General features: G+C 38.9%; 2 protein-coding genes across 4 annotated transcripts in view; one reads left to right on the forward strand and one right to left on the reverse strand.

Moving 5' to 3' along the window:
* Positions 1 to 8,791: 8,791 nt before the first annotated feature.
* GABRA4 (gamma-aminobutyric acid type A receptor subunit alpha4) lies at positions 8,792 to 45,670 on the reverse strand. 2 transcript variants are annotated; one of them, XM_041476861.1, is made up of 9 exons: positions 45,557 to 45,670; positions 45,330 to 45,448; positions 36,005 to 36,072; positions 33,357 to 33,577; positions 33,172 to 33,254; positions 31,291 to 31,434; positions 29,731 to 29,883; positions 27,124 to 27,376; positions 8,792 to 10,128 (listed from the first exon to the last, which is right to left on the reverse strand). In XM_041476861.1, exons 1-9 carry the CDS (start codon positions 45,637 to 45,639, stop codon positions 9,588 to 9,590), a joined length of 1,665 nt encoding a protein of 554 aa, XP_041332795.1. In that variant the 5' UTR covers positions 45,640 to 45,670; the 3' UTR covers positions 8,792 to 9,587. The 2 variants fall into 2 exon arrangements, with proteins under 2 accessions (XP_041332795.1, XP_041332885.1); XM_041476951.1 differs by having other exon boundaries at positions 45,619 to 45,647.
* A 17,922-nt stretch (positions 45,671 to 63,592) lies between these two features.
* Positions 63,593 to 72,089, forward strand: part of GABRB1 (gamma-aminobutyric acid type A receptor subunit beta1) — a 108,934-nt gene continuing 100,437 nt past the window's right edge. For both annotated transcript variants that reach the window (XM_041483079.1, XM_041483164.1), the window contains exons 1-2: positions 63,593 to 63,683; positions 63,761 to 63,828. In XM_041483079.1, the coding sequence (XP_041339013.1) occupies positions 63,611 to 63,683; positions 63,761 to 63,828 (141 nt within the window). In that variant the 5' untranslated portion in view covers positions 63,593 to 63,610. The remainder of the gene's footprint in view (positions 63,684 to 63,760; positions 63,829 to 72,089) is intronic.

Genomic DNA, 72,089 nt, shown 5'->3' on the forward strand with positions numbered 1-72,089 from the left:
TGGACTGATGTATTGAACCTAAAAATTCGTAGGTCTTCCACAGTTCACCCATGGAACAGCAGAAAGAAATCTTGGAAGTGTACAGAGAAGCTGGTTAATTGCATACTTAATAAGATCAACTGATAATGTGGAAGCAAGAAGTAGCATTTTAAAACCTCTCCACAGAATTTTCCTACCTTCTGTTTACATATTGTCTCCACATTCTCCAAAGAGAAAAAATATAATCCATGTATTTATGAAATGGCTACTGAATATCCCACACCTAAGCACCTGGTTTACCTTAACAGAAAATCCACATACACTTCACCTTACCTTCCTAAGTGAAATGTCTACAAATAAAATTCACATTTTCATTACAGAGAAAATATTTTTGCATATAAAATTTTTAAAGTTTTAACTAAATATCATCCAAATTAGAGATTTTATCTGAAAACAAAAGCTATCTTTGTGAGATAATCATAGACAGAAGTTTGCACAGAAGTGTTTCCTACCTTCCTGAAGTTTGCAATGGAGCTTATGATTTCCATGTCTACAGGTAAGGAAGCCTCTTTAAAAGAAATAGTTTAAAAAAATGAGAAGAATTCAGCTTGATTTTCTTCTTAATAACTATGCAACAAAATGGAGAAACATGCATAATTATGCAACAAAATAGAGCATCAAAGAGAACCACCTTTTTCCAGTGTTTAAGTTAAGGAGTGATGGTAGGGGCATAATAATTATACCTACAAAAAAGTCAGTGATGCAGTTCTGTCTCCGGAAGGCCCACAAGCTGCTGGCAGGAGACTGTGGGTACTTACCAGGCAGCAGCACTAAGCATCTTCTGTTTCATTACCACACCTGTATTTGGCACTCCCACCACTCTCCATTTCAAAACATTTAGCAGATAGGCAAGGAGCAGACAAGGTGCAATACACCTTGGTGCTCCTCTGGGACCTTCTGTGCTGTTGCAGTGCCCATGAGCAGTGCTGATCTGAAGAAGCTTTCATTCTGCCCTATTTTGTACTCCAAAAGAGTATTTTCCATCCCACCCCCACTACTCCAAAGACCCAGTTGCACCACAGGACAGCTTGGATGCACAGCAACATGAAAGCATTCCAGCTGGCAGCAGGAGCTACCTCACATCTTTTCAGTTTTCTAGCCACAGCACCAGAACCCTTAGGGGAGATTAACTGTGCTGATCCTCGTGCAGGATTTGCAGTTGGAGTTGAATTCCACACTGCACTCAGCTTGCTCCTACGCTGCCTATTTGGAAAAGGGGTTTAGGGGGCATTTTCATAAGTGGCTTAATCCAATATAAGCTCTGCTCAGCCTCTGAGAGAGGCAGTCACTCTCCTTACCCTCTGGTTCTGACCACAGACTCCCATCTTCTCCCACATGAGCAGCACAACAGCTCTGATGCACCCACCCATGGTGGGCCACACGCACACACACACACATACACACACATACACACACACACCTTTGCCTTTTGTGGATCCATGCTCTGCAAGTGCCAGCTTGTGGATTTACATTTTCAGATGTGGCAACTCTGAATGCAGGTGCAGCCCACACGCTGTAGCACCGACTGGATTATCAGAAACGCTCAGCACCAAACAGCTCCCATGAATTCAGGTACAAGAATGAAGTCTTCAGATTTAGTAGGAAAGCATGGTACTTTAGAAAAACACTGGTTGTTACTGTAATGAAAGCTGTTTTCTTCACCCACATCCCCTCTGATAACTGAATTAAATCAGAGACAGAATTCTCTCTATTTAGTCTCTTAAACATAAAGCAAGTTAAATGCTAAACATTCCAAAGTGCTTCACTGCTGAAAATTAAATGTATAGAGCCCCAGAAAGATTTTTTTTTAATGTTACTGTTTACATTTTTGGTTGAGAAATGTTCTAAAACAAAGGGAAACAGTAAAACTTAATAAAACTCATTCTTTTTCCCTTCCCATTTTGTCTCCTAATTCTTCCTGGCTGACAAAGAAAATACCATTTTCACAAACAGCTTCCATGGAACACAAATGTTTATAATAGGACATTAGACACTTTTCTTTAATACTTTCTCATTATACTTATAATGAAGGAATAATTATTTCTAGGCTGTTTCCTGCCAGATGCAGTTCTAGTACCTCTAATAGGACATATCTTAAAATAACTTCTTGGTAGCAAAAAAATAAATTTTTCATGCATACTCATGTTTTCCCTTCTTTTCTCTCTCTTCAAATAACTTCATTAATTTTGGCTCTTTTGGTCTCTTTTTTGTTTGGTTTGAGTTGGTTTTTTTTTGTTTTGTTTTGTTTTGTTTTGTTTTGTTTTTTAGTTCATGACTGTCATTGATATAATTCACAAAATCACCTTTGTGTAGGAAAAATGACCACAGGGGTCTCAGGAGGTTTGAGAAAGCTTCAGAGAGCCTCTGTTTTTATGACAATGGAGGTAAGAGGAGAATCCTCAGACTGTGGTTTCACACCAGCATTAACCCAGCTCAAAGCATCAATCCAGGCTCCTCATGCCCTCCTTTGTACCAGCACTAAGATGGGAGCCAGATCAGACAGTTCCCACTACTACTAAACAGCCAAAAGGAAACAAGACAAAACTGTGGGTTTAGCTAGACAAGTTATTTCAGCCTGCTTCCCCACAAGCACAAAAATCCTTCCCCACACACAAAGCAAGGCAATAAAGAAGCAGGTGAGAGGGCTACATTCAGCAGTAATATAGTTTTATGGTGGAGTCTTAAAAAAGGTTGCAAAAAGCCCATGGATTCTGCTTGTAGTCTCTCTGGTGCAGACTGCTCCAGAAGATGGCAGAACATAAGCCAGCTCCAATTCAGAAGCCTCTTAGAATATACATGCCCTGAGTCCTACCTTGCCCAATGTGCTTCATCAGCCTTTCAAACATGGGTTGAGTATTCAAGACCAGGATTTTTCACAGGTGGATTATTTTTTTTTACCATAAAAGCACTGCTGGAATTGATTTGCAAAGGCATGTATCTATAAAACAAATATTTTAAAGTAATTGCTCAAGAGCTCTGGTTATCTGAAACACTTCAAATCTCCACCACTCCTCTGGCGATAGACAATGCTGCCACAAATTAACAAAAAAATGAAATACACGTACATACAGAATCATCTACTTATGAAAAGTTCATTTGACAACCTGGCACATCCTAACAGAAAAGGAGATTTTCAAGCTTGCAAATATAAAGCATACTGTGACATTACTCTTAGTAATAGGGTTAGCTATCTCATATTTCAAAATAACTTTGAAGAAATACTTGTAGACATTCTTTACTTCTGAGTCCTCCATCCTCGGAGCAGTTTTACTTACCATGGAGATGAGCCACCAGCACAAGATGAAGATGCAAGACAAAGCAGTGCTCAACTAATTTTTCCAATGTATTGAGCTCAGAAATACAGCTGAGTGCTTCATACTGTCATCTGCTTCTTCTACCAAACTCCAGTTAAGTATTTTCCAAGGATGAAAACATATTCACAAGCAATGATTTCCTTTAGTGTTTCTTTATGTCATCAGGTCATCCACAGACTGCTGTCAGTTAACAGCAACCTGGATACAGCATTCACAAAAACACTAAGCAAATCTTGACACAGCAGCAAGATGACCAGCAGGAAATAACCCAGATCTTCATGCTACTTGAAGATTAATACCACACTCTTCCTCCAGATCTTTTTCTTGAAAATAGTTACATGAAGATAGTGATAAAAAAATACCTACCTCACATGGTGTTTTCCATTCAGAAGGTACTCTTTCAATACAGAGCTATTAGCAAATGCATCTTGAGTCTGCCTCCTTAAAACTCAGGGAAATTATATTATTTCAAGAGATATGCAACAGCATTAGTATTTTTAAATGCTTAAACTACACTAATTTTTTTAAAAAACATTGAAAAATTGATGGGAGTTTGGAAGGTTTTCTAAAAAAGGGAATCTCCAAGGTTTTTGTTTTGCCACTGTTATTTTTATTTTGGAAAAAGCCATCATGCTCTCAATTCCTCTTGCACAAGAAAATGAAAATAGAATTATGACCAAAAAATATAGTGAACTGCAATGGATATTAACTGGTTTTCTTTGAAATCCTTTCCAGTGGTATACTACAAAAAGCATAAGAAAGTCTGAGTGATACTTTTAGATGCATTAAGTTATTGACTAGAAGACAATGCTATTCAATTCTGAAATAAATACCTACCACATTTCTAACTCATGCGAAAACAAATGATGTTTTGCAAATTCTATCAATTTCATAATAATTGCATTTTTCATTCCCTCCAGTTAACACAGAATATAACATCAGCAAAGAGAGATCTTTACAGGGTGCTCTGTACTTCACACTACTCTCACTTGCCTGGGATGTGGCAAAAATTTACTTTCAGAGTCTGATTTACTCAGAACACACTGAAACTCTCCCCACACTCACATTCTCCAAAATAGCTACATCCTGACTCTGAGGAGAGGCCTACAAATGAAGATTGTACAAATTAACGCATATCAGACTCCTTCAAAATGGCACATTTTTCCTTCCAGTAAACTTCCCATTTAAAGTGCACTGCAGCAAATGAAAAACACATATTGGAGTTAGTGGATACCAGTAGAGATTCTTAAAAAAATGTAAACTCACCTTGGAAGCCCACAGTGAAAAAATAAAAGGTCTTGAATAAAAAGAAATCTAAATAATTTTAAAAGATGCTACTGTCATTTAACTTAATTTAACTTTTTTTCCTGGATTTTCCCCGTGTTTTTATAGGGATGGTGTCTGGTGGTTAATACTGACCACATAATGCTATTTGCCCTTCAGATTTTCATTGAGTATGAAATTTGTTTATGCAATTTTGATCTCCCACATATAAACAAAGCAGCAATAAAGTTTATGCTTTATTGCTTTACTCCTGTCAGAGTAGGAAGGGAAGCACCTCCTTTCCTCCCCACTTAGCACTGACCTGCTGCAAACTTACTGCTGTATAGCCCTGAAGTTCTGTAAGACTTCTACAGCTTTGAACATACTTGGCTTGATTGATATCATCAACAGACATTATACTAAACCCAGGCTTCTCAACACTACAGCTGCTTTTTTTTTTCAATACTAGAATTAAATAAAAACAAGGGTGAGTTTTTGTCAGCTGTCTGTATTGCAATTCATAACCAATGCTAGCCACACAAACCCTTTCTATTTTAGTGAGGTCAAGCCCTATTGGCAAGTCCCAGGAAGACAAGGTACGACTCACCAAAATTTCTTTCCTCTTTAATCTTCTAAGTCAAGCAAAAGTTATAAGAAGTGTGCAAAGCCCATGATCTACTCTGCTATCCAAACAGAGCTCTCGGCAGCTCTTGGGATTTATATGTATAGTGTGCTACTATAGCACACTGAAAAAGGGTCTGCTAAGAAATCTGTAGTATCTATGGAAAAATTACCCACATGGCCAATGTGTGTCCCTTACAAAGCCTGTGTGTCATTCTCCCATTCTGGCCTTCCCTACACTTCTAACAGCACAAGGAACATGGGAAGTTAGGCTTTGGATAAATTGGATAAATAGATACTGCATACCCTGTCATTCTCACATGGCATACAGACAATGAGCTACATTTGAGTGTCAAGCTACATTAGAGGCCAAATGACACACAGGAGGTACACAGTACAGTGGAAGAAGATGGAATTCTGGGCATATCAAAAAGCCAAGTTCATTAAATACATTTACTTGGTTCCCCCATTTTTTGGTAAGGTCCATTCTGAATGATGAAGATGATGAGATGCCAAAGGCTACACTTGAACACCCTGTAATCAATAACTCTCAGCTCCTGTTAACAGAAGAGCTCTAATCACATTCCTTATTAAACTATTTCTCTTTCATTCAATTATTGTCCTGTTTACTTGCCTGATCAAAGGGTAATGTAGAGTGGATAACTAAACAGTTTAAAATCTTTCTTCCCCTTCAAAGACACATGGGAGAAGAAATGCACTACCAACATCCATTTGGAGACAAGTCCATTTTAATAGGAGGAAAAACAGATTCCAGTACTGCTGGTGAGCTCCAAGAGTTCAGGTCACCGTGAAGGGCTGGAGTCTGAGTTTGCCACTTTTCTCATCTTCATTATTTTCACAATTGCAGTGAAACCTGCGAATAGTGGGCTCACAATTGACTACAAACCACACTTCAGCTCATGTGAAGATAATCCTCCTGAGCCAAGTTTTTAACTGTTTTCCTCAAGTGCCTGCATTAGTGGTCAGGGCTGCATCTCTGCAATCTGTGGGAGTTTTGCTGCCTGCAACAATGTCTCTGAGGAAATATCAGTGGAGAACTATCTCTGTTTCCTTGTAAAGATTTTTGTCTTTCTCTCCAGTTTCCTTTCCTGTTGATAGATGTGAACTTATCTGAAGTGTTTGGTTAGTTTTAAACCACTATGATACCGTCAAAAAAAAGATTGCTCAACAATGCCAATAGAAAAAAAGAACAAAAACCTAAAAATATAGCTCCTGTAGAATTCATCTCACTGAACCTCATCTCTAATAAGCTGTTTGGTCACTGAAATGGCACCTGCAGTGTTCTCCCTTAGGATTTTAGTTAGCAGTTTTGAACATTTGGGCTGCTATGTTTAGTATATTCCTCCTTTTGTGCTTTCAGGTTATGGTATCACTGAGTATATTGCAAGCACTTTTTTGTTTTACTGTTTGTGTTCATCCAGGAAGATTAAAAATAATGAAGAACAATTGTTAACAATAATTTCCTATTTATATTGGCCACATGTAATTTGGAAGGTAATTATGGTAATTTCTTCATATGCTGCAATATAAAAGTGTAGCACAGTTCAATAAATTAGTCCTAGACTCATAATGATTTTTTTTTAATGTACTTCATTTTGAATTTAGGCATGGAAGTGTTGGAAGATACTTCAGAAATACACTGGATATTTAAAATAGGTAACTTTTTCTGTGGTACCATTAAAAATTTCTCCCAAAATGGAAGCACAGGAATAAATACCTTTAATTTATTATTTTTGCAGTCCTTTTTCCTCCTTTTAAGTCTTTAAACAGAAACTACGAGTGAATTGAAGCAGCACATTTAGATCAATCTTAGCCTGAACAAGTGTTGATCCCACTGAACAATGCACTAGAAAAAGCTGCTTATAAAATCAGTATACAGGGATGGGTGGAAAGAACAGACAACTGTTTCTGATGAATTGTTTAAAGCTCTGCCTGTGAGAGAATATCCTTGGTTTTCATCACAGAGGAAAGCAAAGAGTAATTTCATTAACTTCTGGTGCAAGTACTAGGTTCTCCACAGAGCAGGTCGCCATTCTTCATGCTAGGAGTACTTTATCATTTGCGCAATTATAATCAATAATTGCCAGAGGTTTAGCTTTGTTTATTCTGGGTTAACCAAATAAATAGTCCCTTGCATACCATCTCCTATTCTAACAATTTGTAACAATGTGACCTAATTAGAGAGGAAACAGCTACAGCAACTAGCAGCACATCCAAAGATACAAACTACTGCAGTTAGACATCTTGCACGGGTGCTCCATTTCCAGTTCTGTGATATGCCACATAATGTTTTTCTAACGAGTGCTGTAGTCTCAAACATCTTCCAGATGTAAAAGATGAAAAAGGAAAGAACCATACCTGGCCTTTTGAGAGCATCCCTTAAGTAAAAGAAAGTCTAAGGCAACTGATTATATCACTCCATTATAATAAAGTTACATAAGACATTCCCACTGCATTCTATCATCTACAGTTCATTATTACACATGAAAGAACCATCTGGAATCCATACTACACACTGCAGTATCTCTTGCCAGGTATCTCCCAGGTCCCACAAGTTAAAGGTCAGATTCTCAGCCATGAGCTGGCTAAAAGGTTTGGAGAGACAGAGGCATGGTCATAGTTTCACCATTATGGGGTCTTTTTACCCTGACTCTTGTCCCAGCAGAGTCTAGGGCAGTCTTATGTATCCCTTTTGTTGCCAGCAGCTTGTGGCCTCCATAAGTCCCTGGATCATTCTCTGGGCACAGAACCACTGACCTGATCTGCCCTGCAGCATAAGACTTTGACAATAGGCTACCAATCTCCTATTCAGTCAGCTGAAGCTAAGGATTAGTCCAGACCCTTTAAAGACACAGCCAGATCATAGCTGAGAATTTGGCCTTTGATTCCCACTTGTCACCTGCACAGAAATGCTAACCATTTGCCAAGCCAGACGCTTCTATACAAACATTTCTTTTATTTATTGGCAATTTGTTTTCTACCTGTTCTAGTGAAAATAACATTTATGATCAGGACTTCTATCAGACTTAACTATTCAATTATTTAATAATGTTGCCTGCTTGCATACTGCAATTTGGTACAAAAAGCACCTATCTATGCCACAGTTTCAAGTAAACAAATGGATTTGTAAATTAACATTTTTAGCCTGGGATCCACCTAGAAAGTTTACTTTCTTATTTATATCACAGCAGTCCTTCTCAAAAAGGGTGTCTCATTCACTCAGTGACATGCCACACTCATCTATGCACAGGAAATGGGGCTTTTTTTGCTTAATTTTCAAGCCACTTGTAAAACTGTTGAAAATTTAACTTGACACAAACATTACATAAGGAGGTGGGGGAATGGAATATGTGTTTAAAGGAAATCAGGAGTGTAACTGAAAAGTATGGGGAAAAAAAAAAAAAACAAAAACAAACCAAAACCCAAACCCCAAAGCGAAAAAAAAAACCAAAACCAAACCAAAACCCAAACCCCAAAGGATCCAAAGAAAAAGCAAAGAATTTAAATGAAAAGTTGAACATTGTGGTCTGGTCTTCATCTACTACAATTGATGTAATTTAGGAATAAATCCACTTAAGCTGGTCAGCAAGGTCAAAGAAGAATCTCCCACTTAAGATCACCTTACCAAACAAGAAAATCCAATTTTGAGAATTACATCAGGTTTCAGATTTTACAAGGTTCACTCATTCTTAGTTTGGTGTGAGAATTTCCCAGGTTACAATGCAAAATAATGCTTAGTAAAAATATACGGAGCTCTACAACTCCTTTGCATAACTTTCCTGGAGTTGCACTCTCCCAGGCTGGACTCTCTTCCCTTTTGCCACTATTGACTTTCTTCCCCCCCCCATTCTGTGAGTTTTAATCTCTCAGGGAAAGTCCTTTTCTACCAAGCACTGTCAAAATATACAGGACATAGACCTTACACTCAGAGAATGCAATGCTGTGTCCAGACAGCAGTGCTGGGTGCCTCAGGCATTTGTAACAGCCAACATGCATATTGCTAGCAGTCAGATGTGTTCCACTGCACGGCTGTGCACCTCTGCCTCTGATTTTTTTCAGGTGCATGTTCCTCCCAAATGCAAGTTCTGTGCAGCCAGAGTCTCAAGCAAGTGTTGGTTCATTGCTGGCTGAAGGGAGGAGGACCCATTACTGTTACCCATTACTCTGTTAAGAGTTAACTAATTATCCCCAATAACTCCAGCCTTTAGAATGGGAAAGTACCACACAGCTTTTATAAATAAGAATTACTGACCTTTTTAAATAGTTTCAAAAGAAGAAACTCTGCATCAAATGTGAGTATAATTTAGGAACTACTACATAGCAGCAAAACTACATTAGACTTTCCGATTTTTCCATGGTATCCTTGGATAGATACACCACCCAGTAGACCATGTTAAATGCTCCGAAGGTAACAGGAAATAAAATGCGTGCATATTTGTCTATCTTACTCGTGCCAGAGTGGGAGGCGGGGGGAGGAGGCGGTGTGACAGCAGATGGCTTTGCAGGTGCTCCTAATGTGTTAGGTGTGGTGGTCTGAATCTGCTCCAGTCTAGATCCAAGCAAGTGCTGAATGGAAGGGGATCCAGCTGTGGCATGCTGGGATACAAATCCAGTTAAAATTGGGGTAGAAGGAGGAGCTGGAGGGGTAGCTCTTGCAGAAGATAATGTCTCTGATGCGTTGATTCGTGTGAAAGGGTTAGGACTTGATGCAGAAAGGGAGTGGGGTGTAATGTCAGAAGACCCCTGAGCTACAGAGGGAGGCTGGACAGAGCTGTGCCTTGTGTCAATTCGGCTCCCACCATCAGCTTCAGACTGTACTGTGGCATTCGTTCTTTTCCTCACATTTGAATTGGCATCGGTATTCTGCAAAGTTACAAAAAAACACTTGTCATTCTTAAAATAAACACTCAAACAAAAGCAATGGAAACTATAATCAAGCGCTATCCGAGTAATACTCACAAATATAACCATAGCTTGATCCTGAAGAACAAAGATACCAAAAACTGGTGAAAATAGATTTAATAGCATATAAAGTGACAAACAAGAGCTCCTTTTACCTGTGGCTGGAATACCAGAGTGAAGACACCTAAATACATCACACTCCATGTGGTGCAGTACCTATACAAACTGAATACCATGAAGCTAAGGATTCTCAGGTTAGAGTCACAGCTTTTTCCAGGCTCAAGCTCAAAACAAGATTCTCCAATGTCTGCCTATTTCCTTGATGATATAAAAGCATTCTAGATGCAACTTACCAGCCATGAAGGTTTATTTATTCTATATATCTCCAGAAAAGTAACTACCATATACTAGGAGCTCTAGTCTTCTATAGAAGAGGCTGTTAAAATGCAAACCAAGTTACCACATTGCTGCTCTTTCAGAAATAAAGTCAGTGCCTTTTCACAGCAACCACAGGCAATAATTTCACCAGGCACAACTGAACCAGGGAATAAATTAGTCTCTCATCAACTACTCCTCTCCGTTCATTAAGTAAGAGAAGTGGTTAATTCTCCGTCACTTGGTGTCTTCAGGCAAGTCTGGATGTCTTTCTGAAAGATATTCTTCAACCAAATAGTACTTACTATGCATTAGAAAACAAAATTCAGATAACAAAGTACAGGAACAGGAAATCCTTCAGGGTTTAACATTCTCCTGACTTTTGGGAGTAGCACTTGGCCTCTGCCTTTCTTCTCTGCACTTAAGAGGAAGACTAACATCTCCTGACCTTCCTTCTGGAAAGGTTTCTAAAGAAGTCTGACCTTCAACGTTGCACCTAAATATGATCTGAAACATATAATACTTTAGATATAATATGTGAATATCTTCTAATTAAGAAACTGACTGTTTTCCAGAAGACAAAGACTTGAGGACAGATATGGTACACAGGTCGAAACACAGACAGGATGAAAAAACCATCTGTTATATATAAAAAATCCTATGTTTTATGCCTCTCTGATGATACCATTCCCAAGCACTGCCCTGCACCATACCGACTGTGCCTCTGGCTCCCCTTCCCTCCAGCCTTCCCAGAGAACCCTGCGAAAGCTCACAGCAGAAATCAAAGGGAGAGAAAGCAGGCAGCAATGTCTTCCCTCCTTCATCCAAGAGCAGTTCTCTCCAGCCAAGTGACAGAGCAGTAACAGAGATTAGGTTAGGTGTTATGCAAGGTACTAGCAGTACCTTGAGTAGTGACAAGAATGACACTGTGTCTGTCTGCCACACCAGTTGTGCTTCACTGTTCTGCCTAAGGAAACAGAGAAATTTAAGCTGAAAAAAGAAATCTAAAAAGTAATTTTAAAAAATCAAATCTCTTGATAGTATTCCCATAATGACCAGAAGGCTGGTCCCTAATCCTGTTAATTGCAGTACAAATCTGTCACTGGCAATACTGTTGGCCTGAATTCATCTGAAACTGTCACAGCTTTATGCCTGTTCATGTCTGATGTATTTGCCAGCTCACAGTTGATATATCAAAGAATCCTTCTTAAATTTCAGTTTTCCTTCCTGCATGGAAGCATGTCAATCCCTTTTATTTATTATTCTGCATCTGCAATCCAAAGAAGCAGAGGATTAGAAGAAACACCAGAAGAAACTGGTATTTCCTGAAATAAACACTAATTTTACTGTTTGATAGAGAAGCCCAAGTCACTTTTTGGGAAGTGCAGAAGTACACACAGATGCAAAAATTATATACTTTCATGGTAGGGTTGTCAATGACCCAGGAATAGTAAAGCCATTTTCAAGACTGCTAAATTGAAATGATAAAGTACAATCAGGACAGGGGTACATTAACTAGAGACTTGGTAATACCTTGTGGAGTGCTGCATGTCACGTGAAGGCTTGCAAAGCTAAGCAGATGGAAGTCATCAATGGTCACTGCCCAAAACAGCATCTCTGTGCCATAGGGAATCTGGCACTAGTTAATGAGAGGAGGTGAGTTTTATCTTCTACATGCAGATCCTTGGACAACCTGGCTTTGCTCAAGTGTGTGTCACCCACTGTAAAGCTCTCAAGCAGTGCTGGGAAGCAAAAATCCACAGGCTGGGTCAGGGGTTGCAAAGTAGATCTGCACTGGAACCAAGACACGTCTCAGTTCCTTCCTGTTCTCCACCCACATTAGACAAGTAGCTTAGAAGTGCTGCTGCTGGAGAATAGAATAATCACACCTTCAGTCACTCCACATGCAACCATAAAGAATAGTCCAAAGAGCAAAACAATAAATTAGGTGCAATTAATTTACAGAGGCACCATTTTATGTTCTTGCTCACTTGTACCGTCACCTGTTTTCAATGACCATCTCAGTATATTTCCCTTTTGTGCACCATCATCTACAGACACAGGTAAGACAGACAGGTAACAGTCAGGCTCCTCACATTCCAGTCATCTCCATTTCTTTTGTAGGAACTTGTTTCTATCAATATATTTGCATAATACCTCATCTCCCTCCCCAGTTCAACTGTCATCTAAATGACCAAATCAGACATGTTGCTATTGGATTCACTACTTATTTGCCATTACAGTCTCTATTCTAGAATAAAATTATGTATATTATTTCAAATGGTCAAAATCTGTATCTGTGTGAAAGCCTATTGGGCATTTGCTTTTTTGTTACTGACACAGAAAACTTCCAATACTTCAGAAACCTTAAGTTCAGAGAGAAACACAATTTTCTCATAACATACACATAAATGTACACATAAAGCCCGAATAAATAATATTGTAAGATTGAAAAATAACACAGCCTAACAAGCATCAAAAATGTGGGTACATTTTTTGCTAATTCTCTGGAAACTACCTTCTAATCACTCAGATCATGGAAATCAGAAATGGCATTTCTAACATGCCCCACAGACAATGTATGACAGACACCCAGTTGTTCTTGCACAATGTCATTGCAGTAGTTTGTAATTGTGTTCTTGAGTAGAACCTTGCTCTTGAAAGGTGCTGAAACAAGCATGCTTCCTGGAGCACCCACATCTATGCCTCGTCAAAGCTGAGCAGAATGCACTCTCCTTGTCAGGGTGGTTTCACCACTACATTGACCATCACATCCCCTCATTTATCCTTTCCTTGCACTTGTTTTACTCAAGATAATATCACGGCAATAGCTCATTCTCCTTATTTAAAGCACTGAGATGTCCCTCCTTGTTGAGTTGTCCAGTTAAAAAATTTCTAGCAAAAAGTCCTATTACTGGTTTTATACATAGGGCTCTTATATATTTCTCTATTCAGCCTTGCAAAGATAACTCAATTCTTCCTACATTAGTTTATTTCTCCTCTGTGCAGAAGCTATCTCACAACTCTACATCATCTGAAGATTAGTGACAAGGTCACTAATAAAAATATCAAACAAGTCTTATTCTGTCGGAAGCCTTAACAACTCAAATTCTGTTGTAAAACATAGTAAATAAAATACAATGTTCAGTTTGTGTTAAGAAAACATTCCACAGTCATTTCAGTTGTGGTATATATCCCCAGTAAAAGGGTAATGTGATAATGACAATCTGACTAACAAAATTATAAATGTATGCAAAGCACTTGCTACCTCCCAAAATGATTCCACCTTATCTTTTTTAAAACAACAGCAAGAAACACAAAACTACTGCCTTTTAGTTTGGGAGCACTGACTACATTTGAATGACACAGGGGAGGGGTGGCTTCTGTGAGAAGCTGTCAGAAACTTCCCCTGTGTCTGACAAACATGCACCTGCAGCCCATGGAGGTTCCCATGCCAGAGTGTGGAGCAGCCTGTTTTTGAAGGACTGCCCTGCATGGAAGGGACCCACACTGGAGCAGTGATGACAAACTGCAGAGCCTGGGAAGGACTCCCTTTGGAAAAGTTCATGGAGGACTGTCTGCCCCAGAAGGACCTCACACTGGAGCAAGACAAGAGTGTGAAGATTCTTCCCCCTGAGGAAGAAGGAGTGGCAGAGATAACTTGTAATGAACCGACTGTAACTACCATTTCCGAGGAGTGATAGAGCATCTATGGTGGGCACCTGGTGTTCTGCCAGGGTCAACCCATCACAGGCACAAAACCAAGAAATATCACATGAAAATCAAATAGAAGCCAAATGAAAATGCAAGCCAAGAAAGGAAGGGATTATCCAAGTAAGGATTCTTTTATGAGGGCAAGTCAGGAAACCACTCAACTGTCCTGAGCCAACAGGACTGGCATGCTAGTCCAGACGGGGCTCCACAGGAAACACCGAGTGCAATTTTTCACATTCTCACTCTAGATTAAGAAAGGTTCTGATTTTTTGGAGGCATTTCAGTAAGACTTTTGGGGGACATTTAAAATTGTGTAGCTCAGGAATGCAAAATAGGAGCCTGGAAACTACTATAACACCCAGTCTGTTACACTGTGCAGAACCAGGCTTAATAGATCTGATAAAGATTGCCTGTCTATAAAACAACAAATTCTGCTTAGGTAAATGACATCTCACCTTTTCTTTGAAACAGTCTATCCATCTGATAGGTCCAACCAATTGGTCCAACCAATTCCACACACATCAGAACTCTGATCACAACCATCACCAAATCAGAAGTTGTAAGTACTTTGCACTGAGAGTACTTTTCCTCCTTCAAGAGGAAACCTTCTTGCTATAGATCCTGTCAGGAGAATTCAGCCTCTGAACCTTTAGTGGCAGAAACAGTATGGATGAATTTCAAAATTTTGGGTGATTTGAGTGCACAAGTCCATTATACACATGTTTGTGTATCAACAAAGTTCTCAAGAGCTCTGAGAATACATATATTGTCCTAATTGTAAGACATCTTCATTGGCTAAAGCTCTGTGGTTGACTGGAATACACTAATGCACACTAATGTACACCTATTTTATTTTTAACAGCCAATACCAGCAACAGTGAAAACTAAATTCCACCCTTGATGGAACTTCAAACATTTATCACCAAAACTTTGATCATGCCAGAGGGCATGATCATGTAGATAGGTGAGTGTAGTAAAGCCAAGGAAGTGACCAAATATGGGAAAATGTGGAGTACAGTCTTTTTCAGAAGAGATTGATAATCTCTCCTCCTTTTTGTCCAAATGAATATAGTAAATACAACTTTAAAAAAGGAAACAAAACAAAAAACATGCTTAGTAAAACAGGTTTTGAAAACTCCCATCCTATGCACAAGCATACTTCACTGAGGAGGAAGGAGGCTGTAGGACAGGACAGGAGGCTCAAATTTAGTCAGACAAATTTTGTCACATAGCATGCAATATGCAAAAAGATTTTTGAAGTATTTACTGCTTTAAAAGGCATAGAGATTTTGCTTGAGTTTTAAGTATCACAAGCTATTTCTCATGCATTTTATCCTTAAAAGAACTAAATTAGGGAAAGAATCATTGAATATAAATTCTTCCTATGTGTAATGTCCTGATGCAAGATGCCCTTCTGCTAGTACTAAAAGAGAAAATCCATTTAGCATGAAGATAGGACATCTATGCCAACCTCCTTACAAACATGTGTAAAATGTGATTATTAATGCTGTATCCTTCCCTTTACCAGTGGATTCACATGCAATTAACCATGAATAATACAATGAAAGATGCTCTCAGCATAGTTCAGGATAAATCTATACAATTTATTGTTAAATACTGTGGCAGATTTGTAGAGTAAGTTTGATGGTCAGCTTCTTTTTGTTTGTATAGAACAAACAAAAAAAACCCCTTCAATAAATCTATTGCCAAAAACCAATTCACACATCATTTGCTTTTCCATTTAAGCTCAACTTTGATGGATACTGCTGTTTACTACAGCACTAAAATGATGCACAAATATGAGTCAATCTAAATTCTTCAATATTTAACATGGTTTGTACACCATAAACAGCTGCTCACATAATGTGGAAATTCTGAAACTATTTCTAAGTCTATGTAAGCCTCAACTTGAGCCAAAAAAAATAAAGTACCGGATTGTTTTTTATGTATTACCAGTTTTTGACAAGCAAGGCAATTTTGCACTTCAATGAAGTCAAGATTGCAAATTTAGCACGAAGTGAAGTAGCATGCAGCAGCTGAGCTGAGGTTCAAGGGAAGGGGATCATCAGCACAGCAATATGCAGTACTGAACTGACAAACTTAGTCATCTTGTTACAGAACAAAGAGAGCTGGTAACAACCACACTGCATATTTCCTATGATAAGGCCAACCTAGAATCCATAAAACAAACAAAAGTCACAAGCCATGTCCTGGGGAGAGTGCAGCAATGATAAAAGTGATTACCAGGACACCAGGGAAATTAGTCCTTAGGACTGTATTTAAAAACAAAAGCAGTGAGAACACTGCAAGCTGTGAGAAACTCTTGTGTTGGTACAACACTGTACAGTCAGCTGTTTCATGCAAGTCAAGAGCATCTTTCTGTAGCCTGTTAGTGCTCTACATAGCAACTTTAAATCAGTCTCTGTAATTTTAAATTTCTTCACAGTTTTTATGATGGGCTCATCCTTTTGAGATGTGAATCCAAAATAAGCAGCTCTTACTGCCTGAGCTAACAGAGTATCAGTAGTACTCAGCATGGAAAACCCCCTTCTTAGGCTCTCTGATCACTAGGAAGCACAGTCATCAACAACTCCTGAAAAACAGGTGCACATTAAAACTAGAGCCATGTATTGGCAATATAATTCCGATGCAGTCTTCTAATCTCCCTCAGGACTCCTTGGAAAACAGCTCAGCAGTTGTGGGGTTGGATATACAGACACTTCTGAAGACCTGTGTCAGGCTCACCCTGTGACAGATCTTCACAGCATCATTGTGCAAGATCCCAGGGCTGCTTTTGCCCTGTTTGTTTACACAAGTGGAGAGGTCACTGCTGCAGGTCAATACATTTTATAGTTCACAACAGATCTTTGCCACAGGATATCACTAAAATGGTATCTCTTTCTGGGACTGAGGTAGTACAATACTTAAAGGAGTAAATTCTGTTTCCCCAGGGATAAATGCACAGCAGAATTCACAAGTCACACCACCACCATCTGGTACCAGTTCTAGTGGGAGAGAGAGCTAACACTTCGACATCCAGCAAGCAGCTGTCAAAGCTGGAGAGAAATGCCCTGGGTAGGATCACAGCCTAAATTACATGCCTTTGCAGAAGGAGCCACCCAACTGTATCCAGCGCTTCCAGCTCCGAGCTCCTTCCTGAGGCAAGACAGCTAAGTCATACTGTGAAAAGACACTCAGGAAAAGACTCTGTCCTCCTCTACTGTAACCCAGCAACCAGGAAGGCAGCATGGGTTTGGTGATAGGAGACCACTTCTCAAATCTGCCCTGATTGTCACAAGGATATCAACACAGGCTTTTCACATCTCAAGTGTTTCCCCCACCAGGCCACTGGATATTCTAGGACAAGTGATCCTTCCTTCCTTGCTAGAGATGTTGCTTTCTCCACACTTCAATCTTGCCCTCCCATTGCAGTGCATGCGCAGACAAGCCAGCCCCAGAATGAATTCCTTTCCTTCTCCATGGCCCCAAATAAATTATTTAACATAACAACAGCAGCTTCAGTAGAACTTAACATGCCAAGGACTACCTAGCAGTCTGGCTACTAATCTAATTCTCCAGTATTGACAAAGCAGGACTCGAGTCTGCTCAGACTCTCACGTGGGATTTGTGGGAGGCTGTATCTTATGGGCATGCCGGCCACTGAGTTGAAATGGTGTAGGTATCCACCTAAGATGCATGGCAAACACTTAACAAGCAGCAACTCAGTTCTGTACATGCCTACCCAGGGAAATTTAGTAATTAAGCCTTTCAGGTGCCTAATTGCCATTTTGCATACTTCATCTCCCTAAGTAAAAAAGAAAACCCAAACACAAAAACAGCAAGCAAAAAAAAATTTCCTGAAAAGGGCACCACAATCAAAGCAGTTTTAAAATTGCAAAGAATTTTAATTGTTCATTAGAATAATCAGGCATGTAACAATGAGGAGTTAGTAGAATGGAATCAAAACTTAACGGCCAATAAACACCTTTATGCTTTTCTGTTAATTTTTCAAGAATACAATTAGTGTCTTTCATGACAGCACTACTAAAACTTCGATGAGACACAGGCAAATTAATATATAGAAGTGTCAGTAACGTATTATATGAGAACATGGGCTTCCCAAACTGGGACATCTCAATTAATCCAAGCAAAAAATTCATTCAAAAATTGGAAGGCTTAGAGCAACCAAAGTCTGACATCACTTACTGTTTAGCTGCAACAACAAAATTGTTTGTATGATAATTTAGTAGTATTTTACTATTAAAATCTACCATAGTGATTTTTATCCTTACCAATCCTTCCTGAGAAAACAGTCTGTTCTTCTGGGAGGACATTGTATAGCCTGCCAAATTCACACTATTTGACATTTATCAGGGAAGCAGCATGTTGTCATCAGTGTAAATAATGCTGCTTGTCCCTAATCCCACTGAGTCACCATATTGACCTGCTGTGAGCAAAAACAAAACTTGGAGGAGAAATCTACCCTGGTTTACTACTATGTTGCAGAGCCAGTCAATCAGAATTTTACTGGAATAATACTAGAGACTTTGGGCTGCCTTATAGAGCCCTGCAGTGTAGCCAAGTAAAAGCTCCACCTGCCACAAAATACAGTGAATTCTAGTCCTTAGCTCTAGCAGTGCAGAGAGCAGTGCAAATTATTTGGAAAGAAAAAACAAAGGGGAGATAAGAGCCAGTCCACTATCTACTCTGCTCATTTTGTAATCTGAATCATGTGATGGGAGGGGAAAAGAGGCAAGAAGAGCACTCCATTCTATGTTTTACCACTAGAGAGGCATAAAAGTGCACAAAACTTAAATTACAAAAACCCTTTTTAAATAAATGGATGCCAAATTTGTGCCAAATATACCCATCCACCTGTGTGCTGCCAAAAAGCCTTACATATGCAAAGTGTGTGTGTATATATATGTGTGTATATATATATATATATATATATATATATATATATTTAAATTTAAGTATGCATAGATATGATTCTTAGGCACTGGTGCACACAATTCTTAAAGATTTTATTTATATTACAACAAAATGAAAGAACTGAAAACATGACTATGGTGGGGAACAAACCTATTAGCCTAAGTCATGTCCTAATGAACTGTGGAGTTGATTTGTGTGACATCTCTGAAAGAAAGAAGAATGGCTGATTAGGAACCAAGGGCCTTAGTTATTTTCTGTATCTTTCAAATTTCATTGACCTTAAAGCTATAGTTAAATTTGCTTTAGTAGTTTGCTGAAAGTGCTTTGAACACTCATTGCCTTGTAGATTTTCCCAAGCCTCTCAATGCTTATTTCTTCTGATTCCAATTTTCCCAGTGTAAAAATGAAGTCAGCCAGAAATCTTACACACAGCTGGAAAATTCAAATGTGATTTGGTGCCATTGGATGCACCAGTATTGAAAACTTTGTGGAGGGGAAACAAAACTAATATTTAAATATAAATACATGAAAATGTTTAAGCAGAAAATATGAAGAGTCTTGCGTTCAGAGACATCGTTTCATACTAACCATCACAGTTAGTATGAAACACTACCCAACAATTTTCTGTGTAAGGGTTGATGCTGGACAATCTGAAAATTTTACCCCTGTCACCATAAAGAATTGCCCTTGACTTGGTGTTTCTGAAATCCTACCACATATTTTTTGACTATGCAACATTTCCCTCTATAGAAAAAGATTTTTCAAAGGGAGGAAATTGACATTATATCAATAGAAGACCTATCTGAATGCCTGCAACTGGTACTGGCAGGAAAATAACTTCTTATTAAACAGAACCACACATTGTATATTCTAATGAAAAAAACATAAGGAATATGGTTTTTTGGAGCATGGCAATCTTTTTGATATTCTAGTAGATCATCACAATGACAGAGAAAGATATTCACACACAATTTTGGAATTCAAAACTACAGGATATACTATTTTTTAAAATAACTGCACCATGCTTTGGTTTCCAAAAAGAGGTCTTATCCTAATACTATTTAAATGAAGTCTTCGACCACTTAGAGTAAACACTGTCAGGTATTTTAGCATCAGATGAGTAACAGCCAAGTATTATTATTACTTCATATTTCCTGGTCTACTTTGTGACGGTTTATTCTACTACTTACAGGAAATTGAAGAGTGATCAATTGTAACACTTCCTAATAAGTCTTGGAGAAGATAGCACTCCAGAAGGATTTTTTGTTATCCACCAGGTGCTGCAATTAAACTCCTGCTTCTTTTTGTGCATATAGAAAGAAAAAAAACATCACAACACACCCAACCTCCCCCAAAAAAACCATTTCCACTACAATAAGAAAAAACTTCATTGTCCACATTTAAATCCCTACAGTTTTGATCAAGCACCCCACCATTCTCTATATTTACTATAACTGAATTCTGGAATTCAGTGGAGTTTACAGTTAAGCTGGGTCAGAATCTAGACACAAATCTCATACTACGTTGCCTACCTGCATTAATTACTCTTCTCATTTTGCAGCAGAAAAATGTCTCTACTTACAGTATAAATTCATTCTACAACCCAAGCATGTTAAAGGTAGAGTAATATCAGGTTGTTGAAGAAAGACAAAAATTTTTAATACATATCACTTTAATTTGTGCTATTTAAAAAGAAATATGTGAAATATTAAACAAAACTTTTATATTTTATGTCTCTCATTTATGCCTAAGTCATATTGTTTGAGCTCATTTTTAAATTTATACATTATGAATAGTACCAGTTGATCAGTAGAACTGTCTGTCTAGTGAAAAAAGTAAAAAGAAATTTTAAAAAATGGAAAAAACAGGAAAAAATCCAAAACCCATACAACCAAAACCAATAGCAAAAAAGCCCCAAATGAACACACAACACGCCCCACTCCTCAAAAAAAAAAAAAAAGAAAAAAGAAAAAAAAAACCAAAAAAAACAAAACCACCCAAACACTGCACCAAAAACAAAGCAACAAAACAACAAAAGGCAAATAAAATCAAGGAAGCATAAAAAAACCCACAAAACATTGTACCTAAGCATCACAGCTAACAAAATATTTCATGAACCATTTTGGATCTACAGGTATCCAAAAATTGAAACTTCCCACTAAGTCACTGCAACCTTCTCCCAGGTGATTAATCTCTCCTATCTCTCAAGCAGCATTCAGTACAAAATGTGCCAGTTGTTTGTGACCTGCACCCACTCTTATCCTATTTAAACCTGATGCTAGCATATCTTGACTGTAAATCATCAACAATAAAAATGTTGACTAATGAAACTAGAGCAGCAGAAAACTGTTAACATGTCAAATAAATTGTTAAATGGCACAGCAGCTTCCATTTGTATGGTCCTGTCTTTGTATTTAGATGAACTCTCTGCATTTCTCGAGCCTGACTTCCTTCATTAGGATCTGAATTTAAATGCCACTGCCCTAAAAAACTCAAACCATAACACCCTAGGCAGTGGAGAAGTAGTGAAGTAGAAAAAAATGGTCATTATATTTAAAAACTGAAATGATGTTCTAACTGCAGGACTGTTTAAGTCACACAAAGGAGACAGGCTGTGCATTCACATAAGGAGTCCAGTAACCAGACCTGTGGCCCAAGTGTTGCCATCAAGACCAAGCTGCTCTTCAAATACTTCAATTCATATATGAGGCAGGAGGGTTTAGCTCCACTTCACTATTGCTGGGACAAAGGAAGCTATTGTTCTACTACTCCAAAGAAGGAGCAAAGCAAGTAAGTGGTACTACTCTAGGTCTGGTACGGTTTTTGTACCTCTCCATTATGCCTGCATATTCAAATAGAAGTTTTGGTCCAGAAGCTAAAATTTTCAGTTTCACTTAAAGTGAAACTAGACACAAGAGTCTGACATCTCACAATTAATCAACTTCAGGGATTAAGAACAACAACAACAACAAAAAGGCACACTAAAAAAGAAGTAACCTACCTATAGCCTCAAGATTGTATGCAGCCCATCAGAACAATTTATCAGGCCCAATCTTTGTTCTGTAAGTCAGGAGTTTGGGAAACAGAGCTGGCCATCAGCCAGATAATTGCTCTAGATGTCTGTTCACCAAGGGCTGCCAAAGGATTTCCACTTTTCTCCCACCCCACCGCGTAACTTGAGCTGTGCCCATAAACGACTAAAGATAAGTATTTCATACCAGAGAAAATACATCTGAATCACACAAAAGCAGTATGCAGGCTGTCCACATGACAACATTTCTCGTAAACTTGCAAGGTGGATTCCAGTCACATAGCACCCAAGCAAGGAGAGGAGTGTGTGCCTATATGGCAGTGAACAGCTTGACCCCTGAGTTCCCCCATTAGATGCCACAGGATTTGCTAAGGACAAGATGACACTTAACTATCTACAGAAAAGAGGAAGAAAAATTGAGAGTTACAACCTACTTGTGGCTGAGTTTGAGGAAATAATTCCATTCAAAAAGGTTTTTTTGAGTCTGACCTGATTTTTCCCGAGTTTCACACTCTTTTAACAAACAGCTGAGGTTGAAGCTCATGTTACCACTGTTTAGGAGTCTATTTTTTGAAGACTACTTTTCAGTAGCATTCTTCATCTCCAAAACTGGGTAGGTCTTTAAAAATAAACTTCATAGGAATACAGTGAAAAGGAAATAGTACAGAAGCATAAAAATAGACTCAGGAGTCCAATAACAAACTATAAATCATTCATTTCCATCACACATTGACTTTCAGCAACATTTCTGCTTATACCAATGAAAGCAGTTCAGAACATTTAGGGATAGGTTATTTCCTTCTAAACAGAAAGCATTTTAACTTGCTCTTTGAAATCACAGGTAACCAAGGTTTAAGTTACCTCTCTTGGGTTAGACATATTTCAGTGCTATCCTGCTGTGCCTGACAGAAAGTCTGCCCAAGTCCCTCGTGAACTCAAAGCAGACCTCAAAAAAGATTGGGTCCTACTCCTGGGATGTCTTCTGCACACCTGCACTCCTCCTTATTGAAATCATTAAGTTTGTATCAACAAGTTAAAGACAAGAAGAAAAAAAGAGTTTAAGAGGAAGGAATAAAAAAAAATATTGAAGACTACCATGGCTAAAGTCAAACCAAGTGATAAAGGAAAACAAACTGCATCTGCAGCTATTACAGCCTTGCTCCTCCTTCCCTCAGCCCAATAAATTAGCTTGATGCCAGGATTTTTTTTCTTGGAATAAACAGAGTTCAGACTACTTAGCTAGCCTCTGAATTGCATTTAATGCTTACTTTAATCAATGTATTAATCAGAAACACCCATCATGTAGCTCCAAAAAAAGTAAATATAATTACGTAAGACAATAATGTAGAAAAGCAGATAGCCCACATTTGCTACAGTAAAGATTTACTGGTCCTATTGAAGAAATATATCCAAATCATTTGATCCTAATGATAAATGATAGGAGTTTCCTTTGATCCAAGACAACTATAAAAGTTGTTTTGACCAAAAAGAGAAAAATAACCCACCATTAAAAATTCTAATTAGCATGACTAATATATGAACTTATTCAATACAGAAAACCCACTTTAATTCTATGGTCAGAAATTGGTCAAAGATATACCTATCTAAACAGGACTTATAATAATGTGTAATTCATCTTCACCAAAGTTTACTATTAATATGCCTAATTTCTAATATCATAGGATAGAAAAATCTTCATATTCTACAGCTTATCCAGCTTCATAGCCCAGCTTGCTCCCTCATATAATCCTTCAAGGATATGTTACTTGAGGGAAAAAAAAAAGATCAGATGAGTGAAACCATCCAGTTAATAATATAGAATCGACAGCTCATAAAACAAATCCTTTTTTTAGAAGTATTTGTACTTTTATTTGCCATGTTTGTTTTCCTTAACAACCTCCACTGCTTCATAATTTTTCAGGGGACCTATACAGATGGCATCTCAATTGCAAAAAAAGTGGGCAGAGACACCTGCATGCCATTTCCAGGTAGGCTAAAGTATAGGGCTAATAGGCTTAAAACAGGGATATCCCCTCCCAGTTAGTAGAATATCCAAAGCACATTGCCAGTGGTGAGATATTCAAGAGAAAGAATTGTAACGATTCAGTCATCTTCTTACCCAATAAGCATACCCTTCCTTTCTGGGCTAAGTGAAAATTTTTAATTTTGGGAGACTGGAAAATTTAGTATTATAGGCAAAGTCTGCTTGAAAAAAAAGTTCAGGTTTAATATACAACTTTTCCTTGAGCTCTGGCAATTGTACTGCTACCAACAGAATTTCTACCACAACAGTGCCAGCACAGCACAGATTTTTTTAAATACTAACTGGGTCTACTGTTTATCTATTGAGAAAAAATGTGTAGATTTACATTAAGAAATATTGCTTACAAATTACATGCTACAGTCCAGCTAATCCTGCATTCTTTGTGCACCACAAACTCACCACCAATCTCAGTACCAAGGAAACTGAGATTTCATTATCAGCACTGACTAGACAGTATTTGTGCAGAGCAAAAAGTCAGATTCATTATAAGGAATAATGAAATAATTCAATAATAACAATACAATGATAAAAATAAAATAATATAATACACAATAATAAGGAATTTTTAAAAATTCTAGATTAGTCCTTATAAGCAAAATATAGCAAGGATTATTTTACGTGTCAAGTTGGAAAGCAGGGTGTAACATCCATGTTAGGTTCTAGAGAATTAGAGCAGTGATCCTAACTTCTGTTCTGCACAGTGGGAGACCAGAAGTAATCCTCCAGTCATAGAAAGGATTGCACAATAGTTAAACCTTTATTAACAGTAGCTGTGGGCTCACCTTGTACATCTGCCTTGGAAGAGCAAAATCTCAAATCTTAGTATAGGCAGAATTAAGGAGAAAGCCTTGAAAAAAATAACAGTTCAAGGTACAAACAACACTATCACTCAGTTACATACTCATAACATTAATGTGCAACCCCTTGAGTAGATCGTTCCCTTGAGGGCTTTCAAGAATCTCCCAATCTGTGAGAACGTTCCCACATTTATCCCAGCAGTGGAATAGAACACATCTCATTTTAATTAAGATTAAATTAATTAAGCAGTGGAATAGAACACATTTTATCTATCTTTCAAGTTGAAAGAAAATGTGTGTTCTGTTGCTGCTGTTTAAAAAAAAAATAGTAATAGTAATAGTAATAGTAATAGTAATAAAAAGAAGAACAATAGGGGAAAAAAAGAGAGAAAGAGGAATTTCTCCAAAATGTGTAGTAATGGTTAAGCATTACACACTACTAACTTAAAGCAATTCTGTCCATGAATCAAGAGTTCTCTGAAGCCTTCATGAGAATAAGTTTTATTAAGCTACCTGAGCAAACTACTGCTTTTCCTATTGTTTTAAATAAAATCTGACAAATAAACCTAGGATTTATTTATTAAGTAATTTATTTTCCTAGGTATCCAAATAAAACCTATCACCAAAAGCAGTATTTACTTTCACTCCTCAGGAGCAGCCAAAATACTCTACTAAGCTTCATGCTGCACAGTCAAGAAGCTTAGCATAAGCTCATAGCACTAATGCCTCTGTGTACAAGGTGAACTATGTGCTACTATAAACATATTTCTTGGTTCCTGTCTCTTACCAGCAAGAGTGACAAATAATAAACTCTTCAAGAGCATATCTATCCTTTTAAGCAGAAATGGGAGCTAACATAACAACACAGCCAGGAGATTGAAAACAATATCTACAGTAGGAGAGCGAAGCAGAGGAAGAAAAATGGAAGTGGGTGGACAGCAGCTGCGCAGCGATAGAAAATGGAAGGGGTGGGAAGGCAAAAATGAGAAGATGAATAGGGAAGGAGACAAATGAGATGTGAAAAGAGACAGAAGACAAAATTAACAAGAGTTAGTCTAAAACAGCACTTAAATCCTGGCTCAGCCAAGGGAAATTACAAAGTCAGCCTGACAGGAAGAGTAAGTAAATCACAATGCTGCTGTCAGCGTCTCACTTCTTGAGTGGTGTTGCCAAGAGCCAGTCACGGCCGGGAAGCACTGGGACAGGTGCTGCAATGGCTTTGCTAGCTACGTGTCTCATGAACAGCTGCTTCAGAGAGTAAGCACCATTTATTGGGAATGGCAAAAGAGAGAAAAGGGTAATCACCAGTGAGCTCAACTGGAAATGAGATGGAGCCCTTATTAGCTGGTCCACACACTAAAACAGCTCCCCCACAAGTCATACTTAATCCAAAGCATGAGGAAAGCAGACAACCATTTTGTTAAAGAGAGCCACAAAAAATTATCAGCAATTGAGGTGAACTACTGTGCAAAGATACACAAATTACATTAAAATTATATCTATGGTTGACAAACAGTTTCCATCCAATGTTCTTCAAAAATTCCTGAAATTCTAACAGATAAAGAAAGAAAACTCTTTGTAGGCAACACATGCAATGGAAGATCTGTGATGTTTAGGGAAGTGTCCCAAGGTACAGCTGCAATGCTTCAATATATTTTAATTCATTAAAGACACTGGCCACACAGGATAACACGATGCCCTTATAATCTGCAATATCTTGGCCTGTATAATCAGTCCATACAGAACCAGTGTGGAAAAGGAAGCTAAGTTTCCTCAAGATTCCCATCCTAACTGACCTTCGCCAAAACACAAAGATAGAAGAGACTGCACATGTGGAGGGACATAATTGCCACCTTGCCCGAGTTTATTCAATAACGCAAATAAGGATTAACTCATGTTTTACAGGTTTTTATAATTGAATATAGTGCAGTATTAGCCTTCCATTAATCTGATGTGCAACGCATCATTAGCTCAAAGGACCTGGGAGGAAGCTAAAGGCCAATTTTACTGAGAAACACTACCAAAAATACAGAAAATGTTTGCATAAGCTGGAAACATACCGTGAATGTCTCTTCTGTACTTCTTTTCCTTTGTACTGGAGCAACTGGAAATTCAAGAAGGGACTTGACCGTCTTCCTTTTGGCTCTTTCCATTTGAATGTTAGTAAAATAGTTGACAGCAGCAAACTCAATCAGAGCAGAGAACACAAAGGCAAAGCAAACCGCTATGAACCAGTCCATGGCAGTAGCATAGGATACTTTTGGCAGTGAATGTCTTGCACTGATGCTCAGTGTCGTCATTGTCAACACTGTGGTTATTCCTTCAAAAAAAATAAAGCAAAAGAACTGTTGAATCAAAGTAAAACAAAGCAAGAACTGGCAAGCACCTTCAAACAAAGAATTTTAAATCACATATGAGTCTTTCTCTGCTGCTTGTGAATACTGCAGTAGATTTAAGTCATGGCAAGCATCACATATCCATGAGCACCTAAGTCCAAAAACAGCTTACTGCTTTTCAAAGGAGGCACAGAAAGTCATGGCTTCAGCAGATCATCTACAGCTCACATGAAGAAAACACAGAAGCCTTAATTTTATATGTTTTTCACGTCAAATTCAGTAGAATTATTTACAAGTTATTTTCTAAACATTTGAATAAGATTTAAGTTGTTAAATCGGGGAGTAATCTTCAGACTGCAACAAAAACATGACTTCTCCTGTAAATGGTCCTGAATGCCACCTATTATTCTGCATCTGTGCCTCTGATCACACTTGTAATCCAGGAAACGTTAAGTCATGACAAATTATTTTGGTGCTAGGGAAGAATATTATGCTAAAAACACTGTCAGTTAAGAAACCACCAGGTTTTTCTACAGCCTTCTGCTACTAGTCAGCCAATGAAATTTAATTAGATTTTCATCTTCTGAAAGAACAACTTTAATTAAAAAGTGTGAAGTATGAACGCTGAATACAAAAGATACCCACTTCATGGTAGTACTTCAAATGCAAACACATAATGTATAAAAACAAATTACTGGGGTCTTTCTTTATTTTTTTCATCCAAAATGTCCTATATCATAGAAATGTAAAACCGCAAGTACATATTGAACACTGCATAAATCCTAGCATGATAACCTCAGTGATGAGTGACTACAAATAGAGATGTCCTTACTCTTATGAAAAGAACACTGTATGCATCCTAATTCAAGATGCAATTCTTATTCTCTGAAGAATTCAAATGCATTAAGAATATATTTTGAAACAGATTTCTCACATCCCTATTTGCTAAATGATGATATTCCATCAAGGTAATATAATAAAAAAAAAAAAATCTACACCTACACACTGCCATACAGAGAGATGTTCACAATGGAATCAGTCCTTCCCTCCAAAGAAGAAAAACAAAAGAAGAGTAGTAGCCATGTCATGACAGCTCAAAGGATTTCTCAGAGTTTTCAGGAGGATAAAAAATACAGATGCAAGCTCACAAAACCTTCTTCAGTGGGAAGGTGTTGAAAACCACACTACTGAAAATGTTTAAGTCTGAGAAAAAAAAATTATGGAAAGTTGGTTGTCTGGGTTTTGTTTCTTTTCCTGGAGGAGGCCCATCCCTGTTTAGTCCTATCCTTTCAAAGGACCCTGAGTGGACCTTTGTCCACTTCAATCAAAAACTTTGCCTGAATTTCTTCTAAAAACATTTGTTTAATAGATGTAAAAATAGGGTAAAGTGAAATAAATGACCATTAAATTAACATTAACCAAAAACAAGGAGGAGATGGTAGTCTGTGACAATATAAGTCTACTGACATTCTATATCAGATTTTTCTCTATTAAATCATTCTTCTGCAAGACTTGGAGCTGCCAGTACAACTGCCCCTATTACTTTTGCCAGCATCTAGCAGTCTATAGAGAGGCTTGTAGTAGAACATTCTCTTCCTGCTTTAGGCAGCTTTTAAAATGTTTTAATCCTATTTCTTTGTTAGGAAACATATTTCCATTTAGATTCTTGCACTTTGTCTTCCACTGAAGATTTTCTGTTATTTTCACTGTGCCATTTCATTCAAGCTGTATTTTGAAAAGATCAATTTTAATATCTTGTGATAATTTTGCTTTTATAATTCATTTTCATAGTGGCAGTGGTAGAAAGGAAAGAAAAACACTAAATATGAAATTACAGTAACAGAATCTAAGCCTTGTCCATAGCAAGCTTCCACTGATGACACAGATACCTCATAATAAGACAATGGAACATCTTACACACTGAAAATCAATTTGTTTTACAAGTATTCTATAAACCTTGAGTTCAAGTACTTTCACTACTGTCCACTGGAGGATAAACCTGATCTGGATGTAGACCAAGGACTTGAGTGTATTACTCAGAGCCAGGTGTTTCCAGTTTGCTCCCTCAAGCAGGTAGAATCCCTAGAGCTGAGCAGCCTTTTTCTACAGGTTATCATGCCACCCTTCTGGTTATATATTCCAAGTTCCTCTTCAGAGTCCAAAGATTCACTCAACAACATTCTTCATACATCAATGGCAAGATTCCCTCTGAATTTAAATTATTCCCTTGTTTCTGCAATACCATGGAATACACCCCAGGGCACTGAAAAGGCCTATTCTAGGGAGAATTATTAAAAGAGCAAGTACAAGAAAAAGTTTTGAAAAAGGAAATAATTACCAAACACAGTTCTAGCAGGAACTGATTCCTTATTTATCCAAAATGAAACTTGAGAGAGGATCACGGTCATAATGCATGGGATGTAGGTCTGAATCATAAAATAACCCATTTTCCGTCTGAGATGGAAATAAACTGTCATAACAATATATTCACCTAAAAAAAAAAAAAAAAAAATTTCCCAAAAAAAAAAAAAAAAAAAAAAGAAAATATTTCTCTGTGTATAAAATTTGTGTTTCAGACTCTCAAGTAGGATTGTTTAAGGTGATGCCATTCATATAACTTAACATGTACAGAAAGATGTCTTCTTTAGAACAAGACTGAATGAAGGGGTTTTTTTTAAATCCCAGAAACAGTAGGTCCTTACAAGGAAGTTGGTATCAAAAATGCTATAATACAACTAATACTGAATTACATTTTACAGTATAAGCATGATTTTAAAAATCCTTTTGACAGCTATTGGAGAAGAGAATCCCACAACACAATTTATCTACCTACCACAGTATCCATAACATTGTGGTACCTACCTGCTGAATAAAACAATAAGAACAATGATACACATCAAATGTTGTGCGAGCATCTCAACTTTTTACTAGATTTATAATTCAGCCCCATTATGATAATGAAACAAATGCAAAACTCATTGAGAAGAATTAAAAGTACTCTAAATTTATCTAAAATGTTATAATTCATATTAAGCAAACAGACCAAAAAAGCAGTTTTACCATAAACTCAAAAAACTGTCCAAATAAAGCACTACAGAATGAGCCTTTTGGGACAGCAAGGAATTTTTCTTTATTAACTCATAATAATCTATATGCTCAGAAGTAAATTCCTAATGAATTGCAAAATGACATTTTATCTTTTAGTAAAACATCCGTAGAGCAATACATCAAATATATTTGCTTTATTGGTTTCATTTTGACTATCTTACAACACCCAAACCTGCTGATGCTTAGAAAATGATTCCAAATTTTAAAAATATTTTGGGAATATGCTTGTTTATCACCGCACTGCTCATCAGTGATACTTCACTCATTTTGGATGCCTGTAGTTGCCATTTGCCTTATTTCTTACAGCAGGAATCAGCAGAAGTATCTATTGTGACTAATGTATTTGTGCCTACCCTTATCTGACTAGAGGGTTTTTATGGTTTTAATAACCCATTCTGTATGCTGTACTTCTATCCTGAGCTGTTTGCACCACCAAACAAAGGAAGTCTTTTGCACATAATGTGGATACAGTGCTGAGAAATTACTTCCTCACCCAGGCATCCTCTTGACTCTTCAAACTGCATTTTAAGCAGTGATTAAATGCTCATTTTGTCCCTTGGAGTAATGATCTCATTCTAGCTTTCTGAAAGACTGTCGCAATCTACTGTAATGAATCTGCAGATGTAAATCTCAAGGACAGAAACCTAATTCAGATTTACACTCTCAGCCCTTAATTCATACCCTGTGACATTCAGTAGAATAAAACTTACAGGAAGAAAAAGAAAAACGGCTTTGGGCAATGTTACAGGTTAATTTTACCTCAAGTTGATTTTATTGATGAGATTCCTACCTGTAATAGATTTTATAGTTTCAGAAGATACCGTATGCCCAAGCAGGTCATACTGAACTAAACTGGAAGACTCCTCAGGAACTTCCACTGACTTCTCAGGTCCTTTTGTCCAGGTATAAATCATTTCACTTTTTGGATAAGCATCTACAACACAGCATCAGTTTGCATAAATAGGAAACTTTTTCTCATGCCTTACTAAGAACCAAAGCCAAACCTACTGAAACCAAACAGTAAAACACACATGAACGACTTCAGAAGATCCCATTCATGTTAAGTTACCCCCCCAAAAGCCACCCTTGGAGCAGAATAAATAAGAGCTGAGGTAATATGCCAAGTGTCACACACAAATTCACTTCACATATGAATGTGAAGACTAAACGCAATTCACCGCTGGATCAGCCCTTACTGGGCATGCAAAGTTTCTCTTTATTTTAGCAATTTGTAACTAAACTTTTACCATTAAAATATACCAATCTAAAAAAAAGAAAAGAGTATATACAAGGAGGATATATTTTGAAGATTGGGTGCACATTACTTTACAGAAAAGGATGATTATACTAAAAATGGCAACATTTTAAACTTCTGTTTAAAATATTTGCCAGAAACCACAGGTCAGTAAAAAAATTCACAATGGCCCCAAAATAAGCACACACAAAGAAACATTTTACATTTAATGCAAAAGACATGTCTTAGGGCTAGCATTCAATCCCTACACAGTCCAAACTCCTGTTAAAATTGAATCAAATCAGTCTTACATTTGAAATGGCTACATGTTATTTCAAGTTCCACTGTGGGAAAGATCAGACTAGTGTTCAGCAATTCCTGCTGAGTGGTGATTCTGTCTGAAGAGCTGTTACTGTCAATGAGCCCCCACTATCAAAGAACCCCTATCATACAACTGATAGCAAAGACAAATCTTGCAGCACCTGGTCTCCACTGATGAAAAATCCTATCAGAGCTGTGTCTTTCATACCCCCATTCAGGCTGACTATCCAGCTGTATAAGCTAAATTTATGCAATGGAAAATCTCTGGAGGTTCTCCAGCGATTTCTGACTTCAGAGCTCTAGGGTTAAGGAAAACAGATTAATGTCCAGCCATTGGAGGGTTTAAAGCAGAGAAGTCAGTGACCACGAAGGCTTAAAAGAATAACAAGATAATTAATGAAATGCACCAACCATTTCCAGAGGTCTCAGAGGTCTCTGCTTTGGATTCACATCAGGGAATCACAGCTACCCTCTCTTGTTTGTCATGCAGAAATCCCAAAGTGTTCCTCTATCCAAAATTTGGATATTTTTCAGAAACCTACATCTGACTTCAAAGCAGAAAAGTCATCTGCACTAAGATTTTTCTCACCAGTTAAAAAGTTATTTATTTAGTCTAAACTTGCCATGCAGGCTCCTCTTACAGGTCTGAAGACAGACAATTACAACTAGATATCAAACCTCTGCACATAACCTACACCTCTTTCTTAAGATGCCAATGTGCTTCCACTACCTGTAGAGAAAGTTAGCTAACCTGCTTCCCTAGGTGACTTTTACCTGGCTGTTCAAAGGTAAGTTTGTCTTCCCCAGAGTACCTCTCACTTGATTGAGTATCCAATTCCTCCCCAGGAACCAACAAAATGTACATAATTCAAGCAACTGTGTGTCCAGACAGTGGGGTTTAACATAACTGCTGAATCACCACCTGTTTTTAGTTCTCTGGGTTTAATTTTTGAGGTCCTAAATTGAATTCCTGAGGAACTTAACAGGAGTTTTGTCTGCATAGAGATTGCATATCAAGACATAACTCTATAAATTCATAAAGTCTAGTAACTGCTCAAAATTTAATTCTACTATTTAAATTCTGTAGTTACAAGAAATTTGATAATTGCAACTTACAACTCCCAAATTTGAGAGGACAAGCATGACCATCCATGGGAAAATCCACTAATCTCATGGGACACTCTGCACTTATTGTAAGCCTATAATGGAACAAATTAAATAGTCTCTGGTTGCCATTTTGTCTAGGCAGTACAACTTTTGCATACAGTAATTGTAAGAAATCAAACAAACACATTAGATACCTCATTGTGTACAGGATGGTGCCATTTCTCATTATTCTGAAGAGTTTATTTGGGGCTGTCATATTATGTGCAACAGACTTTTTCCCATTCCTGAAGAAAGTATCAGGAGTCCATACCTTCGAAACCATCAAGTTGTTAAGTCTTAAAATTTCAATAGGACCATCATATTTTAATCTTTTATCAACCCATGTCTGACGAAAGAAGACATCCATTGTATATTCCTGTATTAAATTGCAGAAAAACAAAGATCACATTTGCATATGTGTTTCCTAGAAAAGAAGAAATCCCTCAGAAGCAATCATTAGAAAAGAAAATCCTAAGTCCACTACATAAACATCTTTCCACCAATTAAAATGTCATGTGTACTTCTTAATAGCTTAATTTCTTACATTAGTCATATCAATAAACTGCTACACATTTAATCATTAAGGAATAATTAACCTAATTAATTAACCTAATTAACCTAATAGGTTGCAGAAAGCAGGCAACTGAATTTGAAGTCAAGCATATAACTGAAAACAAATGATCTCTGACAAGAATTGTCAACAGATTTTTAAAGAAAATATATCCATAGATCAGCTGCTGATGGCTAAATTGAAAATACCAGGACAAATTACTAGTTCCACTTTAAAGTTAGGAAAGAAAACCTAACTTCATCTCATGGAAAGTAAGCTTTTAACCGAGGAAAGCTAAGTAAGTCTTTTGCCATGCCCACAAAGCAGGGATAATAAATTATATAGAGATTTGCATATACATCTACATTTTTTTAAAGTATGTAACTATCGCATTAACTTCCTCAGAAAAGCCACTCAGATGCTCCAAAGAAAACATGCAAACAACTGCAGAACTGCAGACATAGGCACATAATGAGAAATCATATGTGAATGAATGGATGAAAGAATGCATTTCTCATCTTGGGAAGCTAAAGCATTTCACAAAAGAACTACCATGTGGCAATTTAAAAGGTCACATGGAAGCATTTAAGTCCTTTCTAACTTGCAGTTTTGATTTTGCTGTTAAGCCAAACAATGTTTTCTGACTTGATTTCAAATTCTTCTGCATAATGTTTCTATTGAAAATACTTGCAAGGACATTTCTATTTGCATTGGGAAGGAGGCATGCCCACTAGTGTAATGCATCTTAGGATTTTATGTCTTCTTTTCCATGACTGTATCCTCCACTGTGATTTATAGTTAATCCATGAAAAGTGTCTCCTCTAGTGTCATTTCCTGCTGGCAACTTCATAGCTTATAAGTAGCAGTTTCTGTTATTAGTTTCTACCTGACAGATTTTGTAATATAAGATTTCAATCATTTTCATGAAAAAATGAAAATGGGTACAAAAGCAACTAAAAAGACATTCTTATCATCCCCTGTACTGAGACCATAGCACACATCACTGTTGCAGCAAGTTTTATGAGTGCAGCCACATTCAAATTACACTGGGTCACTAATGGACATATTAACTAAAGAGTTATCCCTAAATAGCCTCCTAAATCATCCCTAATGAAGAAAGGGGAAATACTGGCTGTAAACTCTGCTTTTGCAAGGTCCTTACCCTCCTCTGTCCATGTTCTCACTTCTGCCTAGATATATGCTCCAATATAACTAATAACTTCCTATGAAAATGAAGCCTGAGAGATGCCACGCAGCCCTCACTACAGATTTGAGGCACTCACTACTAGATTTCCTTGGGATCACATTCTTGTACCCCTTGCCACTCTGATAAGCATCATCCTGCACGTGATAACCAACGAAGGCGTAAGATGCATTTCAACATGAGACTGCTGTCACACTGTAGCTCTTGAAAAAATACCTTGCTATCACATACCTTTCCACGTAACAGAATTAAATCAGGTGCAACACAAAGTGAACAACAGCACTAGAGGGGAAGAAAATTATTACCCTGAAACTGCTTTTTCCATGAAGAAGTTCAGTTCAGCACATATGGCTGTGTTATTTCCATGGGACTTCTCGAGTTTGTTATAAAAAGATCAACTGCTCTATGATTTAAGGGTATATTGCTGTATTTTAGAAGTTGATGAGAGTTCTGCTGGATTTGACCTTGAAATCAAAAGCCGTTCAGCCACAAATAACAGAACATGCAAATGTAATATTTCTCCTCTGTAACTATTTCATGCATGTCACTTGGACGTTCAATTTCTGCATATACTTGTGAAAACTCTTATCAGACAAACATTTGCTAAAAGTGATGCTTAAACGAGCACAAAGATCAGCAAAGGGTATTCATCTGAAATGAAAACGTCAACAAGTATTTTTGAAGTGATGTCATTATTATTCACCTGAGAATAACACAAGTTTCAGAAACGAAAAGCAATTTCAAAGATATTACACATTTTCCCCACAGCAGACTTACTTAGACACTCCCTGCAAGGCTGGATTCTGCCTCAGTGCTGTGAAAATCTGTTTTAAATCCCATGAAGTAAATTTCTTAAGCCAGCCAAAACCCACTGAAAGTGTGACCAGAATCAGGCCTTATGTATCTAATTATAACCTGTAAATTAAGCTGTTACTAATCTTGCCTAATTTGCATGATTGACAGAACAGTACAGATGAAGCATCCACTCCTACTGCAGCTAATGGTTTCTCAGAACCAGGAAATGGCATTTTAATCCCAGAAATACATACCATTTCTACATCAGAAACAGGTCCAAAACTGGTGACATATATATCTGTTTTGACTTCAGTAACAGGACCTAATGTATGAAAAGGAAGTGAGCAAGAAAATTTGAATTTTGCAGGTCAACAATTCCCATAAATGATCCTGGTGTGTGAACAGTTACCGCTTTCAGGGTTCTGTGGATGAGCAAGAGCAAAATGCAAACAGAGGTCAATTCAGATAAGTCTCAAATAAGAAGCACTGCTCAATTACCTTTACCACATAAGTAAATCAAAAGCAGCATTTCCATGCAAATCCCCATTCAGAAAACCAATGTTGACTCAAGGGCTAAGAAAACTGATGCCAAAAAATTAAAAGGCTCACTAAAAACACCATTCTACTTTACAACAAGCACTGAATCCCGGAAATCGACATTCCTCAAAGCATTTATTACTAATATTTGGACCTACTCGTAACAGCTGGGCTACAGACATTAGCATGCCACGTACTGAGTAAGTCAGTATCGCAGGATCAAGAACTGCATCCATTTCCTGAGATGTACTTAAGTGCTTTAATACTAATACCCAAAATAAAAGTTGGAGGTCAAAGTACCTTTGAGGGTTTGATCCAAGATCCACATTCTGCTACAATGTTTGTATTGAAGAACATGATACTTAGGACACTGTCAAAAACAGTGCACTGAACAGAGGTTTTGCACTCTCACAGCGGCCTACGGCAATCCAACCGCCAGAGAAAGCAGTTTCATTTTAATGTATTATTTCCTTTACTACCTTGAAATCTTAAATGGGCATTCGCTCTTCAGTACACTCTACATTTCCCCTTAAACCAAAGAAAACATGCACTAATTTCACTGGGATTTAGGTCTCTTCCTAATGTAATAATCTAGAAAGCTGATAATCATTATCAGCCATTATGATGATTTTGTGATCAAAGCATTAGCTAACAGTTTAAATCAGGTAATTAACTAACTTCATAAGTTTTAAAAATAAATCTCTGAATGTCTTACCAAACAGTATCTGTTTGAAAAAATGTGCATCATCTACAAATTTAAAACTGGCTTCTAAACCCCTACAACTCAAATTACTAAAAAGGATAAGTGATAAAGTCCAATAAATCAAGTTTTATCATAATATTTGCAATCTAAAAATGAAAGAAGGAAAGACTCAACAGAGCTAGCAGCAGAAGAATGTCCCACTTGAAAAGAAAAAAAAAAATTTAAAAAATCAGTCTTCACAGATGTCACTTTGAATCAAATGGTAAAAGATAAAAAAAGAAGTAAGCAATGGGAAAACAGGGAAATTGAAGTTCTTGCACCTAGAACAAGTCTCAAGCTGTGAACAAAAAGTAAAAGAGAACCATGTAAAATTGTTTTACTATAGAATTTGCCAATTATTTAGAGAAGAAAAGCAAAGAATTTTTCATCTAAATGTCAAAAAGATTACTTTGCTGGAAGCCAAGTTTCACAGAAGGGCATTTTTTCAAAATAACTCTTAAGAAATTCCACTGTACAACAGCTGGCAGCTCAGAGGTCCCTGAAAAGTTGTACAGTTTGGTACGTCTGTCTCAAAAAGGTTTTTAAGAAGCCACCCATGAGAAAGAAGGAAGCAGGAACTCTCAGATAACACACTTTCATTCCATGCCATTTGTTTTGCAGTGGGTTGCTCCCTAAACATGGAAGCTGCTCCCTTTTCTACAAATAACAAAAGCATTCATCAGTCAGGGAAATCCATGAGGGTTTAGATCACTCATTTTACTAACAACATAGTCCAATGACATTTCCTGAATATATTGATTTCTGGAGAGCAGACGAGCTCCAAGAGATTAGAAGTGAAGACATTTATCTACAGTGCTGGAAAATAGGAGAGAAAAGCCCAGTCATACTTGCATGTAGAAATAGAAGAGATTCAATTACCACTGATCTCCCATAACCACACTTTTTAAATTTATCCAGGGTTGATTTAAATACATATATATTTATTTCATTTGATCTTGAAATATTTCTGCAATCAGTTCTATAGAAGTGAAAAATTCATTTTCCTAAATAGCTTTAATAAGAAAATACAGGAATTAGTCTTTGTTACTCAATAATAACAGAATACTGAATACTGCACTCAGTTCCTGAAGGAATCCCTTTCAGGAACTGAGTTCAATATTCAGTACTTCCTTTTTACTGAGTAACAGAGACAAGTGCCTGAAGTCCTTTCAGGAACTGCTTTACTTGTTAGTGCTAAGAAACTAAATAGGAATAGTCCTTAAATAAACCCCAGACCTTTACATGTTTTTCCTCTGATGGTATAGTCTTTTCTTTAGCTTACAGAACACTGTAAATTTACAATCATACCAAATTGAGCAAAAGGACAGATTTTCCTATAGGCATGAGCTGCTTCTCCTAAGACATTGATTTCTTTTGTTTTATTAAATGATTACAGTTTCATGCTCAATAGGCATTGCAACTTTGTTTTTTGGAGTTTCTCAGAAAGAAGGGGAAAGCTAAGATCAAGAAGCTAATCTCCAAACCAGCAAGCCTACAACTTAATGCTATTTAGAAACACTATAGCAGCAGCACAAGACTAAAACTATGTTTGAGTTCACTCTCCAGTAACTGCTATTCTGCTCTCAAATATTTATTAGTATGACCCATGAGAAAGAAGGAAGCAGGAACTCTCAGACAATTACAAGGCCACAAAATAGCATTTACTTTTGGTTGCTTGTCCAACATGATGGCAGAAGAGTGACAAAACAGATGTGAAAATCACATTTTATTCCACTAGAAAATGGCAGATGAGTGTGGATCTAGAGGTACTTTAAACAACATAACAGTTATCCAGCTAGCACAGACATACAAATCCTTGATTTGCAGCCAAAACCTTGGTCAAACGGTTCAGTGTCTGGTAGGAGCAAAGACAGTGAAGCTGATTATCTCCTTAATGCTTTCTCTCCAATTGCAGCCCTTTCATGCTCCACGTCTTCCACCTACACTGGCTTTAACAGTTGTGAAATGACAAATCTTGGATTTTCTAGCACATCCCAGTACTTAATGCCAACCCAGGAGTATCTATGGCGACACCAGTACCTATCTCTTATTCCTCTTGTTCTAGAAGAAAACATAGTTGGTAACAATAGCGAGGGTATAAATAGTGAGTCATGCTGCTGCTTCTTTTTTAAACCATTATTAATCGTGGGAATTCCTGTCAACGAGGAGGTGATCTGTAGTCACCTAACCTACTTTTACTGGTGATTTAAGCAGCCCTCCAAAACGAATGTGTTGCACCACTTAATCAACTCAGGCTCTGCAAGCAGAAGATCCTATTAGAATCCTTAACGCTCTATTACTGGCAATAAAATGCAGTGAGTTGTAAGAAGGCCAATTAACTTTAAATATGACCATTTGGGCTTACCCCTCAATAGATCTTCACAAAGTATCTATCCACCATAAATCTTCAGAAACGCTGAAGAACTATTTATATCATACTGGTGTGTATTTTTATGTCAATGAAATAGGAGGAGAGTCCTACACACTGCAGTGGGAACAGTTACGTCTGAATCACTGCTTGCAAGATAATATACTTTAAAGAAGCTCAGGCAGGATTAAAAGCAACCCCTGCAAAAAGCCAGAATAGTTCAGTGTTATAGATGTTACATGTGGGCTGAAGAAGTGATGCCAGGCCCCAGCCCTGGGAAGAGGAATGCAAGATAGCTCTCCCATGCATTTTATGTCAACATATGGGTTGAACTGCAGCACAGCTCCCAGTGAAAGACTTCGGGCTCCATTATCCCTGCGTCTCCATAGGCAACTGTCACTGCAGAGATCCCTGCTGTATGTAAACACTCAAATCCTCCACAAGCTTTCTGTAGATTGCAATTTTTGCCATCAAGGGTCCCACAACTAATCGGAAACACTAACAAACAAGTCTGTACAAAGGTTTCAACATACCAAGTGCAGTTATGCTTTGCGGTTATTGGTGCTATTATGAGATCAATCCCAAGATATATAAACCACATAAAATTATATTACATCAGTTCCTACAGCGACATTAAAAAAAAAAAAGTAGTTGCTACAGATTTTTTTTTAAATATAACTACGTGTGAAAGACTTGGTGTTTTCTCTTTCCAAGTTCTTGCTGCCTGAATAGGGTTGACATTTTTTAAGTGAGGAAAAAAAAAGAGAAAAAACCTATCATATGAAATATGTTCTCTTGTTTCATTCTTTCAGAAAGAACAGCTAAGGTCACCTGCTATATGTAAGAACTCTGCTCAGAAGCCAGAACTAGGTAGGGCATTTTTAAAAAATTAATGCAGAATTCAAATACATGGGCTACATTCTCTACCAAAAGACAATACAACAAACACAGCAGCACACAATAACCTTTGTCTCTATGTATGTTCATCCATCACCATGTCTGAATCTGAAAAGGGAAAAGTATACCTCCAGAAATTAGGAGATTAGTGTTTCTTTGCCTATTTATCAGCAAAACATCTCTGCTGAGCCAGCCAAAAAAGCCTAATACTGGTGCCAGTTTTCATGATGTGGACACCTGTCTACTAAGAACTGGACTAAGAATATCAGCTAATTTTATACAGATCACTGAACAACAGACAGATGGTAATGACTTCAAGCATTACTAACCGAGGCCAAATTCAAATCTGTCACCTACAGGTATCTAACACCATATCCTGTTAAGCTTTGAGTCATCAACTTTCACCAGCTGAGAAAGAATGGACAACTGCCGGGGAAAAAAAATGACCCACTTCCCTTTTCAATGCTCTCTTCAAGTCCATTTTGAGTCATCAACTTTCACCAGCTGAGAAAGAATGGACAACTGCCGGGGAAAAAAAAAATGACCCACTTCCCTTTTCAGTGCTCTCTTCAAGTCCATTTGCAATCTAAATAGTAAAAACAAATTATAATATCTATTATGCTGAGCAATGGAACCTTTAAGGTACGCTTGAGTTCCTAGTAAGAGCAAATAATCATGCAGATATTTTTATTTTCTCTAAAAACAGAAAATTGCCTTTGCACTTCAAATGTATTCTGTGTTTATTTTCTGACTAAAGTCCTGCATAGACAGGAAATGAAACTCTTCAGAAATGCTGTTCATCAGCTGAACAACACACAGACTAAAGGGGCACAGAATCCTTCTCCTACCCTTCCTAGGGGAGACAATGGCCAATATATTTCATTCTACCAAGTACTCAGCTGCACAACTGAGCTGCACTCAGTAACAAGATCATGAGAAAGAACAGAAAAGGGGGAAGAAAAGAAAAAGGCAAATGGATGAACACAGTCCTAGTCCTTCTATTCAGGAGTCAGCAGCGGATGTGGCAATTTCCAAAGAGAAAGCCACAGAGCTAACATCAGTAGTTAATAGTGAGACTCAAAATTTATGCCAGGTTCTACCTCACACAAATTAGCAGAACTCAGGAAGGGAGAGGGCTCCATCTGTCACCAACTAATGGGGAACCACACCCCAACACATCAGCAACAGGCTGTGGGCAATGCCATAGCTTGTGGTCAGCAGGTTTCACAGCCAGCCTGAGAGCTTTGGGCAGGAGGCAAGTCACACACCACTTTCTTTCTTTGGTCTGGCCATACAATTGGCCACTAAAAGCAAGATGCCAGAGATCAGATGTTGTCTGAAAGGCATAATTCATCAAAATTAGCAGATACATGGCAGCACAGTCTAGTCACCCTCATCAGTTTCAGTCTCCTTATTCCTTCCTACATCCTTAAGTCCAGGTTTAAGTGTGATTAGTTACAGTATCATGAAAATTTCAAAGACACCATTACATTTTTTAAAGTTACAATCCAATACAGGTTTGAATCAGCTCTTGCAGGCCCTTGCTAATGTCAATAGTCACTCAGGTAAAGTCCGAAACCATGCAAGAGTTTAAAATGGCAAATCAGACCCAGGCCTTTTAATTCCGGTGAATAATGCTCCTTTCAAACACCTTGGACTTCTATCGTCACTTTGAAGCTAATGACCAGAAAAGTAATAAGGTGATTTTCAAAGAAAATACAGCTTGTGAAAATTTCATGTAACACAGAAAATTTTAAAAGCAGATGAAAACTGTAGACAGGGTTTAGATAGAAATGCTTCCACTTCAAACTTTATGGCTGAATCAAAATACTGCAGTACTCTGGCAGTACTCTCAAAGTTTTCCAGCAGATGATGATTTTAATTAATGACACCACAAGGAGCTTCGGTAGAAACACTGTTTTTATCGAGTGGTTTTGACCAGGAAACCTACTTGGATTATAAATTGCATGCTGAAATTCAGGATAATGATATAGCAAAGCATACAGTGTAGGGAATGAACTAACTTCACTTCCATCACACTATTTTCAAACATCATACAGCATTACTTTACTCATTAGTCCCTAAATACCTTCCATCTACTCAAATTCAAAACTCTTATGCATTTAAAGTCTTCCTGACAGCAGTTGCAGGGTTTTTTTTTTCTTTCCTACATGAAACTGCCCATTCTGCTTTATTTCATTCAATTTCTACGCGACATTTCTTTGCTTCACTCTTGAGATTCTCCCCCTGCCTCAACTTAATGGGAACTTTCACTTAAATGGTCTTGAGTAACCCTTTTGATAAACCCTTCTGGTTTTGTTTTTCACACTACCAAACCTTGCAGTGCCTAGTAAAGTGATAGCAACTTTTTAAGTTTATTAAATTTATTTAATAAAGTGAACTTATAATTCAAGATGTCAATGCATAAGTACCACCAAGAGAAGCTTCCACATACTCCACTGGGGTTCACAACTCTTCCTGGAGACCACGTCCACATTTGTAAGCATGCTGAGGCAATTTGACTTCTCCTCCAAAACTACCCAAAATTGTGCAAATTAATGATAGTATGGAGAATATTGATCCAGTTGTAGGAAATTTCCAAAATCGAACATTTTCTGCTTTGCTCTGCATGTGAATTATCTTCATGTATTTTTATTTGTGGTAACGCTGTAACATGCCAGCAAAATTCAGAATTTGGCTACCACCCCAAATCTGATTTTAAACATAATTTGTGCCAAAATTACAAATATTTTCATCAATTTGAAGTTTAAAATGAGCATAGTTAATCCTCTGTGAGGCCTTTTGTTCTTAAAATAAAACCTTCATTTCAGTTCAGGCCCTGTGAAAACTAGATGGTGAATCAGCTTCAAGAAGAAAACAAAAATAAGTATTCTGCTGTTCATCGGAAAGTGATGTAGCATTAACATTACCAAAACACACTATACTTTCCATCTCTAAATATTCCCATCCCCTCTGACATTTTGTTTGCAATTCTATAAACTAGTGAGTGACCCACTTTCAAGCTACAAATCCCACTTCTGATAAAGATTTATCAGGAAAAAGCCCCAAAATATAGGTAAAAGTTGATTTTGATAGTCTCTATTTCAATAAATAGTCTGTAGTTATTACTCTGAGCAAAGTCAAAAAGTGAAATCTGATAAATTACAAAAATTTCTTTCTTTGGTTGGTTTTGTTGTTTGGTTTTTTTTTTTTAACCGAAGTTGCTGTTCTCAAATCAGGTGTAGATAATTTTCACTGTAAGGAGCTAGGGAGGCAAGCATCATTTTTAAAACCAAAGCATTTTCCCCCCATGTTTTACTTAAAAGTTCAAAACTCGGAGATGAGTGGTTAAATGTTAACCACAGAGATGGTTATGAGGAAGGAAGAAGCAAAATAATATCCATTTTGTGAAAAATTGACCCAGAGGTGTTTTCCCCAGGCTGAAATCTGAGTTTTTGCCTCCCTCTCTCATTTACTTCAATATTCCCCATGTGAAAGTTCAAGAAGATACAATGAACTTTTTCTCCTTGATTGCGTTTTGCTGAAAGTCTTCCATACTTACAGGGGAAAAATACCTACTCTTGCAAAACATCTTGCAAAGGACAACTGTATTAAAATAAAAATCACCATATATTACATATTTAGTAGTTGTTTAATTTTGGAAATCTGATAATGCTCATAAAGCATCTTTGCTAGATGACTAATTAGTTGGCATTCAACCTAAAATGATGCCAAACTTAGCACAACTCTTGTACGCGTGCAGAAGTGTCTGTAACCTCTCCACAAAGACTAAATTGCAGAAGACTATCAGTTCCCAATGACTCCTCCGGGTGGTAATAAATTTAGCTTCCTTCTCACTTGATGTGTAAGCTAACTTAAGAAGGCCTCATTCCACACACTCAAAATAATAAGAGTGGTCCACGGGTGCCAGGTGCTGTCCTTTAACAATCACAATCATGTATGTGAGAGCACTGCATATGGCACGTGGGGAATGTGCTGGCATACATGTCAGTGTGGATGGATCACATGTATGGAGAAGGTACTTCAGAGGAGGAAGAAAGTATTTTGCAACATAAACCTACGCAAGGATCTCATTCAATCCTGTATTGGAAGCAGCCTATAAAAACCTCATTATGGCTTTGAGCATCATGAAAAGGTCTGTAGCATTTTTTTATAAATATTTTAATATTATTTTTACTTTCAAATTTTCATTTTAATACCTTCATTCCAGATTACAAAATAAACTTTTATTTTGCCTGGATCTTAATGATTTTTGGTTCCAAGACCCTACACAAAAACATAAAAATCATAAAAAACAGCAAGTCTGGCTGCTTCTTCAGCATCACAAAACTGCATCTTAACAGCCTGGGGAAAGGAAGAGGCCCAAAACCCCGACAGCAGAGCACAGGTGAAGGCAAATTTTGAAACCCCGCCACGTCTAATTCCTATACAGCAACTAAGTCTACTGCTTCTAAATCAAAGCTGGAATTTTAGCAACTGTGGTAAAGAACTGGCACCTGAGCTCTGATTTTCCCTAACTAGGAGAACAGAATCCATCAGACCTAACCTCCTAGGCTGGTAAAGGTACACTTGTTTCTATTAGGACCCGATCGTGGCATTTATTTTTCGAACCTTGGCAGGTTCAAAACCTGCCAAGAACGAGAAGAATCTGAGTGTTAGACAGGTCACTTCATCCCCACCAAGCCAACGCACACTGGCTTCAGCGCTTATTTTCCCTCCAGCGCGGCAGCAGCAGCCCGAGCCCGGGATGTGGGCAGAGCAGCAAAGCGGGGGCTGAGCCCGGGACCGCCCCAGCGGGGCCCCCACGGCCGGGACTGCGCAGCACCCCCGGGCTTTCGGGCCAGGCGCTGCCTCGCTGCCGGCCCTTCCCGGAGGGTTCGGACCCCGGAGCACGGAGTGGGGACACAGCCCCACGTTTTCGGACAGCAACGGGTCGGTCCGAGCGGTGAGCGCCGCGTCCCCCGCCCCAGCCCAGCGACCCCCGCCCGCCGCCGGCACCGCGCCGCCACCGTACCCCCAAATCCCGGTCGCAGCCGGTTGTCATAGCCATCCAGGAGGCTGTTCAGGATGCTGGTAAAATTCTCCGGCCACAATTTCTCCTCTTTTTTGATCTGCCCTGGCGGCCCGGTGAGACTGCGAGGCAAAGAGGGAGCGGGTGAGCGGAGCCGCCGGGAGCCCGCGGGGAGCAGCGGCACCGGACCGGCCGCCCGGGTCCCCCGGCGCCGCCGCCGGGCTACTCACCAGGTCGCCAGGCACAGGCAGTGCAGGAGGGCGATGGAGAGACCCGAGGACATGGCGATGGCTGGCTCCTTGGCAGAAACCATCTTTGCATGCCATACTTCACGCCTGGGCACGTTAAACGCCTTGTCCGGGGCGGGGAGGGGGACGCGGGGCCCGGCGGGGGGGCGGCGGCCCCCGGCGGTCCCACATGCGCGGCGCCCCGGTTGCCAAGCGCCCGGCACGGGCCGCGGCCCCGCGCTCCGCCCCGCGCTCCCCTCACGGCCCGGCCGGCGGCCGCGCTGCCACGGGCGGCGGTGCGGAGGTGGGGTGACAGTGCGGGAACGGCGGCCGGGGGCGTCGCGGGGGTGACCGCGGTGGCGGAGCCCTCTCTCGTCCCGATCGCCTCTGTTCCCTGCGAGGGGAAGAAAACCGAGAGCGTGGGCGGGCGGGGGCGATTAATTCCCCAGCGAGGAGGGCTTGGGAGCAGGAGGGTCTCTGCGCTCCGGTAGGAGAGGAGCTGGCAGGAGAGAGGTGGGAAGATGAGGTGAAGGAAAGCTTTGACTTCAAGGTTAAAACAGAGAGCGCCCAAAACAGATGGAAGCGAGTGGGTTATTCCAGGTTGCTAAAAGCAAAAATAAAGCCAGAATACGGGAATTGTTTCACATTATATCTGATGGGTTTTTTCTTTTTTCTTTTCTTATCATTCCTATAATTAGGAAACAGGATTTGGTGACCCAAAAAAATTCATTATGCAAGGTCCAAGGGATTGTGAAGAATTACAGTAAAATCCACTCAGAAGTGTTGTTAGTCTGTCACAAGCTATTGGGATGGTTGGGTGGAGGGGGAAGACTGGGGGAAAGGAAGAGAATGGGAGGTGTTCCACATGCAGTAAGTATTGGCAGTAAACAACTTGTTCTTCTGATCAAGTGTGCTGCAGAGACGATTCTTGAGGTTTGAAAATCAGTGTGCATGTCAATTTTAATGAGGGTTGTGAAATTCATCATGCACATAGGGCAGGTATTGTAATTGACTCAAAGACTACAGTACTGTCAATGCCGACAGTAAAAAGTCTTTATTCGTTACTTACTACAGTATCTTTTAGCATTGAAATGCCTGATTATCTTCAAAACCACTGTACACTTGTAATCTTCCTGATTGTACTTCAGAGCTTGCTCCAGCTAGGGTGCCCTTTGCTGATTCGTTTGAAAAACAATTAAAGCTGTGCTTGAAATCCATTTAGCCTGCTGACGCTGTTTATCTTTCAAAAAACTCTGTCTAGGCAGTCAGTTCTGCTTCCAATTTTAAAAGCCCTATTTAGGCCTCTGCAGATTACTAGTCTGCTTCCTGAGATTTTGACAAGGATCCTCATCTCCTGACTGCTTTACAGGATCCTGATCTGACTGTCTTAGTGGAATGACAAATGTGCTGCCAAAACGTCACCGAGTGGGGCCGCCTGTCTATGGATAGTATACACGCTCCGTGCAGTATTTACAAACCTGGACAACACGGACGGCAGGATGTCATGCCAAGGTCACTTCAGCTCTTGTGATGAGGCTCTGTTTAACTCCACACACAGGTGAAAACCAGCACAACAGACAGAGTCCACTGCTCTGTCTCCATTAGCAATCTGATCAGGAACAACAGAAGGATGAATGAACAGCTCTTCAGAAGTCCAATTTCACCAGAGTCAGATAAATTTCTCTGGGTTAATCAGCCACTTGGGATCTTCTGTAAAGTGTTGTGATTTGTTTCGCTGGATCAATCTTTTGCTCTAGCATGGACTATGCCAGGGAGATACTGAGAACTCACCTCCAGTAAAAAGAGTGTTGAGTTCTCCCTCGGGATAAAAAGTAGACCCTTATTGCGGAATATTGAAAATATTTCCTCGTGAGATTATCTTATATAAGGATACCTCAGTTAAATTTTGCTGACAGAAGTGAAACTCAAAAAATGAAAGTGAGGGCAATAGTGGGTAATTGAGAACTGGGCAGAATCCTGCTGGCTAGTCACAAACTTGGAGCAAAACATGGCTCTAGGAACTGTCACTTACTGCAGCTGCTGAGGAAGAAAAGAAACATCCAGGCAGAGCTGGGGATACCCTTGGGTTTAGATTGTTTTAATGTTTTCTAGATATGTATAGACACCTGTGTGAGCTGAAATAGAAAAGTTGCATGGTGTTCACCAGTAATGATCTCACTACATGAACGTCGTGAGAAATGCTATCACATAACCCCCTCTCAAATCCATGCCTGGAGTCAGTAGTTCTGCTACAGCTAGAAATCAAAGAAATTCTCCCTTTCATCAGTTCTAGGAACTGAGCTGGTCTTTGAATGATTTCCAAGTTCTTCAGAACAAAGAACAATATTATTGATACCTTCCATCTCTTTAGTACAGGTACTTCAGTGAGGTAACTGAAGTAACATTCAATAAAAGTAACATCAGGTTGCAAGATTTGTGGACATGCCATGCAAGGGCAAGAAATACTCATGATTTCTAAAAAGATGCCCATGGTTTTTTTTCTAAGAAAATGTAGACATAGTGCCCTCCTGTCATGCCAAGCCTGCCTTGGGTTGCATGGATGCAGTATCTGGGAGCCACATGAGTGCATTTACTCCCTACAGGTGCTAAAACTAAATGAAAATTCACATTGTCTAAACCTAGAAAATTAATTCTAAAACACCTCAAATTCATGAGTTGCTAATATCCCCCTTAAATCCAGCAATGATTATCAAGAAATCCATAAGATTAATACCAAATCCAGACTGTTGTCCTTGATATCTATAAAACTGTATCATTTGTAGGTTGATGAAGCATTTCCAAAACAAGACTTGAAGGAAAAAAGAACTTAAAGCAGTTCAAAGTAACAGTAAACAGTCCTGTAAGCCACATATAGCTCCTGTGAGCGTTCGTTACTGCTGGTATATGCATTGCCCTGCTAAATTTCAATATTTTCTGAATTACAACTTAAGAGCTATTCTAGGGTTTTTTTTGGTAATGTATTTGTAGCACAAACACACAGAAACTCCAGAGGTTCTTCTTTGTCACCAGCAGATGTATGCTGTTTTGAAAAGTACTACTTCAAATGGTCTTTGATCTCTTCACAGAATATCTGGGTTATATCATCTCTCTAAAATAACTTGATGACTCCAAGAAGGATTTAGTGGTCACAGGCTGGATTGATGGTCCCCAAAATTGTTTGCTGAATTCAGCATTTTCCCAGCTTCTCCACCATTTACCACCAATTCTTCCAAGATTTCTCTGAAGAAATCTCACCCATCGGGGACTATTGTAAGAAGGGGACTATTTTTGCCAGGCTCCATATGCTCAGAAAGCACTTGAATTTTTTAAATAGAATTTTTTTTTCTGTCCCTCTACTGATGTATCCTACTAATGATTTTTGATGAAGCAGACATTCTGGCCAAGCCTCAAAAGAAGGTTTATCCAAAGCTATGGATCTTAGGTATAGCTTAATAATTTTTTATTTGTTACAACACAGAGAAGCAGATTTTCTCATCAATCTTCCCAATTCTACTTCACCATCAGATTAAGTGGAAAGAAAAAGGAAGTCCGTTATTTTCTTGTGTTAGTCATTATCTAACCTTTACAGGGTTTGTACTTTTTGGTTTTTGGCTGCTTTTTTCCCCCTTTGTAAACCATAGCCTCTATCAACACTATAGGTTATATAGGTAAATCATAGGTTCCATCCTTTTCCCCAGCAGATTTAATTATTCAGCTGATTTTTACCTGATTTAGTTTTGGCATCAAATCCATGAAGACAGACAAGCTAAGATCAAAAAGGTTGTGAAAATCTTTAATGCCCAGTTATATGTTGCATAGTTAAAAACGTCTAACTCTTAGAAAAGAGAAGATAAAACTGGGATCACTGCCAAGTATCTCAATGTTTCTTTATCTAAATAGGTAAGTCATTGATTTCTTGGATTTTTTTAGTTTCTATCCATATCAGCAGAGTTTCTTACAATATTGAACAAACAACTTGTCTTCACATACATCCTTTTAAAAAAAGCAGGGGTTGAGTATGCATTCTTTGGAAAATGCATACCCCGATCCCATTTTTGGCAAATGACCGAGAAAATATATGAATACATTTACTGTACTAACTAAAGTGTCTTTCATTCCCTTCTTCTCCAACATCCACTCTGATCAAAGAGATCATGGAAACCTGCATGTCTTGCCTTTATCAAAACTTTGATCTGGAGTTCAGGGAAAGTCTGTACTACCTGTTCAGGGTAGAGTTTTCAATCAGAGGGGGTACCAGGACACTGTGGGCCTTGACTACACATCTAGTGATGTGCTTATGTTTAAGGAGTGTAGATTTTGGATCTATTGATTGAAACTTAAGTTCTGCTCTGGGAACAGTAAGATAATAAGAACAGTAAGATGAATAAGCTCTTTCTGGGTCTTCTTCCAGTTCCAGCTTTCCCTGTAGTTCTCTTTCCTGATGTAGTTCTAGAAGTTTTCTTTCCAGGTTTCTATTTCAGTATCTGATCACAAAATTTTTACCTACGCACTTGCCTCTCCAAAGGACTTACAGTCTAGATAAACAAAACTAAGTAAGGACTGGATACAAGAAAGTACTGTTATTTCTGTTTTGCTGGGAATAGAGACCCAAAAAGCTTAAGTGGCAATGCAACACAATGTATGAAATGTAACTGCCTCCAGTATAAGAAATTTTCAGCAGAACATGAGTTTAATTCCAGTCTACTGTGTCCCAGGTCAGTTTTCTAGTCACCTCCTCATCTGTCTTTTCAGAGCACAGCATAAGCTCTCTGTAAAACTGAACCTTCAGCTGGCCCAGCTTTGCTTCACTTCCATGGCCAGAACTCCTACGAAACTGCAGGAGCTGATGCCGACATGCATTTAGCTGTGTATTTTTTCCTCTGACATATGGTATTTACAAGACTGCTCCACAGTACCATGGTTATTTTAACACATATGTCCTTGATTGCTTGGAATAAGACTAGAAAATCCTTTGAGTACCAAATATACATACATATATATACATACATATATATATATACATGCATATATTGCTATTACTGATTGCAAGAAGATTTATATGGATTATAGTGATTGACACATGGATGTTTAAGGAGGTAAACTGTGAGCTTCATATTTAAGGGGACCTCTACTCTACACACTGCAATGGAAAAGTGTTTGTGGAAGCATTCACTGCAGGAACTGCAAAAAGTGTTGTCACCAAGAAAGCACTAGAGGATTCATGTGCCTTCATCTCTTCTTTCTCACCTGACCCCAATACTTTCCTGGCACACACACTCATAATTTGGCACGTCACTGACCCATGTCACATCTGCAGCCAGGGCCATCAGGACAAGTTGCAGTCATGTCCTCATTGGCAAAGTGGGGAATCAAGGAGATGTCCTGATTTCTGTCTCTAAAATGGGCATCCCCAGAAAAACAAGATAAGAAAACCCTCTTCATGCAGGGGGAAATGCAGATGTTCCTAAAAGCAATACAAATCTGTCTCTCTTTCACTGAGGTGAAGGACATGGCAGCCAAGGTTGTGGGGAGGAATCTGGGAAGCTACTGCCCTGTATCCTGCCTTTCCCTGTCAGGGCTCCCACGTTTAATACAAAATGTGTCAAAAAATTTTGGTTGCCACAAGCAACAGTTGCACACTTCCTGCAGCACTCAGAAGCAACAGGCAGGGCAGAGAGGGGCAGGGGGCTGAGGCAGGGGAAGTTTGTGGGGGCTGCCATAGCTCAGAAGGAGAGGGGAGGAAGGCTGGATGCTCCCACTTGCAGTCTCCTTCAGATTTCTGATTTCAGGCAAAGCCTGCTGCTCTGCCTACTGGTTTTAAGACAGCTGCATCCTGCTGCTGGCAACTGCTCCCAGAAGGAGCAAGAGAGAAGATGCACCAACAAACTGCCTTCCTGGAAGTCTTCATTGTTCCCAGTCATTACATGTATACTAATCCCAGAAGTATATGAGTCTTGGGCAGATACCTGGGGAATGACTTAAATATTGCATGGAAGCCACAGTGAAGCCATTGGCAATAGCTCTAGTGATTTTCTCCCTGCCTTCTTGGTGCCTGCCTTGCATGGCTTGAGGAGGAGCCTCATTTTTCTTTAAAAGGAGAAAAGAGAAAACTTGCAAAGTCTCTGGATTGTATAATGCCAGGAAAAACCTGACAATTTGATCTAGGTGGTTTACAAGTACTGCATAAAGAGCCCAATATCTTGCAGGCAGGTAAGTAAAATTGAGACTTCTGAATCTCATGAGGCCCGTGGGGCTGACTTCTGGTTCTCAAAAGTCTGGGGCTACAGTACTTAAGAGGCCCTGTTAATGCTGCTCTTCCCTCATGCTGCCATGCTGGGGGGTTGGCAAGCTGTGCTCAACACCACCTCTTCACTGACAATGATCTTCAGCTAAGAACTTTGCTTTGGTTTGGTTCATTTCTCAACACTGCTCCCTTTGGTGACATCAAGCACGAAAGTAACAGACTTTCCTTTCTACCTTGAAAGAGGTACATCCTTCATAACATTTGGAAAAATATAGTGGCATCAGAAGAAGCAAGGAATACAGTCACTTAAAGGTGTTCTACATCTACCTTCTCACAAAAGATGGCCATATAGCGGTACACCAAATACAGTCAAACCTTCTTTATAAGGAGAACATTTTTGTACTAAAGAATAATATCAGCTTTTGTGCATTAGGTAGAGAATATTCCCTTTCACATATTTTAGTATAAAAGCAAACAAATGATTGGGGGAGTAATACAAATAGAGCTGCCAAGCAGACTGGCCCAGAGGTAAACAGCTGAACAAATTGGTGTTTAGACCTGTAAATTCTGCTAGTGAAAGCAAAATTTGCCACTGTGGCAATACACTAAAGCTACAAAAGACACACAACTAGTCTGCTCTTCATTACCATCTGGTGGTTGTTGCATGGAGTGGCATTACTCACATCTCAAAGTTACTGAGGAAAAATTTCATATCCTCAGAAAGGAAAGCAAAGTAGCAGCAGTGGGCAGCACAAGGGGGGTGGTTTTGTCTTATAGGCATCAATACAAAGGCATCAGGCAAAGAAAACTCTCTAAAGATGAGCAGGTAGAAAAGAGAAAAAATTAAGAAGTACTTATTTCAAGTATTTTGCAGAGTACCTCCTATTTGCAAGGAGCTGAGAACTGCTTGGGAAGCACAATGTGCTGTTCTCTCCTGCTGAGAGCAGTGCCAGCTAAGACCATTTGACAAGATAAGATATTTGTTAGGCACTTTCCACAACTACTTCCCAGATCTTCACTACTCTCCCAGAGAGGTATTTTACAGTGGTAGCCTTGCAGGAGGCCATGTCCTCAGTGGTAAGCAGGAGGAAGATAATCCCATTCTACAGCAACATGGGGAGCTAGCTCACCTCTTGCACAATGAATAGTTTCTGTATCCATTGTATAATCTCTACCCCTTCCCCTTCCCACACAATGATTCCCACACAAAGGGAAATTGCAGTGTAATTCAACTTGGAAGTGACTTTTACAAGTCATTGGTCCAAACTTCTCAAAGCACAGCCAGCCTCGAAGTTAGACCAGGTAGGTCCAGGGCCTCTGGGGTGTTCCTCACACTTTTCAATCTTCCTAGAGTGTTTCTTATCCTTGGAGGATTTTTTATGAAGGGAGGGTAGTCTGCTCCTATACAGAGTGAAAGAAGTACAATAACTGACAAAGTGCAACACCCCTTTGCTTTTACCCAAGTGTATGAATCAATAGGTAATTGATGTGCAATGACAAGTCCACTCTAAGAAGTTTAAAACAGTACCAATATAAACTCCTGGACACAGTCACAGAGTGTGCTAGTTTGTGTACACCATGGGGTTGATCCAGTGCAGCTGCAGCATTTCATGTCTTATGAGCTAGATTGAATTTTTCAAGAACAGCATGAAAAAAAATCATTATTAAATTATAAAAAATCATTATTAAATTAATTATAAAATTCACAGGACATAACGCACTTAGAAATAGTATCATACCTCAGTTTCTTTTTACCTTTAAAGATGCACTCTTCAGATCCTTTCTCAGCTCTGCCATTGAATTCTGTGACTTTGGGTAAGTCATTTAGGCCAAATCTTCTAACAAGTGTAGCTCAGTCTGCATGCATCAGTTTATACATAAGACTGACACAGACCTTGTGGAGGTGAATACCCAAATCTGCATTTAAAATTTTCATCCCCACACCTCCAAGTCTGAATTTCCTGTTCTTCAAATTTTTGAAAATACTTCCATATTTGTAAGGATATTTGAAGGCATTAACTACTTCAAATGCACACAGGGAATTAAAAACATATAGAAATACTAAGTATTATTACCAAATAGGTCAGTATTTAACCAATACCCATGTTCTTAGTAGTTTAGACATTTTTTCAACTTCATGTCTTATTTCAGATGTTTAATACATAATCAGCTTTCTAAATATTTCTCTGCTGGACACGGATATGAGAGTACATGAGATTAACACTCTGTGAGAAATACCCTGTCTTCATGAGCAGGCCTCCACCATCACCTCCCTCACCTCTTAGCCCATTCAGACATGACAAATGAAGACTTCCACGGCTCATTGGTGAAAATGAGTGGGTGGAAAATCCAAGGGACAAAAAGGAAGCCAAATATTTAACAGAGACAAATACACAATTCCAGGAGGCAGACTTCACAAGATGAATGGTTTTAAGAGGAGGGATAAGGTGCCCTTGCTGTCTTATTAACCTAAAGCTATATGTGATCTCTTCCCTACCCAAGAAGTAAAAATCCCCCCTGACTTATGTATGGTTTAGATACTACAGTCATTTAGGTCCTGCTCCAAAACTCACTGAAGTAAACAAAAACCCTGCCCCCCATGCAGGTGATTCTGGGTCAGAACAAGATAGCATTTTTCATTCTGAGTTCCTTATTTACTATAGTGTTGAGTTTTTCTCTGTATTTAAAATACTTTGTTTTCTTATAGCCTCATTATTGCAGTTTAATCCTCTTATAAAAATTTTCTAATTCTTCAGCTCCCTTTCTGACTAAAGGCAGGCAACATTTTGCTTTCTCAAAGGAAGGTGAAAAGGAATTTGACTTTGCTACTCACATGGCCTAGCACCTCTCACTGAAACCCATTTTGCAGATTTTCTGAAATGAAAACTTTGATAATGTCCAGAGCTGAAGTAAAAATTAAGCCTTAATATACCAGGTGAAGGGAGAAAATTACTCTGAATCAAAGAACAAGCCACTTAAGGAGACACTTAGCAAGACAAAGACATGACAAAGAGGTTGAGAATATGAGAAGTCAACTTATGTGAAGGATTGCAAAACCAACCCTTCCAACCCTTACAGTAGGAAAAGATGAGAGAGAAAGGTTTACAAATCATTAATATATTGATATTTGTTCTTTTGGCCTCTTCTGCACACAAAACTAAATCTTCTTTCAACCTCTATTCACTTCCGTCCCAAAATGATACTAAAAACTGTCTGAAGCTAATATTGACATCACACAAATGCTTGATGCTGCTCAAGAGAAGCTCAAGGGAACAAGGGAATGTTCTGCATCCCTTATCTCACATTTTACTGCTTCCTGAGCTTTAACATGCTGCTGATTGCTCTAAAAGAGGTCACAATGGTTTTGTCCTCTGAGCTGGGTTTGAAGGCAGCCATAAAAAGTCCAGTCTTTTCCAAAATGTATGAGTAGTGAATAAAGCAACACCCCATGCTGTTGAACCACCTCTCCTGAAAACCTCTTCTCAGAGCAGTTATCCATGGGAGCACCCTTGTGCCCCTGTGCCCCCCACTGCGGTGGGAAGAGGTACCAACAGGGGCTAAAAAAACACTAAAGCATCCCAGTTCTGTGATCTGGCTGAGGAACACCTTTACCAGTTCTCTGTCTTTGTGTTCAATTTCTTTTTTTCTTCAAATCCTTAACTTTGCACTTATTTTAGCCTTTATTTTAAGGTTCTTTTTCAACTAGCTAAAAGCAGTTAAAATGACAGGGCACAATCCCTTTCTCAGTATATGGACCACTTCCAGTGACTTCTGCCAGCCCACACGACATATATAAATCATAGATTTTAGACCTACACCCCTACATCACTTAAAGAGAGAAGTAAAATTATTTGTTGTCTTACACTTCCCTGATGACAAAGTGACTCCCAGCAGAAGAGATTCACATGTGCTCTTCATTTCAGCAAGCCAGAAGCATCTGTGTCACTCTTCAAATGTGCTCCTGAGACAAGAAAGGAGTGTGCAAGCAGCTGGTGTGTAGGACTATTGCATTTGTTAAAATCATGCCCACTTTGTTTTCTCCTAGCGTAGGTATGACTGTGCATGGTGGTACCTAATGCTGTCATTTTCATGGCTGTAAATTGACAACAGAATTCCAGGGGAATTTGCCATCATCAAAGAAAACAGCTTGCAAGTTTTCAGTCTGGCAGGTTTTATTGTTATATTTTGCTCTTTCCATAAAACTCACTCTTAAATGTGAGAGGTATCATATTTGTAAACATATTCTTGAAATACAATGCAAATTTTTCCTCTTGTCACCTCCATCTCTGGAAGCAGCAGATGACCTTGATAATGAGTGGAAATATAAAATGCCTACCTTCCATGAGGGAGGTTCAACAGCAAGACAAAGAACTGTTTCTCTTTTTGGTGCCAATTCTTGGCTCTGTTCAAGCTTTTCCTTTTTAGGGTTTTAACACATATAGGCACAACCTATATACTGTTAAAAAACAAGTACTATAAAATCTCAACCAAAATGTCTGTTTCCTTTCTTACTGAACTTGACTGTTTGAGGAGTATGTGATTTGGAGTCTGGGTCTTCAGTGCACTAAGAATACTTTTGGGTAGATTTAATTTTAAAACTGGAAGTGGTGGCCAATACAAAAGGCCTGTGTTCATCACCAGTTTTAATCACAAATCAGATTTAAGTCAAAACCCCAAGACTTCTAATGTAAAAGTAGCTTTGAGGAACAACTAGCCAGGATCTTCAACCTTTTCAGAAATATAATAACCAAATAAGCCAAGGCTACTGGAGATTAAAAAGGAACTGGAACTACCATTTCTGTGGAAGAATTATAAAGCAGAAGTAGAGGCAGAAAGCAATGTTACCACCCTTTAAATCCACAAGATCACAAAATACTTGAAATTGGAAGGGGAAGCTGAGTAGCCTACCTCCTGCTAAACTGCAGACCCAAGCTCACTTTCTTCTCTGAGATGCATTTACCTCAAAGATAGACCAGGTTGCTCAGGAGTATTTTTTAATTCAAAACTTCTTGAGAGTATATAATGCAAAAATGTGTATTTTCTCAAAGAAAATTTCATTTTGATCCAGTTTTTACTTAGTTCTTCCTGAGAAAGGAACTCTCTGAGCTACACAATTATGGAAGATCTCTCCAGATAAATTGCATATGTGACCAAATTCAGCCATTCTATCTCCTTATTGCTAGAAGAAAATAAGCTAGGCTCTTATTTACATGACTCACATTCACAAGTGTTTGTAGTGAGTGCACCACATCACTGAAATGGGAGAAAGAGACACATTGCATTCTAGTGGCTCTGTGTGGTAAAATGCTTGTGAGTATGAGAATACTACTTATAATCTGATAATTTAAATAGAGATTTGCAGTGAGCTGCTTCAGAAAACAATGAAAAGTCAAAGCTGAGTAAAATTAATAGATTTATCAGAAAAATAATTTTTGAGCCATTCAACTAACAGTGTTTTGTTTCTTATGCTAAAAACCACAAACAAAAAAAAAAAAACAAAAACAAAAAAAACCAAACAAACAAAAAAAACCAAACAAACAAACAAAAAAAAAAACAACAACAAAAAAAAAAAAAAAAAAAAAAAAAAAAAAAAAAAAAAAAAAAAAAAAAAAAAAAAAAAAAAAAAAAAAACCAAAAAAAAAAAAAAAACCAAACCTGTACAAATCAAGACAGGAGCAGGCCTAAAAAGCATAGAAGAAAAGTTCTCAATCCTACAAATGTGTAAGCACCTTGCCACAGTATGCATCAGCATATTAAAACCAAGAGAGCTGCTTGTAATCAAAAGGTATACATGTGCTCAATTTCTCCAGGATAAAACATCATGTGTTAACTCTTTCTGTCCTGCTTCTGACATACTGCCACTGCTGAAAAAACTCAACTTTTAGGAGCTGTATAAAAGGAAGCATCTGAAGTACTTTTAAAGAGAAATCAAAACAATATCATCCTTCATATGTCTCTGTTCTCTAAATACCTCCTTAAAATCAGCTTCTGCAGTGCTGCCATCAACTGCCTTCCTTTTTCCAACAACACTTGAGATGGCTGGCTCCTTGTAGTTAATGTCCATAAAAACTATACAAATGCACACAGACTAACTGCTGCCTTCACCTTATTCATGTCTGTCTGAACACTTGTGGCTTGTCTTCCTTACTTACCCTGAATGGTTTGTTCTCTGAAACTGAAATTGCTTTTTTTTTTTAATCTCTATAGCAACTGCCAAAAAGACCTCAATCTTTAGCCCCCACTACTTCTCTTGAGCCAGAATCAGAGGCTGAAGGAGCTTCTGAATCTTTTACAGATGGGATGAAGGACTTTGAAGCAAGGTTGCTTCCCATAGGTGGTGAGGAGGGAGGGCAAGGAAAATGTACTGCTGTAGGATTTTCTGTCATTAGGGATGTAGGGCATGCACATCTTGAGAGGAAGCAAATTCTGTAAAGTTAAGAATGGATGTCGAATGGTGGTCTAGACAAAAAGCTGGGAAATCTAAAAAGGGATTTCAAATGAATAGTACATATGTTTAGCTGACATGATTAAAGACTCACTAAATTATTCTGGCTATAGTTATTACAGGACAAAATCCAATACCTCATATATTCTCATTTTGACTATTAAAAGTGAATAACTGATTCACAGTTTTGATGTTTTCTATTAATTCCTTACAAGAACTGTCCTAAGCATTTCACAGTCCTTTAAAACAAAGTAGAACATGCACTAGAAAGATCTTAATTGATCTTTACAGGGTATAAAGAGAGGAATATAAATGGAGCACAAAGAGGAACCTTTTTCTTTCCTGAGATAAGAGTGAGGGCTTGCTGAGAGACCCAAAGGAAAGGGAAATAGGTGTGAGGGTGAGGTGATCTCCTCAGTGTGCAGCAGTACCACACTGCCCACAGAACCCCAGATAAAGCTCAATTTCAGCATGGCAGTCCTCAGGTCTTGTCGATCGTTTGCGCAGCTTTGCTGCTGCACTGAAATCCCCAAGGCACACTAGAAGTACTTCCAGCTTGCAGTTTTCTGTCATTTGAGAAGATGGCTCACAAACTCTATTTGACTCAAGGGATTGCTGTAGGTAGAAAACAACAATAGTGCTATCACTAAGCAGATGAAGTAAGTGACCTATTTCATTACCTGCGTCTTTATATATAAAGATATGTATATTTATTATATAGGTATATTTATTATATGTATTTATGTATATAGATAGGTATAAAACAAGGTTGGTTTTTTACCTGCACAGGTAGTCATTTCACAATTCCAAGGTTTCATTTCATAGTTTTCAAGCCCAACCATTCACCTTAATTGTTAAAAAAATTGGTCTAAAATTTTGAATTTATATTCTTGATAAAATTACTGCAAAATTCGCCTGCCCAGTGCCAAGTAAAAAAAATGTGTACCCATCCTAATTTTCATTTTTCTTTCAGCTGTGTGTGTAGTATGAAAAATCTACACAGCAGTTCCAACTGGACACAGATTAGGAGTATCCTGAGTCTGCAAGTCCCTATTTGCAGTTTCTCAAAACCTGTCAGTATCACAAATATTAACATTTTCAGTCATCACCTCCACATATAAAGTCTACAGTATGAGGGACACCATTTATTTGGAGCAGAAGCACAGAGATACCTACTTTCATTTTACTTTTAAGGCACAAAATATCACTAGAGAGAGATTGCATAGTCATAATTTTTGCATTTTTTCCCCTTTATTTCTTTAAAACTAGTGATCTTCCTGCCTGTAGAGCTGATCTAGAAGGACACAGAAAGAATCTCCAAATTTCCCTCTTTTTCAGTGATCTTGCTTTTTTTTTAAATTAGCCAACATATCTGAGTAGGACATTATATTTGTATGATGTGCACTTTCTGGTGCCAAATTAAAATAAGCAATGCAAAAAAGGTATTTAGTAAAGTGGAAACATTAATTTGTGTAAGAAAAAAGATGCCATCCTGAAAGTTTAAATATAATGAAGGTAAAAAAATGAACATGCATTTGGCCCAGGATAGTTTCTGCATTATGCTTTATGATTATATGATTTGTCTTGCTTCTAGTAACCACTTGACATGCCTTAGAATATGAAAAAAAGAGTAATGCTTAATATATTAGAACTAGTGGATTTCAATTGGTTTAGTTTATTAGTGCTTACGTATATCTAACAAATATGAAATTATTCCCTGCCCAAAAGGTCTGCCTTGTCTAACACAGAGTAAAAACATATTTTTAAAATCTTATTTACCACCTGTATGTCTATCTTATAGACCCTATATATACTAAACCCAGAGTAGAAATTATTTGGGAAGAAACTTGGTGCTATCATTAGCAAGGGTTTCAAGAAAACTTATTGAACAACAGTATGAGGAAATAACCATAAGAAAAGACCAAAAGAGCAGAAATTGAAGCCACCACAAGTGTTTGAAAACAAAACTGGGTTTGGTACAATGGAGTTACAGCTCCCATAGGCTGTGAGCTGACTGCATCCCATGCCACTGGTGTCACTTAACACTAAACAGCACAAATGGATCAGGGTGGTAGCTCTGCCATGGGAGCTCATTTCACTGACAGAATGGACAGGAAATGTAATAGCAATAGAAATATTTAATTATTTCTGTGAAGGTAGAAACTTCCATGCAGAGGACATGCACTTTTCTTGGTATGGCAGCTGTGTTATCTCCAGTCTTATTAAAAAACTACAGATTTATAACTGCATATCTCAGAGGTGAGAGAGAGAACTAAAAATATTGAAAACTAGTGCCAAAACTCTCCAGAGTAAGCTCCTAGAACTTTGGACACTAAGCAGCCTGATTTCCAAAACTGCAAATTATCTATTTAGTTGCCTGTATTGTATTCTGGGGTGCTCAGCAAATTCCAAGATGCCCAAAAGCCATGCTGAGTACCCACCAGGTTTCACTCAGCCTGGGTGTTTGAGCAAACCCCGCTGGAGTGGATGGAAAGACACATTGCTGTGTTTTGAATCTAATTTATTGACTGCAGAAGCAGCTGCCATTTGAAGCACATGTCAAAAACTGATCACCAGATGTCTTGTCACTTGTATAAGCTTTTAGACAACATTTTTAAACAATAACCATAATATTTGAGCATTAGCCCCTTCCCCATAGTCATTAATTTTGGATGTCTTCGCTCTTTGTACAAGGGGTTGGTAAAGAGATCCCGAAGTAAGAACTATGTCACATGAAGTGTTTTATCAAAATTACATTAAAATTCTTCCCCACTGGTGGCCTGGAAAAGCATACTATATTGTCCTAGAAACAGATGGTCTGCAAAGAGAGCAGAACTTCCAAATTCTTAATTCATTGACTACTTTTTCTAGCAACACGTTTGAGAGTGGAAGTCCTGCTGATAATAATTTACCTTTTTCAGTCCTGAAAACAATGGAAAACAGGTCTCAGACATATTTCCATCATCCTCCCCATAGGGAAAGAGAAATCCTTCTCAATCCCTCTGCTCTGGCAGTGTAATGCCATGCAGCTCCTCCTTTGTATGGTCATTAAAAATACCACATAAATCTCTTTGTTCCCAAGCCCCCATTACTGAGGGGTCTTTTCAGTATTTTCTCTACACTGCAGGGTATTTGCAGTTGTTTCAAAACTCAGGTTTAGAGCCCAGATGTCCCCAGTAATCAAGCTGTACAAAGTAGAGTTGAATTTCAACAGTTTGGGTCTTATTTTTGGGATGTTCAGTGGAGGAAGCTCAAGGCTGGTCTCCAGAAGCCAGGACAGCTTGGTTGGGAGAGCTCTCAGAGGAACCAGCTTGCCAATAAGAACATCCTCATCCCTCCTGGAAGTATATTTGCTGGGCTGAGGCATCCCTGATTGCAGGAGACCTGCAGGACAGGCTTTGCTCATGCCTTCTCAAACCAGATGGTAAGATCAGAAATTCACCTAAAACAGCTCAAGCATAAATGGGCATTCAGTCCAGGGGCCAGACTACAGCTCATCTGAACTAAAGCTGCCCTGAAATGTGCAGCAGATTAAGAATTCTAATAGAATAAACTCTGGCACTTACGCCTTAAAACAGATTTTAGCAAGCCTTGGAGAGCAGTGATCTCCCTTAAATACAGTCATAACTGACTTTCACATGGCTTATGACAAAGCTAAATGTAGTGCTGCATACCATCAAGAAGTAAAATATATCGCTCCATGGTAAATCCTAATTCAGTGCTTCAGAAGAACCAGGTAACTTTATGATGGCTGTGTGGGATACAACTCTAATCAAAGATACTATTTGGCAGACAGCTACAGGTAGGATTTTTAAATTTTTTTTTCAAAAAAAGCACTTTACACAAGCCACACCAATTATAATTGAATGAAACTCTTTCCAAACAGCAATCCTAAAGTACTCTCAAGTTGAGCTGGGAGGTCACATTTTTCCACAGCTAATTACTGAACTAGGAGGGAAAGAAAAAAAATATAAAACACCTCAGAGAAAATCGAAAATATTTATTGCATACTATTACAAAGAACTGATAAGTAATTATTTTCATACATTTGTACACTTTTGGTTGGAGAAAGCGGATGTGAGATGAAGGACTCCCATAGTAATCGCTCAGGAGGAATGTTGGGCTCCTTCTCCAAAAGGGACAAATTTTCATAGAAAAATGCATTGTTCAAAAATTTGTTCCAAAAGCTGCTCAAAACTATCACTAGAATGTGTGTCACAAACTATATCAATATTCCAGCATTTTTCAAATATCATGGCATATTTCAGCTACAAAAAACATCACCAAGTCTGCCATTTCTCAGAAACAAGTCTGCTGTAGCAGACTCGAGACTCGAAACATCCAATACATATCCCAAGGGCACCACACGCAGGACTGTGAAGCGCACAGAGGAGATGGGCTGAACCTGAAAGGGATAAATGTTATTTCTGCTGCGCTTTCACGGCGCAGTGAAGGCGAGCGGCACCGGCAAAGCCATAAACTATTCACTCCGATCAGTCAATGTATAATGATGCACAAGAAAGGTCAGGCTACATTAGAGCATCCATTCCGAGAGTCTTAGGGAAGTTCTAAACGCAGGATCAATTGCATTGGTTAAAAGATTGGAACTAAAGATCAGTTACCCGGGGCACCGCGGGTACCGCTGCGGGAGCGCCGAGCGCTCCGCGGGGCGGGCTCGTCCTCAAGCCTTCGCCGCTCGGCAAAAGGCTACCTGCGGCAAAACGTGCCATTTCTGTCCAATTGGCCATGCCCCTTTCACTTTATGGCTAACATAACGTCGAGGGGAATTTTCACGCCGAAGCGCCCTCAACAATCATTCACTGTCTCTTGACGGGAAGCCGGCGCTCCAGCGAGGAGGGGTGAGCCCGGCGGTGGCAGCCCCTTCTCCGCGGCAGCTCGGGGGTCTCGGTCCCGCCGTACCCCGCCAGCCGCGGGGCCCCGCCGCCCTCAGCGCTGCCGCGGTACCTGTTGCGGCGCCGCGCCCTCGGCCCCCGCTCCCTCAGGAGCCCGCGGCGGGGCGCGGCCCGGCCGGGCCCGGGCGGCCGGGGCGGGCAGAGGGGCGCCCCGGGGCCGCGGCACTCCGCTCCGCGCATGCGTCCCGCTCTCGGGAATTGGTTCTGCTCGCCGGACCGCAGCAAGTTCCAGTCCGCGGCTCGTCCCCCGTGAGGCGGCGGCCGGGATGGGGGCGGCTGCGAGGCGGGCCGGCCCGCGGACGCTGCTGCTGCCGCTGGCGCTGGCCGTGGCGTGCGCGGCGCGCAGGTGAGCGCCGCCGGGCTGCGGACGGAGGGAGGGAGGCGGGCGCGGGGCCGCCCTGCCGCCTCCCTAACCCGCTTGTGCTTCTTTCCGCAGCGCCGACGGGCCCAGCAACATGTCCTACGTGAAGGAGACTGTGGACAGGCTGCTCCAAGGCTACGACATCCGCCTCCGCCCGGACTTCGGAGGTGAGGCGCCCGCGGCCCCCCGACCCGCGCCCCGGCCCCCTCAGGTGCGCTAACGCCGCCTCCCGCTCCCCCCGCAGGTCCGCCCGTGGATGTGGGCATGCGGATAGAGATCGCCAGCATCGACGTGGTCTCGGAAGTCAACATGGTGAGTGACCCTCGGGCCGGAGCGGTGTAGCCCCACGCCGCCCCGCCCGAGCGGGCGCTGCCGCAGCCGCGGGACCCGCGGTGCAGCCGGCCGGGAGCCCGGCTGCGCGGGGATGCGCGTACCGAGCCACAGCGATTGCCACAAAATCACCGAGCGCCTCGCAGTTGCTAGGAAAAGTTATTTGCGGTTTTCGGATGATGTTGGCGTGCCTGCGGTGGCACTTCAGGAGAGCTCCCTGCCCTGGTCAGAATACCTACTGCAGATTTGAGGTTCTGGGTCCCTCTTGCTCTGATTTGCCCTTTGCGTAGTCAGCAGCTGCCGTCGGAAGTGCTGGAGTCTCTTGAACTGTAGCAGCAGATGGCCAGATGTGCGTGTTTTCATGTTCAGTAATTTAAAGAGTTAGACAGTTACTTTTCATGATAGTAGCCTTGAGGAAAAGGTGCAAAGAGAAAATAAGAAGGACTTCTAGAAAATGCTCTCTTTCTTGTAGAAGGGAAAAAAAATAATGACACTGCAGAATAAGTACATAAGGATGTTTCTGGCTATCAAAATCAGAAGTCTCATAGCTACAGGTGTGAGACATACTGCATTTGATTTCAGTTCTCCTGCAGGAAGGAATGCTCATAGAAAAGCAGGTTTAAAGAGCAAAAATGTGACTTTAGTGCCTGCCTCATTTGACAGCCTTTCCCCAGAAGAAGACAATGAACCAGTTGCAAGTTTGAATGCTGTATAAAATCACGTTGAATTAGTCAGCATCATGGGCATTTTGCTCTCACTCTCTTTTCTTATGTTTGATCTCACTTGAAAATCTCAGTTGCTTTCTGTACATAAGGGAACACCTACTCAGTTAAAAGAAGCTTAGAAACCTTACATTTCCATCCTCATCAGCTGTTTATTTCAGTGGGTGATATTTGCATGTTTGAAGTAATTTACCTAATGGTGGGGATTTCTTCCTTGGTGTATTGGTTAATAGCTGTTATTAAAACAATCTCGTCATAGATTTTTTTTTTGTTTTGTTTTCATACTTAGTTTTTTTCCTTTTGTTTGTTATATGTGTCACAGGTTCTGTTTGTGCACTAATGTTTTATTTGCTTATGAATATGCATGGCAGAGTGGGGAGGAAACAGAATTTGTCACATTGTATGTAGCATACCAGTGTTTGCAGACTGCTGATGCCACACAAAGACAATATCTTGCAAGTTTCAGCTCCTGGTCTTCCTGTTGCTGTATTGTACTTTCAGTGAGGAACACGGTGCAGACCACACAGATAAGGCAGAGGAAACAGAACACTGACCTTATCAAAATAGTCGAAGAACAAATCTACTCCAACTCCAAACTATTTCTGTGACACTATAGTGGGATTGCCGCTTTCACATCTGGAAAAAGCCAAACAGCAAAACACAAAAACACCTGTTCTGAAAAGTCCAAAACTTATCTTGTAAAGTCTCAACACCTGAAATTCTGTTAGTCTGTAGGGGGGTGGATGTGACTGTTTCCAATGGCAATCTCACAGGGCATAAACTCACAGCATTTCTTCTGTACCTGTCAAAGTTTTCTTCTTCACTGTAAAACTTGCACAGCCTCTGGGAAAGAGGCTAATCCATATGCTAAATGGATTCTTTGAATAATCTCTGTGTGTAGGGGGCAGCTTAACTGAAACTGGTCAAAAAGTAAGAAAATGTTTTCATTTCATAAAATGCCACATCTCACAGTGGAAGGAAGCAACTGGTCCCAGCTGTAGCTGTAACCATTCATGAATGCAAAATATGGAGTCTCCATTCTGAATCACTTTAGAAGGGCTTTGATATCACAAGTGCTACCTGTACATACCCGTATCTAGTGTTCTGTGTTGCAGGTCTTTATTGTGTTGCTAGAGATTGTCTGCCTGGTTTTGGACAGTGATTAGTAATTTCATCCATCATTGAAAAACAAGGCAGTTGATATCTTGGCATAAGAAGAAAAGATTTTTTACTTAGTAAAATAATGTTTTATTCTAGTACTTTTTTTTTATTTCTGAGAAATCACAGCCTTGAGATGCTTAATATTGCAGTCACATGTAAGTCATTCATCTTCTTTTCCTTCAAACTGTGTCTTACAGATGTTTTTTTTTTAAATTTATTTAGTAAGAGCTACTGTTCTGTGGCTTCAGAACCAGAAATGTTTTTCAGAGGGTCTAAATTTATAGGGCAGTTTTGTTGCTGAAGGAAACCAGTAATAAGAGCCAGGAGAGCAATACTCTCATCATATGAGGTCCTCCTGAATAGAGAGTCTGGTTGGATCCACCAGAGTTCAGTCACCTCACCCTAGCAGTATTGGAGGAAGTTGTCTTATCCCTTGGCTTTCCTCTAGAACATGAAACCTTACATCCAGAGTGACAGAGGCACACATTCCCAGTCGTGGTACCCACAGAGTTAAATTTTGTATTCCAGTCTCAATGCATAAATAAGAGTAAAGATTATATATATATATATAGAGAGGGAGAGAGAGAGGCTGTGAAGTTGTGTTGGGTGAGACATGGTCATGGCTGTAGAGTGTCTGCCATGTCAGCAGGGTGATTTGTATGTCCAAGTACATCCAGTCCTTGGGTAAAAAGTTGAGATATAGGCAACAGAATTATTTTGAATTCTGTGAGCTCCAATAGTAGTAACTGTTTGTTCAAGCAGCTTGGCTGGTTGAAGTTGCTTGTTCTAATCTGTGAGACTATTGTAAAATACTTTACTCAGTTAATGAAGCAAGACTTGCATAGTCTTGAAGTCAACTGTTCTGGTTTTTTTTCCCTTACTGCTCAGTCCTCATCTCCTCAGCTCCTTAACTAGCACTGTTTTATACCTGCTTGGTAGTTCAATAATACTGTGGTGAGCTGCTATACCAGCTTTTACAGAATGATTAATTGAAATGCTCATTCTTATGACTCTCCCATTTGACATGAGGTACATAGTCTTATGTTGATTTTTTGCAGGTAATAATCAGAAGATCTTGTCATACAACAAACAAGCAGGAGAACTAGAATGTAAACATCCTAGTGAACTTTGCCTGGTTCTAACCGTGCTTCTTCCCTAATGCACCATAGATAAGTTTTAGTTTAGTTTTCTGTCTGATTTTCACAGTCTTGCTACAGTAACTCCAAGCATTACTTTCCAAAGGCACAAGGTGACCTTTCTCCTTGTCTCAGTTAATGACTATTCAGCTAATTTTCATTCATGACAGAGCTCCTTAAGTATAATAGACATTTACATGAACACAGAGTTCATTAAGAACCATGCTATGACTAGATCTATTAAGCTTCTGTGATGTCTGGTTTACTCTGATGCCTTGATGTGGTTGGCAGAAGGTGCTGCTTGTACATCAAGAATAAACATGGGCAGAATGATTGGCAGTAATTAGTGTCATGCTTCAGGGCAAGCAAGCTAATAATGTATTTCTCTATCTACTAAGAAACAGTTGAGAGAAGTAACTGGACTCGAAAAAAATTGACATGCAGTACATGTTGTAATTTTCTCTAAAAGGTGTTCCATACTGAAGTAAAGGTGGTCAAACCTTTCTAATGGGCAAAAGATGACATGTACATGTCCTAAAGTTTAAAAAAAATGCATATGATAAAGAACCTTTTCTAGAGTAATTAAAAAATACACCAAAGAGGAAAAAAAAAATTAAAAATCCCTTTATTTTGTATTGGGAACACTGTTCCTGACCTGTCATACTGATTTTATAGTGATGATGATGATGATGATGATGATGATGATGATGGTGTAGTTTCTGTGATTACAGACTGAACGTTTCATGTCCCAGCAAAAAGAGGTAAATAAAATCATGGAAAGAATGTATAATTCTTTAGCTTCTCTAAAATTACATTCAAGGCTCTTACATTTATCTGATCTCCCAAATAAGCCACGAATCTTGCAGAGATTAGTTTATTTAACATCCCAACCCGTTGGGTAACATCTTTTTGCCCCAGAAAGAATTTATATTAGCTTAAACCACTCACTTTTTGTATCCTTTTTGTAAAGTTGATAATTAAATAAGCCAACTGCATAAACATATATGTATTTATTATTATGTATGCATGTGTATACATATATATATACACACAAACAGAAGTTTTTGAGTTTGCCACAGAAGCATCCAGGGCCTAGAAGAGCAAAGGCCTTCCCCTTACTTTAGGGCTGATGTTAGCCCAGGTGGCTGTAGCATCCTGCAGTGGCAGATGTTTAGCCAAGAGAATCTGAATCTGTGGGCTTAAACACTTGAGCTGGGTAATGCTTAGAACCAAGGCACTGAAAGTTTGACCATTAATCCTGGCAGGTCACAGCTCGTGCATTAGAACCCAGCTCCAGAAATGGTAGAAGGACTTCTGTGCATGGATGGAGATTATTTTAAGACACTTTTTGCAGATTGAGAAAGACTTAAGCTGTGTTTACTGGAGTAGCCATAATTTCACACATTTTATTCCTCCTTTCTGTCTTAATTAGGTATCTGAGAATTTAGCATGGTGGCTGTTGTGAATCTCAACATAGGAAATAAATCCTAGGGAACCAAATTGGCATTATGAGCCCCATCTCATGCCTCTTTGCATCACAGCAGCCAAGTCTCATTTTTTGTAATCGTATGGCTGGTTTATATAAAACTAAAATGTCAAAAATTCCTTTAGCCCCTGCCAGTGTGGAAACACAAATGATAATAAATGGTCCTTGGTCTAAATATATTTACCAGAAGATGTTCATATTAAACTAATTAGATTAAACTATTTTTTTCTGAAAACTCATAAAGCTTAATAATTATTAATGAAAATGTACTTAGCTGTAGTGCAGAAGAAGGAGAAATACTTCTTTGTTATATAGCAACTGTCCTAAAGAGCATGAAGGACATGCAGAAACACTTTAATATTAATAAGAATGTTCAGTAACTGATTTTATTTTTTTTTTCTAGCAAATATGGAAAAACTAATCAAATAACAATACATTTCATCACTGTCTGTTCCAAACAAGAGCAATTATATTTGAGAGTGAAATGTGGAATTAATGCAGAAATGGGCAGCTTGAGGTTAAATGACTGGGTCACTGTTAGTGGATGTTTTGTTGGATCGTTTTTGATTTGACAAGAATAAGCATTTATTCAACAAAATTGATAAACAGGCAAAACTTATAAAGCAATAATGTAAATGTTGTCTCATATGATCCAGAAATCTGATATATCTTAATTTTTCAAACGTTGAACAACATTGAGACCAGCTTCAGGTTGATATAAGCTGTAGTCCACATTTTCTTTTTAGGCTGACAGTCACAGTACTTTTCTGATTTCGAGGCTTAGACAAAATAGCTGTGAATGCCCTTTAGAAAATATATATTTCTTTTGTCTAATGTTAAACTCACAAATGCAACTCTCCTGACTCCCACCATAGAGAGTTAATCATATCATAATGGTGCCTATGAAATTAAAGGGGTGACATCCTCCCCTTTAGTAGTGGAAGATTTAGCACCTAGTTTGAGGTGTGTAGGATTTCATTAAATAAGGGGTATGCCTGTAAAGAGATAGGCTTTTTAGTTGTGTGGAAAGGAAAATGAAAGGATTTCCCTGGCATTGCCTGTTTAGTGTATGTGCATCAGACAACATGGTTGTGCTGTGACTGCTGGAAACATCCAGCTGGTGATCTGTTAATGTGCACAGGTCCTACAGTTCAGTGGTGCAAACCTTTGGAAACATTCACAGTGCTAAGTAGTTGTGTAATAATGGAACACAAATACACATTCTCCTAAATTAACTTCTTTCTAAAAATAGAAAAATAAATCTATTTTCTGAAAATAGAAAAATAAATCCATAAAATCAAATCAAATTTTCTTGTGTACAGGACGAGTGCTTATTTTAAAGTTTTCACATTTTCCACAATTGCATTTCCCTTTTATTTCTGATTTTGGATTTTACATCTGACTTCTGAAAGAGAGTATCAGAACCTTCCAAACTAATAATTCTTCTTCATAAGGAAATTCAAAGTATGCATTTCAAATGCCTGCAAAACATAGACCTTTTTTTTTTTTTTTTTTTAATCAGCTTTACTTTGTACTCTATTGCTTGAAAAGTTCCATATCTCCTCTAGGCTGTAATAATTATCTACCAACTGCAGCTCAGCAGAGACCTGAAGCTGAAGCTGTGCAACCAAGAGAAGGAACACTCACACCACAAGTTCACCCTGAGGAGGGAAGAGAGGGAGGAACCTCAGTGGAGGAACAGTAACAACCTCAAAAGCTATTACCAGAAAGACCTGTTCCTGTTCACAGGATGCTGGGTATTCTGTGACAGCAGCTCAAACTGTTAAACCCAGAGATTGCCTTCATTCAGAGGTATCCTCAGCTGATGTGTTTCATTGATCACTGTATTCCAAACAGCAGCTGCTTGGGAGAATTCTTGGTAGTTTTTTATCTCCATCCATCTTGAGTGTGCTGGACTTTAAAGCATCAGTAAAGGCCAAAAAAATAACTATAAGGTCTTCTGGCAGGTGTTGAAAAGTAGCCAAGATGGCTACTGGAAAGATAAAATACTTTAATGCTCTTTGAGACTCCTTATTTTCTTCTAGAAAGAGAACCCAGAATCTCAAGGTTTGCACTTTCATGCTTGTAGAATTCTGTCACATAAAAAATGCCTGTAACTCTGGCAGTGCTCCAAAAAACATATTAAAATGAAATTATTTCCAGCCCAAAGGCTAAACTACTGCAAATATGCTCACAAGGAAATTGGTCGTAGGAGTCACTGCATAATCTAGCAGAATAACACCAGATAATGCAGTTGATTCTTTCTTTAAGTAATAATTGTGTTAAGGTTTATGTGGGATGGAAAATGTAGATCAGATTTCTTGCCTATCAACTTTTGCAATAACCTTGCAAGATTAAATGGTTGCTTTTGGCCAAAGCAGTGTCACACTAAGGTTGATTTCATCCTCTGCTGGGGCAAATCCTTAATGGTTTATTTCATGAACTAAGAAAAGGTAATTTAAAAGATTCAAAGGCAGCTTCTAGAAAGCTGCATTATCACTCAGACATCCACCTTATAACAAAATTGACTTGTATGGTTTTAAATGCTCACGTTACAGTACATAGTTTCAAAGCATAGATTAATGACTGCCAAACTTAATTAAAGGTTGGAATAAATGTTCTTCATTAAAACTCATCAATCCATTTGACTGAGATGGAATAATTTCAGTCATGTCTTTTTTAATTGCCTGTAGAAAGAACTGAAGAGTTAGCAAAGTTAAAACTGTTTTAACACATAAATGATGTCTAAATATTATGCAGGATCTTAATCATATTAAAAGAGGAAGTAAGTTAATTTTGTAGCATAATTTTAGCCTGAAGAGCCTCGTAAGTGTAACTGAAGTAACATGAGTAGAAGTCAATGACATGTAGATATGTTTGTGCTTGTGTATCTCAGGAGCTTCTGTAAGCACTAATTATTGCAGTGCACTGAGGACTCCTGTCCCATCCAAGTGGAGTAGATGCTGATAGTCCCATGTTTTCAATGAATATGCTCACTTATAAAATTTCTTACACCGCTAAAATGAAGTCCATATTAGCTCCACCAGCTCAAGTTTACTCTGCAGCTTGCAGGAGCAGTTCAGCTCTCCAGTTTACATAATGTTTCAACTTTGGTTTCTTTATCATTTTCTGTGCTGTTGCTCTTAAACAGCATGAGAGAATAACCAAGTCTGGACTGATAACCTCCCTTCCTGTGTTCTTATGATTTATTCTTTCCTTAATCAGTGGGTTTTTTTGTAAACTGTTAACTGATCAAAATAATACACTGGTCAAGGAGAGAAATGGATGTGATTTGGGGCTTCATTCACATTAGCACATTTCACAGGCAGTGCAGCTTTTTCACTGGTTTCCTATGAAAGGAACAAAACATGGAATTGACAGCCACCTGTAAATTCTGAAGTTAAATATTAATCTGCAGATGATTCTGACATATTACTCAGGCAAGCTTATTACCTGGGTTTATTCTGAAACCTCATGGTTTCAATGACTTTTGCACAGTTTCTGTTTGGAAATCCAGACAATTGTGGTGCTCATAGCGAACAAGTAAGTGGAAGAGGCGTTGCTGAGGACAACCTGTTGTGCCAGGGAGTAGCATCAGGGCCTGACTCTGCAGGAAAGGAGTGCTGGCTCAGCAAGGGCCCTGCTGATCTCACTGCTGCTCTGCAGGGCCCATCAGGTCAAGCTGCTCTCGTGACAGATGGCTGATTCTTTTCAACAGATTTGAAACAGCAGTACTGT

Source organism: Pyrgilauda ruficollis, unplaced genomic scaffold (genome assembly GCF_017590135.1).
Source record: "Pyrgilauda ruficollis isolate IOZ18807 unplaced genomic scaffold, ASM1759013v1 scaffold1, whole genome shotgun sequence".
Lineage (NCBI taxonomy): Eukaryota > Metazoa > Chordata > Aves > Passeriformes > Passeridae > Pyrgilauda > Pyrgilauda ruficollis.

Excerpts from the sequence above, each read along its gene's own strand:
- GABRA4 (XM_041476861.1), bottom strand. The coding sequence starts at position 45,639 with ATGGTTTCTGCCAAGGAGCCAGCCATCGCCATGTCCTCGGGTCTCTCC. Across the intron at positions 36,073-45,329 it reads GCTGCGACCGGGATTTGGGG|GTCCTGTTACTGAAGTCAAA; the intron begins GTACGGTGGCGG and ends TTCATACATTAG. Across the intron at positions 33,578-36,004 it reads CTGTTTCTGATGTAGAAATG|GAATATACAATGGATGTCTT; the intron begins GTATGTATTTCT and ends AATTTAATACAG.